A 72,089-nucleotide genomic window follows, 5' to 3' on the forward strand; every position below is an offset into this window, starting at 1 on the left:
TGTCCATGTGTTCTCATTGTTCAACTCCCACTTATGAATGAGAACATCCGGTGTTTGGTTTTCTGTCCTTGCGATAGTTTACTCAGAATGATGGTTGCCAGTTTCATCCATGTCCCTGAAAAGGACATGAACTCATCCTTTTTTATGGATGCATAGTATTCCATGATGCATATGTGCCACATTTTCTTTATCCAGTCTATCATTGATGGGCATTTGGGTTGGTTCCAAGTCTTTGCTATTGTGAATAGTGCCACAATAAACATATGTGTGCATGTGTCTTTATAGTAGCATGATTTATAATCCTTTGGGTATATACCCAGTAATGGAATTGCTGGGTCAAATGGTATTTCTAGTTCTAGTTCCTTGAGGAATCACTATACTGTCTTCCAGAATGGTTGAACTAATTTACACTCCCACCAACAGCGTAAAAGCATTCCTATTTCTCCACATCCTCTATAGCATCTGTTGTTTCCTGACTTTTTAATGATTGGCATTCTAACTGGCATGAGATGGTATCTCACTGTGGTTTTGATTTGCATTTCTCTAATGACCAATGATGATGAGGTTTTTTTTTTTTTCATGTTTGCTGGCTGCTTAAATGTCTTCTTTTGAGAAGTATCTGTTCATACCCTTCACCTACTTTTTGATGAGGTTGTTTTTTCTTGTAAATTTGTTTACGTTCTTTGTAGGTTATGGATATTAGCCCTTTGTCAGATGGATAGATTGCAACAATTTTCTACCATTCTGTAGGTTGCCTATTCACTCTGATGATAGTTTCTTTAGCTGTGCAGAAGCTCTTTAATTTAATTAGATCCCATTTGTAAATTTTTGCTTTTGTTGCTGTTGCATTTGGTGTTTTAGTCATGATGTCTTTGCCCATGCCTATGTCCTGAATGGTATTGCCTAGGTTTTCTTCTAGGGTTTTTATGGTTTTAGCTCTTACATTTAAGTCTTTAATCCATCTTTAGTTAATTTTTGTATAAGGTGTAAGGAAGGGATCCAGTTTCAGCTTTCTGCATATGGTTAGCCAGTTTTCCCGACACCATTTATTAAATGGGGAATCATTTCCCCATTGCTTGTTTTTGTCAGGTTTGCCAAAGATCAGATGGTTGTGGATGTGTGGTGTTATTTCTGAGGCCTCAATTCTGTTCCATTGGTCTATATATCTGTTTTGGTACCAGTATCATGCTGTTTTGGTTACTGGAGCCTTGTAGCATAGTTTGAAGTCAGGTAGTATGATGCATCCGGTTTCTTTTTGCTTAGGACTGGCATGGCTTTATGGGCTCTTTTGTGGTTTCATATGAAAATTAAAGAAGTTTTTTCTAATTCTGTGAAGAAGGTCAATGGTAGCTTGATGGGGATAGCACTGAATCTATAAATTACTTTGGGCAATATAGTCATTTTCATGATATTGATTCTTCCTGTCCATGTACATGGGATGTTTTTCCATTTGTTTGTGTCCTCTCTTATTTCCTTGAGCAGTGGTTTGTAGCTCTCCTTGAAGAGATCCTTCATCCCTTGTAAGTTTTATTCCTAGGTGTTTTATTCTCTTTGTAGCAATTGTGAAAGGGAATTCACTCATGATTTGGCTCTCTATTTTTGGTGTATAGGAATGCTTGTGATTTTTGCACATTGATTTTTTATCCTGAGACTGCTGAAGTTGCTTATCAGTTTAAAGACATTTTGGGCTGAAACAATGGGATTTTCTAAATATACAATCATGTCATCTGCAAAAAGAGACAATTTGACTTCCTGTCTTCGTATATGAATACCCCTTTATTTATTTCTCTTGCCTGATTGCCCTGGATGGAATGTCCAATACCATGTTGAATAGGAGTGGTGAGACAGGGCATCCTTGTCTTGTCCCGGTTTTCAAAGGGAATGTTTCCAGCTTTTGCCCATTCAGTATGATATTGGTTGTGGGTTTGTCATAAAGAGCTCTAATTATTTTTAGATACATTCCATCAATACCTAGTTTATTGCAAGTTTTTAGCATGAAGGGGTGTTGAATTTTATCAATGGCCCTTTCTGCATCTATTGAGATAATCATGTGGTTTTTGTCATTGGTTCTGTTATGTGATGGATGACGTTTATTGATTTGCATATGTAGAACGGGCCTTGCATCCCAGGGATGAAGCTGGCTTGATAGTGGTGGATAAGCTTTTTGATGTGCTGCTGGATTTGGTTTGCCAGTATTTTACTGAGGATTTTCGCATCAATGTTGGTAAGGGATATTCTCCTGAAATTTTTGTTGTTGTTGTTGTTATGTCTCTGTCAGATTTTGGTTTCAGGATGATGCTGGCCTCAAAAAATGAGTTAAGGAGGAGTCTCTCTTTTTCTATTGTTTGGAATAGTTTCAGAAGGAATGGTACCAGCTCCTGTTTTTACCTCTTGTAGAATTTGGTTGTGAATCTGTATGAGTCCTGGGGCTTTTTTGGTTGGTAGGCTATTAATTACTTCCTCAATTTCAGAAATTGTTATTGGTCTATTCAGGGATTCCACTTTTTCCTGGTTTAGTCATGAGAGGGTGTAGGTGTCCAGTAATGTATCCATTGCTTCTAGATTTTCCAGTTTATTTGAGTAGATGTGTTTATAGTTTTCTCTGATAGTAGTTTGTACTTCTGTGGGATCAGTGGTGATATACCCTTTATCATTTTTATTGTGTATATTTGATTCTTCTCTCTTTTCTTCTTTATTAGTCTGGCTAGCAGTCTATTTTGTTAATCTTTTCAAAAAAACAGCTCCTGGTTTCATTGATTTTTTGAAGGTGTTTTTGTGTCTCTATCGCCTTCAGTTCTGCTCTGGTCTTAGTTATTTCTTGTCTTCTGCCAGCTTTTGAATGTGTTTGCTCTTGCTTCTCTAGTTCTTTTAATTGTGATGTTAGGGTGTTGATTTTAGATCTTTCCTGCTGTCTCCTGTGGGCATTTCGTGCTACAAATTTCCCTCTAATCACTGCTTCAGCTGTGTCCCAGAGATTCTGGTACATTGTTTCTTTGTTCTCATTGGTTTCAAAGAACTTATTTATTTCTGCCTTGTTTTCGTTATTTACACAGCAGTCATTCAGGAGTAGGTTGCTCAGTTTCCATATAGTTGTGTGGTTTTCAGTAAGTTTCTGAATCCTGATTTCTAATTAATTTGCACTGTGGTCTGAGAAACTGTGTGTTATGATTTCCATTCCTTTCCATTTGCTGGGGAGTGTTTTACTTCCAATTATGTGGTCAATTCTAGAATAAGTGCAATGTGGTGCTAAGAAAAACATATATTCTGTTGATTTGGGATGGAGAGTTCTGTAGATGTCTATTAGATCTGCTTGGTCCAGAGCTGAGTTCATGTCCTGAATATCCTTGTTAATTTTCTGTCTCCATAATCTATCTAATATTGACAGTGAGGTATTAAAGTCTCCCACTATTATTATGTGGGAGTCTAAGTCTATTTGTAGGTCTCTAAGAACTTACTTTATGAATCTGGTGCCAAATATATATGTTGGATGCATATATATTTAGGAGAGTTAGCTATTCTTGTTGCATTGATCCCCTTACCATTATGCAATAACCTTCTTTGTCTCTTTTGATGTTTGTTAGTTTAAAGTCTGCTTTATCCAAGACTAGGATTGCCATCTGTACTTCTTTTTTTTTTTTTTTTGGAGACAGAGTCTCACTCTGTCGCCCAGGCTGGAGTGTAGTGGCCGGATCTCAGCTCACTGCAAGCTCTGCCTCCCGGGTTTACGCCATTCTCCTGCCTCAGCCTCCCGAGTAGCTGGGACTACAGGCGCCCGCCACCTCGTCCGGCTAGTTTTTTGTATTTTTTAGTAGAGACGGGGTTTCACCGTGTTAGCCAGGATGGTCTTGATCTCCTGACCTCATGATCCGCCCGTCTCGGCCTCCCAAAGTGCTGAGATTACAGGCTTGAGCCACCGCGCCCAGCCTGTACTTCTTTTTGCTTTCCATTTGCTTGGTGAATATTCCTCCATCCCTTTATTTTCAATCGATGTTTTCTTTGCACATGAGATGAGTCATCTGAATACAGCACACTGATGGGTCTTGACTCTTTATCCAAGTTGGCATTCCTTGTCTTTTAATTGGGGCATTTAGCCCATTTACATTTAAGATTAACATTGTTATGTGTGAATTTTATCCTGTCATTATGATGCTAGCTGGTTATTTTGCCCATTAGTTGATGCAGTTCCTTCATAGTGTCGATGGTCTTTACTATTTGGCATGTTTTTGCAGTGGCTGGTACCGGTTTTTCCTTTTCCTGTTTAGTGCTTCCTTCAGGAGCTCTTGTAAGGCAGGCCTGGTGGTGATAAAAATCTCTCAGCATTTGCTTGTCTGTAAAGGATTTTATTTCTCCTTTGCTTATGAAACTTGGTGTGGCTGGATATGAAATTTTGGGTTGAAAATTCTTTTCTTTAAGAATGTTAAATATTGGCTCTACTCTCTTCTGGTTGTAGGATTTCTGCAGAGAGATCTGGTGTTAATCTGATGGGCTTTTCTTTGTGGATAACCCGACCTTTCTCTCTGGTTTCCCTTAACATTTTTTCCTTCATTTCAACCTTGGTGAATCTGATGATTATGTGTCTTGGGGTTGCTCTTCTCAAGGAGTATCTTTGTGGTATTCTCTGTATTTCCTGAATTTGAATGTTGACCTGTCTTGCTAGGCTGGGGAACTTCTCCTGGATAATATCCTGAAAAGTGTTTTCTAACTTGGTTCCATTCTCCCTGTCACCTTCTGGTACACCAACCAAATGTAGGTTTGGTCTTTTCACATAGTCCCATATTTCTTGGTTGATCAATTCATCTATTGATACCTGTGTATGCTTCACGAAGTTCTCGTGCTGTGTTTTTCAGCTCCATCAGGTCATTTATGTTCTTCTCTAACTGGTTATTCTAGTTAGCAATTCATCTAAGCTTTTTTCAAGGTTCTTAGCTTTTTGCATTGGGTTAGAACGTGTTCCTGTAGCTCAGAGGAGTTTGCTATTACCCACCATCTGAAGCCTACTTCTGTCAACTCATCAAACTCATTTTCCATCCAGTTTTGTTCCCTTGCTGGTGAGGAGTTCTGATCCTTTAGAGGAGAAGAGGTGTTCTGGTTTTTGGAATTTTCAGAGTTTTTGTGCGAGTTTTTCCTCATCTTCATGGATTTATCTGCCTTTAGTCTTTGATGTTGGTGACCTTTGGATGGGGTTTTTGTGTGGTTGTCCTTTTTGTTGATATTGATGCTATTCCTTTCTGTTTGTTAGTTTTTCTTCTAACAGTCCAGCCCCTCTGCTAAAGGTCCCCTGGAGTGTGCTAGAGGTCCACTTCAGACCCTGTTTGCCTGGGTATCACCAGCAGAGGCTGCAGAAAAGCAAAGATTGCTGCCTGTTCCTTCCTCTGGAAGTTTTGTCCCAGAGGGCCACCTGCCAGATACCAGTCAGAGCTCTCCTATATAAGGTATCTGTCTACTTCTATTGGGAGGTGTCTCCCAGTCAGGAGGCATAGGGGTCAGGGACCCACTTGAGGAGGCTGTCTGTGCCTTAGCACAGCTCACGTGCTGTGCTGGGATATCTGCTGCTCTCTACAGAGCTGACCCTCGTGGTGTAAGCAGCCTGGGGAATCTTCTGGTCTGTGGGTTGCCAAGACCATGGGAAAAGCATAATATCTGGGCCAGAATGCACCCTTCCTCAGGGCACAGTCCCTCACGTCTTCTGTTGGTAAAGGGAGGAAGTTCCCCGACCCCTTGGCACTTCCCGGGTGAGGCGACACCCCACCCTGCTTCAGCTGGCTCTCAGTGGGTTGCACCCACTGTCTAACCAGTTCCAATGAGATGAGCCAGGTACCTCAGTTGGAAATGCAGAAATCACCTTCCTTCTGCATTGATCTCACTGGGAGCTGCAGACCAGATCTGTTCCTGTTCAGCCATATTGCCACCCACTGTCCAAAAGTTATTTTTATTTCCATACATGAGTAACAAATATAACGTGTAATTTAAAAAATTAATTTCATTCAGAAAAGCATCAAAAGTAAATAAAATATATGGGATAAATTTAGAAAAATATATAAAGGAACAAAGCATTGTTGAGAAAGTTTAGTGTTGTTGGAAGTTTCAATATTGTAAAGATGTCAATTATTCCTAAACTACTCATAATGCAATTAAGATAAAAATCCCAGCAGGCTTTTTTTTAGATATTGACAAGCTCATACCAACATTTATATAAAGATCTATTGGTCTCAATTTGTCTAAACAATTTTGTAAAAGAAGAACAAATTTGGAAAACTTGTACCAATTAATTTCAATACTTACTATAAAGTTATAGTGATTCATACAACATGGCATAAAGATAGATAATAAATAAATAGATCGATGGAACAGAATAGAAATGAAAAAGAAGCATACATATACAAACAAATGTTTTTCTTGCCAAAACTTCTAACATAATTCAATAGAGAAAGAAAAATCTTTTAAATGAGGGGTGGTAGACCACTAGATGTTGAAAACTAGATAAAGAATAAATAGAAACTTGAATCACACCTAATGTCATACACAAAATTAATGCTAGATGGCTTACAGACCTAATTGTAAAAACAAAAAATATACATGCTTCTAAAAGAAAACATAGGAACACATCTTTTTATCCTGGAGATAGGCAAAGATTTCCTAGACAGACACAAATATCTATAATTATAAAAGAAAAAAATATAAATTAGACTTCATTAAAATTAAAAACTACTATTAATTAAAACACCTTGAAAGAAATGAAAAGCAATCCCCAGACAAGAAGAAAATATATTCAGAAAAGCAACTCATATCAAGATTAAAGAAATTATAAAAATTATAATAAAAAGACAAGCAAATACAAAAATAAGAAAAAGTGTTATACAGACATTTCACACACAAAAAATGTATAAATGGCCAATAAATTCACATGAAAATGCTCAACATCATTAGCCACCAGGGGACTGCAAATCAAACCAGTTAGTTACTACTACATGCTTGAGAGAATGACTAAAATTTAAACAATAATTAAAAGAAATTTACAACATCAACCATTAGTAAAGATGCAAAACAGCTAGGATCTCTTATTCATTGCTGCTAGCAGGAGTATAAAATGTGTGTGGAAAAACTGGCAGTTTAAGTTAAATATGCGACTACCTTATGACACAGTAATTTCACTCTTGGCTATTTATAATTTTTTTTTAAATGTATGTCCACAAAAGCTTGTACTAGAATGGTCACTGTAGTTAATTTATATTAACAAAAATTGGAAACAAACCAAATGTCCATCAACAGGAGAATAAACAAATTGTGGTATATCCATACCATGGAATATTACTCAGCAATAAAGAGAAACAAACTACTGATACATCCAATCTCATAGATGAATCTCAAAAACATTATTCTTAGGGAAATAAGTCAGAATAAAAGACTGCATACTGTGTGACTTAATTTTTATGAAGTCCAATTATGGCCCAGACTAATTTGTGGAACAGAAATTAGAGTAATTTCTGCATTCAGTGGAGAGCAACAATGTAAAGGGACACTATGGGACATTCTAAGGTGATGATGATGTTCTATAAATCAATTGACATGCTGGTTACTGGGGTACATACTTTGTCAAAACTCACAGAACTCTATACTGAAGATTTGTACATTTTGTTATGTAACTATATTTTCATTTTTAAAAATGAAGTTAAAAACTTATTAGGATGAGAAAGAGAAGCTTCCTGCACCTGGTAATTTTTTTTTCCTCTGTAAGTGGTAAAATTGGCAGCTGTAGTCCTTGTAGGGAATTTGGAAAACATAGGAAGCCTATAACACAGTGGTTCTTAAATTGGCTGCACATTGGAATCACCTGGGGAGTTTTAAAGAGCAGTGGTGTCTGGGTCTCACCCCTAGAGATTCTTTTTTAATTGCTTTTGGGGGTGGCCTAGGCATCAGATTTTTTAGAGCTCCCCAGATAATTCTTAAGTGCAGCCAAGATTGAGAATCATTACTAAAACTGTTACTGGAAGCATGCCGCACTGCCCCTTGGTTTGAATAAACATTTCCAAACATAGGATGGCATTCTTAATCATTTCAAAGTCTTTTATAAAACATATCAATTGGCATATTCGTAACCATCATATCACCACCCCATTGTGATTCCCTTGCATGTATAAAAACAAGGAAGAAATCAAATAAAAATGAAAGAGGTAGCACTTGACTTAATATCTGGACTTAATATTCCTATGCTGGAATCTCCTAGCATAGGTTTTGCCCTTTGACATCTATTCACATAGCATCCTAAATTTTTCTGTCAACTTATTAGACCTGTACTATGTCTCCTCTACCACCTCAAAACTTAAAAAAACAGGGACCGTATGTATCATTTAAACACTACATACAGAACACCTGACATATTATAGAAGCTCAATAAATACATGTTGAATAATAAAAATAAACTCCTCCTTATTTGGCAACTTGCTAACAGGAATGATGACTGTTCTTCTCATCTTTGATACAGGAGAAAAATATATGTAATGCTTCTCTCCCCTCCAGTCAGGTCTCTGGTGAAGAAGAAAGAATGCTGTGGGAGAAATCTGTTTCAACACATCTGTACTAGACTCTTTGTTGTTTTAGGGATATGTCAACCAACAATATGACAAGTAATGGCTTGTCATGAAAGAAAAAGATTATGGGGTCTCTGCAAGGGGGCAAATGGGGAAGACGAATTGTTTGGACTGCTGCTAATCGTAGTTTATTATGGGGCTGCTATTGACAGGGCTGCAAACAGCCCAACTCACAGAAGAACAGGCATACAGGCCATTCTTAGATTCCATAAATTGCCTAAGAACAACACAGTGCATGAGCCTTTAATGAGGAGAGCACTTGGAGAAGGCAGCATAATTTGACACCAGCAAATAGAGATATCTACCACAGTTTAACACTCCTTAATCTTCACTGCATTAGACAGCTGCCCTGTCATTTATCTTTCTATTTTATTGGTGTTACATTAGTAGCAATAGCCAAAAAATGGCCATTGATGCTGAACCATGGATCTGCTTCCAATCAGCATGCAGACAGGGACAAAGCTCCTGTAACATTGTGAGTAGAATGCTCCAGGAGTCAGTCCTCGGGGCATTTCATGGAGTGAGAGATGCAGACATTTGAGCGTTTCTGCTCCTTCCCATACTGCACACTGTGAGTACCTTGTTACCAGAAATTATAAGTACTGAATGAAATACCTGGCTGAACCCAACCCGTCTCTCTTCCAGACCCTTCTTAGCCAAAATGGAAACCAAAGACTACAGAGAAAGAGACTTTTGTTTCAGACCACATTAAATCTTTCCTTTCACTCAAACTAATGTTTAATTATAGGTTATTAAAGCTAGTTCCTGGCCATGTGTAGTGGCTCATGCCTGTAATCCCAGCACTTTGGGAGGCCAAGCCAGTTGGATCACCTGAGGTCAGGAGTTCAAGACCAGCCTGGCCAACATGGCAAAACCCCATCCCTACTAAAAATACAAAAATTAGCCAGGCAGGTGGTACACGCCTATAGTCCCAGCTACTCAGGAGGCTGAGGCAGGGGAAATGCTTGAACCCAGGAGGTAGAGGTTGCAGTAAGCAGAGATCACAACACTGCACTCCAAGCACTCCAGCCTGGGTGACACAGCGAGACTCTGTCTCAAAAAAAAAAAAAAAAACTAGTTTCTTCTACCATTATCAGAATGCTACTCACATAATTTTTTTATTAATGGTTTTAATTAGTTTCATGTTATTTTCCAAAGTAACTTTTACCTTCCTGGACTTGAGGGCTGATCATTTGTAAAACTAAATAGGTAGGCTCTGGTGATTCACAGTTCTATGGGAGTCTGCATGTGCATGTGTACACGCCTGCCTGTGTGCACACTCATACACAAACACACACATGTACACACGCACACCTACACACACCCACACACACAGATGTGTGTGTATGTTTTCCTTTGTTTTTGGAACAATTCTAAAGTAACAAGCCATTTCAGAAGCATTTTATATATATATATATGTATGTATATTTGTATGTGTGTGTGTGTGTGTGTGTGTGTATGTATATTCACTGGAAATAGTACAAAGAAAATCATCTCTCTTTTCCTAACATACATACTGTGATCTGGGCCTAACCCAAGAAAAAGAAAGGTGAAATAATTTATAGGTCAAGAAGGACCCATAAGAGTGAAGAAGGCATTCAGCATCTGTTTATAAGACTTGTATGGAAATATCCATGATATAATGATTAGAATAACATGAAAACAGGGACCACATTTTCTAAATATAAGAGTAATATTTTTGCTTTAAATCCATCATCACATAAAACATAATGAAATTTTAAGTAATAATAACACCTTAGCAAATGGCATTATTATTATTATTGAGAAACAGATTGAAGCAGTTAGGAGACTGTTGGCTGATCTGAGTCATTTTCTACATAAAATACAAACTTGGAAGCAGTGAACAACTTTAATTTAATATTAAACCCTTTTAGTATAAAGTGAATACCTCTGTGCAAGGTTCTAGCCCAAAAAGTTAGAAGAGTTGTATTTGTTATCTATTGCTGCACAACAAATTACCCTCAAATTTAACAGGTTACAAATAAGAAACATTTATTAGCTCACAGTTTCTGCATGTCAGGCAAGTGGGGACGGCTTACATAGGTGTTTGTGGCTCAGGGTCTCTTATTCTCTTTAGGCTGTAGACAAGATGTCTGCCAGGGTTGCAGACATCTGAAGGTTTGACTGGGGCTGAGGGGTCATTTTCAAGGCGGCTCACTCAACATGCCTGGCAAGTTAGTGCTGGTTGCTAGTAGAAAGCATCAGTTTCTCATCATGTAAACCTTTCCACAGGGCTTTTTGAGTGTCCTCATGGCCTGGCAGCTGGTTTCCCCAAAGCAACTGATCCAAAGGAGCAAAGCAGAAGCTGCAGTGTCTTTTACGGCCAGCTTCAAAAATCACAAACTCTAATTTTGTCAATATCCTTTTATTACATAGGTCAACCATATTTACTGTAGAAAGGAACGACACGAGGTTGTAAATATCAGAAAACATTCAGAATTTTTGGGGGTCATTTGAAGGCTGGCTACCACTCCAGTGGACATGTAGAATAAAGAGGCATCTTAACTAGCAAGAATGGGAATAAATTTAGGCTTGTGCTAGTCTATTATACATCAAATTACCATTCAAATGCATTTATAAGTTAATACACATCAAGCTGTTGTAGGCACTGTATTTATCTGAATGTGTCCTCCAATGTGTCACCTTTACGGGCATCTAGGCAAATTTCCCAAAATATACATGACCACCTTTTTCCAGGGGCCCTGATTCTGAATTTCAGTATTTATTCAAAAGGTTTCACAAGCTCCTATTATTGTACCATTTAGGACAGAATGTTACTTTATCAGAAATACTAACATTTAAATATAGGATTTGATATCAAAAATAAAGAAATGTTTTTTTTTCCATATTTCTCTCTATATTGTCTAGGTATTGGAGCCTTTATACATTTTATTTTAAAAGTATTATGTTTAAATTTTTTCTAAGTGTTGCTCTGGAGTAAGAAAATGGGGAGGCAATAAATTTTGATGCTTTTATTATAAACTTTACCTGATATTTTCTCCAAAATATCAAACTTTTTCTAAGGAGTAGATTTTGGATCAATTTCCTCCAACTAAAACTATTTAAATATTTACAAAATGAGCATCAAAACTGAAACATTTGTTCAGTGTTTTATACATATATTTTTAAATAAAGATGTGACCTTTTCCTACTTGACTCTAAAATATCTTCTAGTTTACCCAAACATCCTTATCAAAATTATCTTCCCAGAAAGAAAATCTAGTCAAATCGACAGGCTTTTGGTTAGATAAACCTAACTTTTCAATATATCATTAAAACTTACATAAATTTAGGAAGTCCATCACTGGCCGGGCACAGTGGCTCACATCTGTAATCGCAGCACTTTGGGAGGCTGAGGTGGGCAGATCACCTGAGCTCGGGAGTTCGAGACCAGCCTGACCAACATGGAGAAACCCTGTCTCTACTAAAAATACAAAATTAGCCGGCTGTGGTGGTGCATGCTTGTAATCCCGGCTACTCGGAAGGTTGAGGCAGGAGAATCGCTTGAACCTGGGAGGCAGAGGTTGTGGTGAGCTGAGATCGTGCCATTGCACTCCAGCCTGGGCAACAAGAGTGAATCTCTTTCCTCCTCCCGCCTCCCAAAACAACAACAACAACAACAACAAAAATGAAAGTCCATCACTCTTACTGAATTCTGGCTTATATATCTATGCAACTGAGGCTAATGACTTTAAAGTGTTGGTTTGAAGATTGGAGTTACATGTAAATTTAAGTTTAACTGCCTTGATCCTTTACTGATCACAAAATGAAACAGCACATTACAGAATAATGCTCAAACTCCTTGGCTTGCCATCAAGACCATTCATGAATGTGTCACAACTACATTTGCATTTCCCACCATCTCTGCAACCCACATCCTCTAGCCACATTGGATTGTCTGATACTTCCCAAACATATCTTACAACATCATGCCATTCTAATTTTGTTTGTGGCATTTGTTATCCATGAAATGCAAAAAGACTTCTTTACCTAAAGAAATCCACTCCTCTTTTAATGATCTACTCAACTATCTTCTCCTCTAGGGACTCTGCTTGATAGTCTCAGAAAATTTTCTATCTCTGGACTTCCACTGTTAATTTATATGTATGTTACAACACTTGTCATTATTCCCTTTTGTTAGTTGTTAAAATGTTGTTGACTGTTTCATAGATGGTGTGGAAATAAAGACCCTGTATTAATTATCTTTTTCTAAAACCAAGCACTGAGCCAGGCATATATGTCAGTTCAGGAACCGACACTGGAAAAATACTGTAAGTAATCAGTGGAAATCTTTGAGAAATGAAAACTTACCAAAATATGGAAAGTGATTAAATATTTTCAGAAGATATAAAAGATATTTCTAGATCAGTAAATTCTGCATTAGTCCATTGGAGATTCTGGAATAAACACCTTTAGGGTACTTCTAAAGAACACTGTGGTCACCAGGAACTTACAAGCTCACTACAAGAGAATGGTGTATACAAACTACATTTTATTATTACTGCTCTTTAAGAGGGGTAAACTCCACATATCTTGATTTTAGGAAGAGTTTGAAAAAGATTTTTAAGATGTAACTGACAAGAGGAAGAAATGTGGCCAGGATGATGATGATACTGACACGGGAAGGGGGCAGGGAGGTGCTAGGTAGAGAAGAGCAGGGTCCCTAGCAAAGGCTCAACCCTCGAACCTGGGCCCATGGACCTAAGTGAGAATAGGCACTCCTGTTTTCATGTCCAAATGTTGCATTTTCCAAGATCACTCTGGCCCACCATGCCCCCATCCTGTGTCCATATAAACACAAGACCTTAGGGGGCACAGACACAAGTGGCTGAACATCAAGAGGAGCAGAGGAGCAGACCAGCAGACACCAGCTGACCAGCAACAACAGAACAACACAGCAGAGAAAGAGAGAAGAGGAAGGACATCTGAATGAGGGGAGTTCAGCCAGAGGCAGTCGGAGAAGAGCCTGGCAGCTGTGCGGCCTGACTCCAGGGGAAGACCACTTTCCCACTCCATCCCCCGCTTTACACCTCCCCATCCATCTCACTGAGAGCAACCTTCACCACTCAATAAAACCTTGCAATCATCCTTTGAGCCCATGCGTGATCCAATTCTTCTGGTACACTAGGAAAGAGCTTGGGATATAGAAAGCTGTTACACTGGCCCTCTGTCCTTGTGATAAGGCAGAAGGTCTAGTGAGCTGATCAACACAAGCCATCTGTAGATGGAAAAGCTGAAAGAGCACACTGTCACACACACCTTCTTGGGCTTCAGGAGTCACAGACACCCACCCCTAGACATTGCTGTGGGTCCAGAGCCCAAAAGCGATCCCTATGGGCTCTGCACCTGCCCATCTGCATGCTACCCCCTGGGGATTTGAGGGCAGCAGGATGACCAAAGGAGCAGCCACACCCCTGTCACAGGACCTGTAAAGGGTATAAGGGAACTCTTCTGTTTCAATACTAAACTGGGGTCTGATTGCAGGCACTGCCCTATGAGTATTGATTAGTGGAGAAAACTCAGTCAGGGGAATGAACTGTCTAGTGTTTGTCACTCAGTTTCATGCTTATGGTTTTCTGGTAAGCATTTTTATCAGCTACTTGAGAAAAGACATAGGAGACAGGTCCATTATATTTGCCAATAAAATATAAGGAGGTACATTTTCCGAGACAAGCTACTGACATACATCACCTCTCCTCTCCTCTATTTTGATAATCAAAAATGTTCCCAGACATTGCCAGATGTCTCCTGGGAGCAAAATCTCCCTGAGTTGAGAACTCCTGGGCTAGAGTCAGGAAGTGAACCGAACCACATGAAACATGTATAAATGCTTCGTGAGGTAAAGAATGCACTATCTTTCTGGCTTAACTTTTTACGTTCTGTGCTTGAGACATAGTAGACATTTATTGAATAGAGAAATGAATGAGCGAATAATTGATTAAAACACCAGTTCTGAGCTTATATTTTGAAAAGCACAATAACATCTCTTGAAGATGAAGAAAGTCCAACTGATTGAATGCTCTTCCAAAAATACAAAATTTGCTACAAGATCAACCTGAACCAAATAATAATATTGCTCCTGAGAACCAGAACAAACTAATAAATGCAAGGTTTGGCTTCATTCCTAATATTAATAGGAATATCCAGAACAAGGGATGTGATGTTACACTGACTAAAACATGGCATTCAGTTCTGTTGAAATATATTTAGAAAAAAATAATAGACTGGAATGATTTTAAGAGTAAATGTAGGTAAAGTTCCTGAAAAAAAATACGTCACAAAATAAATGTCTGAAGTATAGATTATTAAGTTTAGGGGAAAATATCCTGGAGAACATGAAAATTTCAAATATTTGAAAATTAATCCTGTGATTAGATTCTGTGTATTCCAAAAGCTAAAACAGAATTAATGTATAAAGTTTTAAAGATAGATTTAGGCTCAAAGGAAATAAAGAACTTCTAAAAATAGAACTTTCTAAAAATTTAATAAGCTACAATGAAACCTCATGACTAGCTTCTGTTTCTGAGATTCTAAGAGTTTTCAATTATCAGATTCATAATATCTTGAAAGTGCTTTGATATTCAAACCATGATGATGCCTGCAGGACTATAATTATAGTCAAAATGTGATCAAAATAAAATGTTCAAAAGATATCTAGATTCAAAATTTATTTGCCTTGAATGTTTTTCTTTGGAACCAATTTGAAGTGTTTAATAATTATCATTGATACAGTAAGTGAATCAAAAACCTTTTTTTCTCATTTCTATAAAGTGAGGGATGTTGCAGTCTACAGACGTCAAATGAACATTGGTTCAGTAACTAAGTGTCAGCAGCAAGTAACCAGAAGTGGTGAGCTAAGCTAAGAAACTATCAGCTGTGAAAACGCTGGGGGTAAAACAACCTGAGGGACAAATGAAAATAGAAGAAAAAGGAGTCCTCAGACAGTAGCTCAAAAGCAACAGGATTGGTCTTTATTGCCAGGGATTTTTCTCAGAGAGAAAAAATGGTGTAACAAGCACTTTTCTGCCTAATTCTCTCACAGTAGCTCAGAACATCCTTTGATTGCCTGAGGTCACATGGTCTCATCTAGTCTTAAAGAGAATTGGACCGTTGAAGGCAAAAGAAATGTTTTCTATGAACCAGACATTCTTCCTGTCTCCCTGGAGAGGATGATCTACTTCTGCAGAGTAAACCAGGGATTTCCATATGAGCCAATGGGAACTGTTACTCTGAGCTCTCCACGACTATTTCTATGATTGGCTCTCTGCAGCAAACTTCAACAGTGGTCTAATTCACTGACAGATTTTTATTTTTTAAAGAAATACCAGTGGCATAATAGGCTTATGGCAGAAGCATTGGTTTCTTCGTCATTATCTTAAGCTTTTTTTAGCTACCACCATTGCTATAACACCCTCGGCACTTCTACCACTGTCTGTTCAAACCCCACTACATTCTATCCTTTTGGACACTGGCCTCAACTTCTTCCACTATGTCACGGCTACCTTCTCAGCTACCTGAATCTTTACTGCTGGCCCATCTACCAAAAAGCTGCTGACCCTGCCACTATAGAGGGGCATTTCTCTCTTCACATTCTTCACATTGACCTCTGACCTTTCCCCACATCTAAACCACACATAAACTACCCGACCACCACAACTTTTCTTTTAGTTCTATTTATTTATTCATTTATTTGGTACAGTTTTACCAAAAAGAAACTATGGTCCTGGCAGACTGGTATCCCTATAGATGTTACAAAAAAGAAGCAATGTTGGATTTAATAAAACACAATTTTTAGTATGTTTTAATTTGAATTTTGGTCAAGAAAATGCCCAAAAGAAAATAAGCTAGTCATTTAAAAAAGAACACAGATGATTTCTGCCCACAAAAGCAAGATACAGAGGTCACATAACAATATGAATTAGAAAGAATCACATATGTTGAAAAACTCAGTGGGGCTCTGCTTCATAGATGAATTCTGTCCTCATTGTCATTCTAATCTCACTGATTCTTGAGCAAGGACAGAATTGTCAAGAAAACTTTAATTGTGCCTCAAGAGGTTCACTTTTTAAAGAACTTTAATAATACTTTGTGGACTTAGGAAGAAGCAGAAATTATTGCTTCATTAGATCAGTGTTAAGATAAAGAGTGCTAAATTTGGGGAGTTGTTTTTCAAGTGTAACCTCTGAATCTGTTGAAGTTGTTTATTAACAAGACAAATTAGTTCCTAACCAGACTTAGGAATGCATCCTGAGGCATTAACACTTCCTTTCAACTGACAAAGCTTACTGTGAATTTAGCATCATCCACCCTTAATCCCAAAGGATTCATCACACCTGGGCAATCACCCAAGTGCTATTTAAGTTCATGTATCAATTCGAGTAAGTTATATGTTATATGTAATGAAAACTAGCAGCCCACCAAATAATTTTACTTCATAAACATATCTAACAAGTGGAGAAAGGAATTTCTGCTTTTTATGACCCAAAGTTTCCATTCAATGTCTCAGACAAGGCTACTTTGACACGTACAAAAGGTGACTAGGAAGAACAGGACTCTCATAAAAAGCAGTGTAATATCAGAGTAAGTTTTTCCTTCTCTAGTAATGATATTCAGGTCATGTACTTGCCAAAATCCATTCATTTTGGAAACATTTTATCCCGCTGTTCTCTCAACATATACCAAACAAAATACAGATTTGCTATAAACAGGATAACTTTCGTAGTGTAATATATAACAACAAAAAGGAAACTCCTCCCCACATTATATCGTTGGTATCCAAAGCCTTAAACCAAACTCAGCCCAAACCAGCCTCATTTTTTAAAAAAAACTCATAACAAAAAATCAGGAAAATTTCTGAAAACAAAGACAGTAAATTTCCTAGTAGTACTGGCAATTTTTGTAATCAGTGATATAACATTCTCAGAACACACATGTGTTGATTCTGTGGGACATGGCAGCTCCCATAAGAGCTGAAAAAACCAACAGAAATACTTGTGTTAGCACAATGTGCTGAAGGTTGCATTGTGATGGCTACTTCAAAACAAAATAACTTTTGAATGGTAAAAAGTAATCAACTTTCAGGAAAAGTATGCAGTATGAGCCATATTCAGTTGCTGAAACTTCCATGGAAATATTTCTCTTCTCGCAAACACCATGCAAGAATAGAGAACCTACCCATAAAAGGCAAGTCCAGAAAAGTTGAAAACATTGTTCTACCTGGCAAAAAGTAAAGAAATTTTTAAAACCACTGTCAGTAGAGAAAAATGACAAGACTAGTCTTGATCATTTTAGGAGGTTTATTTGCCAAAGTTAAGGATGTGTGCCTGGGAGACAGGCCTATGCCTTTCTCCAAAGATAATTTTGAGGACTCCAGATTTAAAGGGAAAAGGGTGGCATATTGAGTAGTATACAATTTTCATGAAGAGGTGGGTAGAGAAAAATAGTCATTCATGCCGTTGTCTGGCTCAGTGAATCTGTATTTTTTTTTTTTTTTAACATAAGATGATATAGACAAATGGGGCAGAGGAACAATCAGACATGCATTCGTGTCCGGTGGGCAGGGGGGTAAATGCACCTGTAAAGATAAGCTATCAATAATAATGCCGTGGTGAAATTTTAACAGAAACACCTTAGGGTAAAGGTCTTGGAGCTCACTAGGAACTCCCCTGTGGGCAAAATATGGGGGAGGCATGTAGCTTTCCATCTAGTAGCCATCTTATTTAGGAACCAAAGGGAGGCAAGTTTGTGTAACTCAGCTCCCAGCTTAACTTTTCCCTTTGGCTTAATGAGTTAGGAGTTCCAAGATTTATTTTCCTTTCACACTACCATTTCCTATAAGTAAGTCATAATTATTTCTTCTAACAAAGTAAATCATAATCATGTAATGTTCCTATGTTTCAATGTAATGTGCTTATATGTCAATGTGTAACTTATTTTTAACACTGTTGATCTGTGGTTGCAAATTCCTAATTAAATATTTTTTTTCAAACCCATGGCTGCCAAATATATTAAACAATATGAGTGCTAATAAATAATTTTGAGGGTCAAAACAGGAAAGCAAGAAAAAGCATACACAGTCTCAGGTTCACTGCCAAGGTTATCATCTAAATCTAATTTAGCGAGCCTCATTAAAGATAAGCCGCTCAGCAAATTTAATGGAACTCAGGAGAGGCAACCATTTCAAAGTTTTTGGAGAGCAGAATGTCGGTTTTTAATTGATAGTTTATTTTATTTCAGAACTGTTTTTAAACAGAACAGGTAAGGCATTATCAAGAATTACTTTATTCCGTGTCATTTGTGTTTTAGTTGAGTATATCTTTTGCACCTGTCATTGAGAAAATACAGTGTTTGAAAAAAATTAGATTTTGAAAAGTAACATAATTTTAGTAGGATGATTTTTATATAAAATTATCTGATAAATCTTTCCTGTGTTATTTAAAAATCAAAGGTTTATTCCACACTGTTATCAAAAAGATGAAAAATAACAAGTGTTTGTAAGGATGCAGAGAAAAGGGAACTCTTCTACATCCTCTGTTGGTGAGAATGTAAATTAGTACAGCCATTTTGGAAAATAGTGTGGCGATTTCTCAAAAAACTAAAAATTGAATTACCATATGATCCAACAATCCCACTTCTGGGTATATATCTAAAGGAACTGAAACTGATATGTTGAAAAATTTCTGCACTCCTATGTTAATTTCAGCATTGTTCAAAACAGCCAAGATCTAAAGGCAACATAATTGTCCACCAATGGAAGAATAGATAAAGAAAATGTGGTATATATATAATGGAATGCTATACAGCCTTTAAAAAGAAAATTATCTCATTTGTGACTATATATGACATTCCTTAGACTATCTGGCACATAATAAGCACCAAATAAAAAGTAGTTTTTTATAATCAATAATATACTGAATAAATTATGGTTATATTAACTGTAGTAACAGGTAAGCCTGAAAATTTAGTGGCTTAACATATGGAAGCTTATGTTGCACTATCCAATGCAAATTTCCTTGTTAGAGAGTGGATTTTCTCATTATGGTAACTTCATAACCCAAGTTATTTCAATTTTGTGGCTCAATTATTATACAGTTGATGAGTCCCCTGCCCTAACCAATCTAAAAGGAAAATAGTGGCTCATGACTGTAATCCCAGCACTTTGGGAAGCCAAGACAGATGGGTCACTTGAGGCCAAGAGTTGGAACCACCTGGCCAACATGGAGAAACCCTGTCTCTACTAAAAACACAAAGAATTAGCCAGGTGTGGTGTGCACCTTTAGTCCCAGCTACTCAGGAGGCTGAGCCATGAGAATTGCTTGAACCCAGGAGGCAAAGGTTGCAGTGAGCTGAGATCGCATCACTGCACTCCAGCCTGGGCAACAGAGCAAGAACCTATGTCAAAAATCAAAAAAGGACATAGAGAGTTGAAACGCCTTAGCCACTATTTTAAAAACCTGGTCTCATGGTAACAATGATCACTTTTATAGATATTCCCTAATATAAAACTAATCAGCTGACACACGTGGATGTAAAGGTACCCGGCAATGTAGTTCCTGGTGAAATACCTTTTTTTCTAGTGATAACTCAACAATATAGAAGAGGTAACAAATTCTATGTGGACAGCTATCCATCTGTGCCACAGTCACCTCCTTTGGCCATTAAATATCTTTGTGCACTCTTCTTCCCCACAATATACACTCACTCTTGCCCCAGACTGTATTCAAAAAGTTCCATCCAGTTATGGCATCCCTCTCAAAATCCAGGAGCCCTGAGTGATACACAGTTATTTCCTCCAGCCATATGTGGCACCTTATAGTCCAGTGACCCATGAACTAAAAGTCAAGTTGTCTTTCCCTGACTCTTCTGACACCCAACGTACAATGTGGCAGCAGAAATAGAATAATCACCATAAACACTCCCTCTGGGAGAGGGAAAGAATAGGAAACATATGTCAGTCCCTGGTCCACAGCAATAATGAAATTCTGTCAGGCAGACATGGTGAAGACCTTTATTTACCCACACCATGATAGAAGCTCTCTTCTTAGACTTGGGATCAAAATTTCCTTGCCAATCAATTATTTCAAAGTTACGAGGCTTCTGAACTGTTTGCTGCTAGTGAATTCCATGTGTCAATAATGACACCCAAAGTTTTTTTTTTATCTTCATTGCAGAGTTGAGCCCACTGTTTAACTGAAGACTTAATGAGAATTTTTTTCAATCTCATCCAGTTGTGGTCCAGACCTTGAGCTTTTTCAACCTTGTGAGGCCTTACATTTAATCTACTTCCTTTTATTTATGCTCTCAAAGCAGCCAATTCTTGCCTAAATTCATCTCTTTCTTGTAATATCTTATAAAATGTAGCAAGTAACAATAAACACAAAATATAATGCTGTTTTCCAACTCCTGCTTCTAGAGTCACAGCCTTGGAAGCATATGGCCTAACTTCAAAGTTATCATTGGCAACTGGTTTATCGATGGTCTGCCACTGTAAAACATGGATCTTAATTTTCCCAACCTCCAATATCTGTTTTATCATCATCCAGTCTTGAGGTCAATGTTATATATTTATGCTTTTTGGAAGCTGCAATCCCATTTCCAATGCCAATTTGGTTTGGTAATACTAGTAGCTATAACAAAAAATAATTTTACTGACAGTAGATATTCATTTCCCACTCTTTTCCCAATTCCTTATAGATGGGAAATCTTTATACTGATCTTATCAATCAAGTGGTTCTGTTAGCAGGCAGAACAAGACAATACGAAGATGCCCTACCAGCTCCTTAAAACCCAGGCCCGGTATGGCACAAACTATTTCCTCTCATAATCCAACGGTAAGAACAAGTCACATGGCCATACCTGGATACAATAGTAAATGTGAATTACTGTCTGGGCAGCTATCTTCCAGTATAACCTACCTTATAGAATGAGGTGTATAAAGTTTTTGTAATCAAATGACTTCCTTTTTCACAAATAATTCATAGCACTAATATAATTATTATAAAATAACTTATTAAAACAAGAACTAGAAGGTTAGAGCAGAGGTCTATGTACTGGGGCCTTTCTAATCTGTGACTAAAAACTATTTTAATTTCCTTATGAAAACAATTAATCTCCTTTAATTTCTCCTTTAAAGAGAGAACCACTTCTGACTGAGTTTAATTATCAAATTTCATTTGATCTAAGCATAGAAACAATATAAGGCAAGATTGCAGTTTTTCTTTTCATTCAAGAAATACTGATTCAGTGTCAAACTACTCTGTACCAGGCACTATTCTAGGCTCTTGGGATTCATCAGAGAACAAAATAGACCCAGTGAGATATCTAATATCTTACAAATAGCACAGATTCAAAAACACAGTGTTAGTTTTTTAGACAATATATGTCCTTTATGACTATGGTCAACCAGTCTGGATTCTTACTCACACTCTGCCCATTATTAGAACTGTACTCTTGGGCAAGATGCGTATTCTCTCCCAAATCTATCACCTTCATCTCCAAAATTGAAATAAAATATCTCTCCTTCCTGCTTTACACAGTTGTTTCAAGAGTCAAAAGTCGTATTATGTATGGAAAGTTATTGAATGTACAGCTGTGTTAAGATGCAGTAATGAATAATCGGTAGGCATTCAAGCTTTCAGAAGTGGAGAGATACCTAATTTAGGGAAAATATTATCAATCTGTTAAGATTTCAACATCATTCTTTAAACAAAATTTTTGGCATGAATTTGATTCTATCTTTCACAGCCATTCCATCAGAATTCCTGTTAACACCCATTTCAAAATATAATTGCATCTGCATACTATTTACCATACTTATCACTAAAATCCTGATCTTTGTAACCTTTATTTCTCACCAGGTTAATCTCAGTAACTTCCTAATGAGTCATCCTATTTCACCTGTCTCTCTTAAGTCACTCTCCTCAGAGCAGCCATAGTGATTTTATTTATTGCTTGTTAAGAGTTTATCCCAAGTATGCCTCAGAAGAGGCACATTTTCCTCAGAAGTAGCACATAAGTAAAATAATCTTTGCATTCTCTCACATCCTCAAAATTACACTGGCTGAACCTTCAAAATCTATACAGATGCTATCACTTTTTACTGCCTCTGCTGCAGTCATCCTGGCCAATGTCCCTGTCATCTCTCATATGAATAATTATAATGGCTCCTACACAAGTATCTTGCTTTCATTTTGCTTCATAGTCTATTTTTTACACAGCAAGGAGTTTGATCAAGTCACTCGTCTGTTCATAATTCTTCAATGATTCCAGCGCATTCTAAATAAACTCTAAAGCCCTACTCACTTCCTTTAAGGCACCTGTGATCTTCCTCCTGGCTCCCACCTGGCCTTAACTCTTTTAGTTCTCTCCTTTGCTACTTGACTCCAAACTTACTGGCCTCTTGGATTTTTTTCCAGAATACAGACTCAGGTATGCCCTCACTACTGCTTGCTGAAATCTTGGCCCCCAGATATTTCCAAGACTTTCATTTTCATCCTGTCCACAGATAGGAGGACACCTTCCCTGATGAAACCCATAGGAAAAAAACTATTCATTTGGTACCATAACTTACTACCTCCTTGTCCTGATTTTTTAATTCTTCATAGTATATATTACCACTGCACTTGACTTATATCTGTTTAATACCTGGAATCCAGAATATAAGCTACAAAGGACAGAGATAGTGTCAGTTTTGTTCAGTGACTAAAACAGCATCCAACATATAATACTGTATATGTAGGTGCTCAATTAATCATTTTTAAATTCATCAATGATCTTTAAGAATATCAGTTGTTATTTACATTCCTCTATTAAATAAATCAAGTATTATTAGTTATGAGTATAATCTCCAACCCCCCTACTAGGGTTCAGTTAAGCTATTGTTATTTTAAATTAATAAAAATGTTGCCTATATATTTTATTTTTTCTGATACAATACTCCTAGAAAGACTGTTTCTCATAATCATGCCAAACTGATGTATGTTATTAGAACAAGACTATCTTGATGAGTGTCCATAACTTTGCAGTCATACACAAATGCATGTGTGAAGTTCTAGTTATATCCAAATGCATGGGACACTTTGATTTATATCATTCCATCATCTAAACTAAAAGTTGTTCATAGAGACAGAATTGTGCATGTGTACATGTATTATATATAGAGAGATGATAGATTAGTATAGATTTAAATATTTTCATTTTAAATATTAAGTAAATATATTATAATAAATATATTATAAATAATAATTAATAAATACATTTCTCCCTCTTCTTGGTCTTCCATTTCTGCAGGGGTATGGCAAAGAGGGGAACGTGTGCTTCTCTATTAAAATACAGATCTTTAAAACCTTGAAATCTCAGTATAAATTCTACATATTCCAGGAAAGGCAGAGTTTAACTTAAATATATTTTTCCAAGGCAATTTTTCCTCTCAGAAATTAGTAGTTAATTGCTATTGTTTCCTTATAAGCGTTATATAATTGCTGGAAATGCCTCACAAGATTTTGTTCAATTTAGCCATTTTTATAATTAAATTTTCTGTTGAAATTCTTGGGTTTTTGCTAATAGCTGCCAACTATACTGGATTTCAAGAATACATTATCGGTAAGAAAGCAAAACTGATCCTAAGATAATCACTACCCTCTTCCAAAACAAAACAAAAAAAAATGTAAGAATGTATTACAGGGTAGCTCCCAAAATATACTCTTCACATCAAAATGCTAGGCCCTATGTGTTAAAACATAATACCCAACATCAATAGATTCCCCGAAGACATTACTAAGCAACACTGGACTTCTGGCTCTGGGAATCACATGGGCTCAAGCGTTATGAGACCATTAAAAGCACTACTTGAGGAATGAAATAACTCATAGATTCTAGATTATAGATAGTTGTCCTCTGAAACATTATTTTAAAATTTAAGAAAGTTAGGAAATATTTTATCCTCCAATAAAAACTAAACAAAACAAAAAATTTATGATAAAATAGGATGGAAAAAACCCTTTATATTTATCTAAGTAATTTGATTATTTTGGAACTCATGATGTAAAAAACAACAACAAAAAAAACACTAATAAAATAATTAAAGGTACAGCTGTTCTGGCCATACAGTTCCTAAGATTTCTACAAGCTGAATCAAAAACAAAAAACAAAAATTCTGTTGACATAGTCCCTTGCTTCCTTCCATCCCCTTTGATACTGTTTCCCCCAATATGTTTACTTATGGGGTCAGTGCTTCATTTTTTCTCCCATCATGTTCAAAATCACTCCTACAGGATTTTGTAGCATATCAAATTTAAAATGTTTCTATTTGTTTCCATTCATACTTTGCCTGTTTTCATTTCTTCCCAGTATATTTAACTATCTAGAAAAATTTTCCCAATATGGCTTCCTCAGCATTAATCCCATCTCCCTCATTGGGCTGATTTCAATATCCCCCACCCAGGACTTCTAAGGCAGAAGTTACAAGAAAGCCACATCAAAGAATCTTTGAAATAATAGAAAATGTTTTCCTTTTAATATATCTAATTCATTCAGGCATACATTCAACAAATGAGCCTACTAGGTATGAGGTTCTGTACTTTGCACTGTGAAGCATAATAAGCTCACAAAAGACATGGTCTTTTCACACAAGAGTTTATACTCATGTAGAAGAGAAAAATGTTTAGGCTCTATCTACAGGGCAGTGTAAGATAAGAGTTATACAACTGATACAAACTAGTTCTTTAAAAGGTGCAGAGGAAAAAAAATTTCTTCCAGCTGGGATAACTATGAGCAGTATCAAAGAAGAGGCAGACTTTTAGCTTGGGCTTAAAAGAGGGCTAGACTTTGAACAGAGGACAGCACCTTATAGCTGAGGGATAGGTATGAACTGAAGAGACAATATGAGAAATTACCAATTTCAGTGTCCAAAGAAGGGTGATTAATCTGCAGTGATTCAGGCCTGAGTCATGATCTATGGTGATGGAATGAAAAGGATGGACAAGAGTGAAGCAAATAGCAAAACTCCAGGCAAGTTGATTGGAATTTAGTACAGAATAGTAGTACTCAAGCATTCTTTTGTTTATAAACCCCAAAGAATGTTGAAAACGGGATACCCCTTCACATATTTTTAAGATCTAAAGTAGTCATAATAAATTTAAATATTTGCAAAGAATATGATTTCTGGAAAATAGAATATGGTTTTTAAAATAAAGTTGTTGCATCACTCTTTTAAATATATACAATAGAACCTAGCATACTTTGTTCTCTACTAGAACCTATATACGCTTTGACAAATACCAACTATCATCTGTTTACATAAAGGTAGATAGGCTCATATTTAAGTTTCACATTGCTAGTGTTTTGTGTAGAGCTTATTTTGATCCCACTTCCACAACATAATTTTACCTCATCTATTTGTATGTTTGGAAGTCTCCTGTTACTATAACACTTCTTTGACAAAAAGTATATAAATAGAAAGTAATTAAATCTATTTCCCTTGTCTTTAAAGTCTCTAATATTAAAATAAATGTTATACATTGAGTTATTAATACTAAGAGTAGTATGAAATTTGGCAAAAATCATATTTATATTACAAATTTTAACAAAAAGTATTAAACATAAATCTTTTCTGGAAATGACTCTCTCAGTGTGATAGATAAGATAGGTTTTTTCAATTGGTATATTATTACATAAATAAACATCAGTTTTGCTAGGATAAAACAGGGAACATCATAATTCTATCTTATTTTCACTTTTATAAGTGTAGCACTAGGAAAAGTTGTTCCTAAAATAAGGACATGGGAAGGGAAGGCTATTTTTATAGAACTGTCACAAAATTCTTTGAACTCTGTCAGCGTTTCATGCCAAAAATCACATGGTGATCTATCATCAAAAACTATTTTTAATGATCCAGCAGCTGACAACAAGATTAGGTTTTCGTTCAGTTTTGTTGAAACATAGGAAACCACCTGCCTTGGGGGAGGGTGGGGAAGATGAGGGAGATCTAATCAGGTAAAAAAGTCTTGTGACCCACTACAAAAATTACAGAGAAGGAACCAAAGGATACGTTCATTTATTTATGCTCAAACTGGAAAGGAGATTCTCCAATCTCTTTCCCTCATACAAATGAAAAATAATGTCAGCTGCAGCAATAATAACAGCAGCAGCTGCACAGCCATTGTAAATATAAGGGACAACACTGAGAATTTGAATGCTTAAAATAATGGCAATTAAATAGCATATTTGAACCATCTTTATAATTCCATATAAAACCACTTATATATTTTTATAACTTTTAACTTTTTTTGCAGTTTTAACTTAGGTCTCTTCTTTTCTGGGAAAACATAAATCACGCAACTACTTTTTGTTATAAAAAGGTAGCTTACAATGTGCAAACAAGATTCCTTTTGTGAAATTCATTCTTTCCTTCGAAACTACCATGAGAATTGAATGTAAAAGCAAACCAAAAGTCACATAGCTGAGTTGAGCCAAAGTAATTCTGAGATGTGCTCCAAATCTAGAGCTGACAATTTTTGAGTGTACTGTATTATAAAGTTGGCAAAATTACTTCTCTCTTCTTCCAAATAGAGAACAATGAAATTTGACTTGGACCAGTAGTCTCACAGACTCTTATTTTTTTTTTTTTAATTCAGACTAGTTTCCCACCACCTAACTACCAGAATTATCTTATTAAGGATTAAAAGGTATCATATTTATTTGAGTACTTTTATAATATTTTAAGTAAGACATAGATTCACCAGAAAAAGTAAAGTGAAGCAATATAGGAAAATTCTTCCAAAAATATAGCAAAGTATGTGAAAGAAATAAAATCATGAAGACATGTGGCAGCATGCAAACTGATTTACATTTTATTCTATGCCAGTGTGCTAAACTTTCCAAATTAAGAGCCCTCTGTGTTATCTTCCAAGGAAGTGCTCCCAAATCTACCAACATGACCAATTTTATTGAATTTTCCTTGCAGAAATCTATTAGGATTCATATTATAGACTCTTCTAGATCTCTCACTAAATCTCAATATTCATGAGTAAGGAAATATGGGATGAAAAGCTAGAATTCACTTATTATTAATTTGTGCTTATAGAATCCATATTTTAGAAAATTGAAACTTCATCTGAACCAAAAAAGCAATACTCAGTTGGTAATTTGGGACAGTAGTAGCATGTTTCTTAAATTACTTTTTTACTCCTCTGTATTTAATTTCTCAAAAGAAATAAAAGAACATTTAACTAAAAAGAAAGAAAGAATAATACATTACCTTCCCAATACCTGCATACATCTAACACAAAACACACACATTACACACACACACACATTTTAGTCACTGATAATTATGCAAGAAGGACAAAAGAGTATGTTTAATCATATATTGGGGGAGATAATCAATTTGAGTTGATCAATTTTAAAATACTTTATCATAAACCATATCTAGGTCTGCATCTGTCTATCAATTCATTTGACAAAATTCTAATTGCAGCATTGATTGATGTTATATTATTAGAGACTCAAAATTGTTATTCTTGGTTATACGTGAAGAAGATGTTAAATAGATCAATATACGGGGTGCTGAGAGAGATATTGGAATAATATATCTCTGGAGGATTCCGTCTTTAATTAATCTGTCTCTTTGCAAAGCAAATTCTGAAGAAATAAAAAGGTCCAAATATCCAGCTATTATTCATTTGACTTGTGGAAAACTAAGAAAAATAAATTTGCCTAAAACTAGTTTTAGATTAAATTCTAGCTGTTGAAAAACATTCAATAGTCTTAAAGTACTCTGAGAAATGTGAAACAAAGGAGTTACCTGTTACAAAAATTATATTTTTCCCAGAGATATTTAATATACAAATTCTGAACAAAAGTATGAATTAGACTAGAACAGAAAGAGTGGCACAAATGTAACTAAATTTTGGGTCTGATTTCAGCATAACCTCCAACAGATTACCCAATTTCATTTTTAAATTTCACAGCCTTACTTCCCTTTAAAGATACATATGCTATGAAAAAAACAGTTATAACTTGTCTTACAACGAAGGAAATAAATATACCATACCACAAAAGAGACTGCAAGGACTTTTCAGTGATTACTATGTTTTAGAAGCCTTAAAAAGAGATATGAATTTAATTAAGCAAAGACACCCTACATATTGACTGGCTCCACTGTCCTCTGAAAGTAGCCAGAATTCTTCTTTAATAATGTTCTTAAAAAAGAAAAAATCTGTTTCAATCTCCATGAAAATACATTTAGTCCTGTGTGTGTATCTTGGTTAGCGCTCTCAAAACATTCAGGCTTGGTGTCCTTCCAAATACTTTTTTAAACTGCACTGCTCCATGACATTGATGGATTTAAACACGGGACTGGAAGCAAAAAGGAAGGTGTGGTGATTGAACACTATGAATAGAATTTCAAGGTGATTCAAATAAGAGCCTTAAACTAACCAATCTGAGATATTCAGCATCTCAGAATTATTGCCAACAGTAAGGTTTGATTTCTTTCAACTATATTCATTTTTGTTGTTGTTCATAGTTTTTCATTAGTCATAATATAGCAAAAAAAAACTCTGATCATATTTTACTGCAGAGTTATAATTCATGTATTTAATAATTCAAATCATGTGAATAGAACATATGCACTAATTGAAAAATAACTCGAACAATAAGGTTAAATTTTTATGTGGGAGTAATTTCTAGCTGATAGCACACACTTCATGTATAACTCCAGACTCCCACAAAATCAAAGAGATGTCCCAGCAGGGGATGCTTGCTTAACAGAGAAAAGAATACTTTAATGACAGCACATAATGCATACCCCATGCACAGCCCACAGGGAAGTCTGATTTCTTTTAACCCCTTTAGATAACATTCACTGTCAAAGGATTCGTTGTTCTTGTATTCTTCTGAATTCCAAGAGTTTTCTTTTTAATTTTTATCCCTTTATGGACCTCAAATTACAAATTTTATGTATGTATAGCCTATAACTCTACAGCAATTCTGAGCACTTAAATAATGAAAATATTTTGCCATGAGTTTTAACTCATAATAATGTTTTGCTATCTATTTACTATTCAAATCTAAGGCCTGAAGTGAAGTTGAGGGTGGAAAATAAAATGGTCATTCTATACTGAGGAGAGTTCAGTTAAGACTATATTCCTAAACCAGATTGGTAAGGGTAGCCAAGCTGCAAAAGTTTATTTAAAATGCTAGAATTATATAATACGTTGTCTTCTGTACCAGAATGACACCACTAACCCACCATCAGGCCATGTTAGCTCTGATCTGGGGCCTCTTTGAGAACCATTTCCTGATTTGTAAAGTAACCGACTTGGAGATATGGATTTCCTTTGTTATAACAAATCAAAACTATTTTATCTTCAGTGAAAACTGGCAAGTAATGGAGTTTTATATTTTAGTCCACCTTTGACACTCACACTACACTTTTTATCTCAGTATTGAAGCACTTGTGAAAATACATCATAGACACACCCCTGGTGTGAGGCAAACAGTACAGTCATCTGGCAGCCCTGTGAAAAAAAGATTACAAGAAAATTGGAAGAAGCTTCTCCTTTGCATTTATCTTTCTTCCAAGGAAAGACTTTTAGGTGCTTTCTGTCTTGTCCATTCTCATTGTGTTTGCCATAATAGGGAAAAAGCATTATTTTGTGTGTTTTGCAGGCAGACCTATAAAATCACTCCACTCAAACCAGAAATATCATATGACATTTTTAAGCCACCTCCTGCTGTTAGTACTATGTACACTTAATTGAACAGACATACAGCCTTCAGAACTTAAAGTTAGATCCTTAAATGGTGGCATATTGCTGAGAATTTTGGATTTAACAAGGGTGATTGTAGGATATATCTGTCAGAAACATCCTAAGTGTGATCCTGGTTGATGTTAGGGGATGACCAGGCAAACGAGCAATGCCACTGTGGTAAAATGCCATGTTTAGATGACTTATCTTCACTATTATTCCTATTGCCAAATGCTGCGAACACCTTCCTAGAGACTATGTCCTTTGAGAACATCCCCTCTCCTTTCTCATACATCATCTTTCAAAGTAAGAATAGGGAGAAATCAAAAAGTTGCTACATGAATAAAATATATCTGAGCACACATTTTATTCCAGGGGAGATTGTTTTAAAGAATTGAAAGAAAATCTAGCTAGGTCCTGGGTGTTGTGAAGTATAACTCAGAGCAGTTGACCACTTTCTGGGTTCAACCTGTTCTCAGTACTGACTTGCTCTTGTGTGGCTATCTCGAAACTTCTAATTCTTGTAAAATGGACCTTGTTTCAGTTCTTCACTTCAGCTCAAGTCATCTTCCTACCTCTCCACTCCCTCTTCCATAGCACTTCTGCATTAAGAACATAAATATTTCCCTTCCTTCTTTATTTTCTTCCTGTCTTTCATCCTTCTCCTTTTCCTTCCACAGTGTGATAGATGAAAGTCTAGGTTCCACTGGTAGAAAGATTAATAAGATGGAATTTGCCATTTTCTTCCCTTGCTGGTGTCAAATGACTCCTCAAGACTTCCATAGATTTCCATAGCCATAGACTCTAAGGCAAAGCTAAGATGTTGAACCACAATTCTATTTGACTCACCATTGTTTTTATGCCTTTGTTGAGTACTAACTATGTACTAACTATATAACCTGGCTCTCCATGATACCCTGAGGATACAGAAATTAATACAATATATCTTTTTCCATTTAATATAGTGGGAGAGGCAAGTATTTAATTAAAATAAACACAGTAGGTGCTATAGAAAATTTACAGAAACATGTAGGAAATAAATAGGGATCATGCATGGATTTTTGAAGAAGATGACTACTATTTGGTTTAAATCTTAAGTAAGGAGAAGTGGTAACTTGAGAAGGATGAGGTAAGTGGGGGGAAACATACTGTGGATGAGCACTACCCTCAAAGGAGAACAGCATGGGCAAATGACTTGTGGAAGGAAAAAGAATACCATGATGCCAGAGCAGACAAATATTTGATACTACTAGCACAGGTCATAAACAGCTAATCCAGGGCCCACGTGTCCTGAAGACTTGTCTTATTGCCCTAATACAAATAAAGTTGAATTCTTTAGGTGGGCCTTATATATTTCAGAGTGGCACAGTTCCCACAACTCCTGGTTTCTTCCACCCAGCCCACTTCAATTATTTATCTATCTATGCCCTGTGGAGAAGTGTTTTGCAAGCAGGGATGTTTGAAGGCAGGAATAGGCAGAGATGAGGCTAGAATGATTGGCAATAACCAGATTATGGAGGGCCTTAAAATATAATAACAGAGACTGGATTTTATCTTCTAGACAATGAAGAACTATTTTAGAAAAGAAAGTGACAGGGACGGAATAGATAGAACATTTTGTCTGTTGCGTAGTAGATAGACTAAAGATAGGGAGAAGAGGCTGGGCATGGTGGCTCATGCCCATAATCATAGCACTTTGGGAGGCTAAGTTGGGTGGATAGCACTTGAGCTCAGGAGTTCAAGACCTGGGCAACATGGTGAAACTCCATCTCTACTATATATATATATATATATATATACACACACACACACACACACACACACACATACACACACCCACACACACACACAAATTAGCCGAGAGTGGTGTCACATGCCTATAGTCCCAGTTACTCGGAAGGCTGAGGTGGAAGGATCACTTGAGCCTGGGCAATTGGGGCTGCAGTGAACCATGATCATGCCACTGCAGAGCAGCCTAGGTAAAGAGTGAGACCTTTCTCCAAATAAATAAATAAATAAATAAAATAGGGAGACTAGGGCTTAACTAACTTTGCCTAGACAAGAACAGAAAGATGTGGCTGAATTAAGGCACTGAGAGAGGAGTTGGAGATGAGTACAGGGATTCAAGGAATGTTTTAGGGGTTAAATCTGGCAGAACACGGATGAAGAAGGGAGAGTAAAGGAGAGCCAATGGGAAGAGAGAGTGAGAGAATATCCTGGAAGTAGTGGTATCGTGGATAAGCTCATTAACAGGAAAAATGCAAAAGATGATACAGAAGCGAAGATAGTACAGGTCAAAGGGTGAAGGAATAAGTGGGAGAGGCAAGGGATCATGTTTGCACACATCACTCGTGTAATGGTTAATAGTATATTTCAACTTGACTTAGCTAAGGGGAGCCTAGATAGCTGGCAAACATTATTTCCTGGTGTGTCTGTGAGGCTATTTCCAGAAGAGATTAACATTTGAATCAGTAGACTGAGTGAAGATCACTTTCACCAATAAGAGTGGTCATCATTCAATCTGTTGAGGGCCCAAATAGAACAAAAGGTGGAGGACATGTGAATTTTGTTCTCTCTCTCTCTCTCTCTCTCTTTCTCTCCTTAAGCTGGGATATCTATCTTCTCCTGCCCTCAGAAGACATCAGAACTCTTGTTTCTCAGGCCTTCTGGCTCAGACTGAATTATACCAGCTTTCCTGGATCTCTGACTTGCAGATGACACATCATGGGACTTCATTGGCCTTCATATCTGTAAGAACCAATTCCTATATTTTCTCTTATGTATCTATATATCTTATTATCTCTGCTTCTCTGGAGAACCCTTACTAATACAATCCCTTTGGGACTTATCAAAGCTAGCTTCCTCCAATTACTCTATGCTAACTTTCAGCTTCCCCTTTTAATCTCTTTGTTCACCAGTTGTTACACATAAACCTTGTGTCTTGCCTTTATTTTATTGTCAAATTGCCAACCAGAATTCTGGCCAAACATATACCCATTTCAAATTAGCATATATAAACACATTCACTTTATAGGGCAGTCTTCTTCAGAATATAACCAAGGACAGCACCCCAGAGACTCTCACTGAATAAACTAAAGCCAGTCTAATATTTAAATAATTACTGTGAAAAGTTTTCTAAAGACCTCCACAAATATCCTACAATATTTTAACAGCTGAGGAATATGTAACAGCATGAACCTAATGCAACATTCTACAGTGACAAAGTGCTCACTTAACTTATAATGGTAATAATTTGCCACATCTGATTAATATTACCACCCTACTAAAGAATCTGTTATGGTGTTAGAACAGAAAGTCAAATAGTTTCTATTTTATATTGAAGTTTCAATCCTAGCCAAAAAAAAAAAAAAAAAAATTGAAAGGGAGGTATTCACAAGTTCATGTTGAATATAGCTTTATTTAACCATTACAAAGTTCATGGAAAGTACAGGAAGTGAACTACTTATTGCTTACACTGAAAGGAACACTTGATGTACTCAGCCTCCTCCCAGATAGATGTCTAAGCTCCACAGAAAAGGAAATAAAGCAGATATTTCTAATACTAATTAGCTTGTGCTATATAAACACTTTATACTGAGAAAGGGCTTTATCATTTGCATTTAGGGACTTTTCACAAATCTATGGTTCTTATTACAGGGGATAACATTTGGCCATATCATTGTTTGATTTGTACTTTCAATGTTAATTTTCCTGTACTGGGTTTCATGACTCTTGATTTCTGTACCACTCTCAGTGAGTAGGCATGTTATTTATACTATACATAATGTTATGTGAAACTATCATTAATATCCAGTTCTTTGAACCATGATTATCCCTAGGAATTCTAACTAATGGCCCTCAGAAAGTGGAGGCACCCTCCTCATATTGCTAAACAAGCTTATCGTCTAGTGAAGAATGGCAAAATGTTGATTAGTATGACCTATAAAAGATCAAATTGTCCAGCCCTAAATTATTCAGAAATGAAAAATATTTTCAAGACAGGAAGGTCAGCCTTTTTCTTTCACAGACAGTTCTAGCAGTATTATTATAAATTCACAATTATTTATAAACTGTTGATACAATTTCATGTTTCTCTCAAAGTACTGGATATCTCTAGAGATAGTAGTTCAAGCTTATGTAATGCTAATGTTAACTACTGTCCTTTTATCTAAGCCAATGTCTTCACAAACTTGATCCTTAAATCTGTGAACTCTGGGCAGCCCTTGTCTTGTTACATGACTCTCAGTTTCCAGGTCAAGTTAGAAAAGCTAACATGAACAAGCATCTCTGTGTTTCCCTCATTTCTGGCAAGAGTTTAGGAGAAAAAAAAAATGAGTAGGGTAAGATTAGAGTCCCTTTGAACCCCAATATGATCTGGGACTCTGCTTGAGTGGAAGTGGCTTTGGGTGATGATGTCATTTACACATCAATGTCTGTCTCTCCTGTTATCATTGGTCCACAGGGACTGTTTCTGCTGCGACTTCAAAAGATCCTTATGGCATACAAGTGTGTGCAAGCTATCAACAGCCAGTTTCCTTACTTGTCCTTTCTCCCTTGGTGCTTTTTATTTCCTTGCTTATTACATTAACACAGACTTAAGCTTACTGTGTAGTTTGGTTCTAATCATGCTAGCACACTCTGCTGTACAGTGGTAACATCACAACATGCTCAGTACTCTCTTTGACATTGTTGTGCATCTCAACATAGTGTCCTGTCCCAGGTAATTAATCTGGAGGTGATAGTCATCCTTCACTTAGCCTTGGCAGCAATTCATTCACCTTTCTTTTTTCTAGCCAATTGATCATTTCCTATAACGTTTTCTAACTTGATTTTTGGATAGTTTTCCCAACATGATTCTTTAGCAACAGACAGATGTCTTCAAGTCATTTTGGTCTTTTTAACCACCTTACTTATTTTGTCTTATCTTTTTTTTTTTTTTTTTTTTTTTTTTTTTTTTTTTTTTTTTTTTTTGGAGTTAGAGTCTTGCTCGAGTGCAGTGGCATGATCTTGACTCCCTGCAACCTCTGCCTCCTGAGTTCAAGCAATTCTCCTGCCTCAGCCTACTAAGTAGCTGGGATTACAGGCATGTGCCACCATGCATGGCTACTTTTTGTATTTTTAGTAGAGATGGGGTTTTACCATGTTGGCCAGGCTGATCTCGAACTCCTGGCCTCAAGCAATTCACCCGCCTCGGCCTCCCAAAGTGCTGGGATTACAGGTGTGAGCCACCGTACCTAGCCTATTTTGTCTTCTTAATGGGATATACTACAACCAACTCACTTTCAGTTTCAAATCTTATTCTGTCCTCTTATTTTGTAGATTCCCCACCCCATCCATCCCATTTAAGAAACCATTACTAGAAGAATGCCATAGCTGGATGCTTTGGAAAGTTTTAAAACAAAATTTTCTTATAATAATATCAAGAGAATAAAATTGAAAATTTTCCACTGAAAAGAGTAAGGTCTTAGAAATTCTGCCTGCTAGAGGGTAATAAGAAGGATAACCTGACCTATTGATAGAGTTTTGTTGCAAAAAAATAAAATGTTACTTATTGAGAATACATATTGCATCTCTGAGATATATTATTATTTGAATATTAGAAAATAACTAAAATGAAGAATACAGATCTTTCATTTGAAGTTACTATAAACCACTAATAAATAGCTCTAAAAATAAAGTCATTCAGAGATATCGAACAATGCATCAGTCTTCCTCCGTTTTATTTCTATAAGATTGTGAGGAGGAGAAAGAGGATTAAAGAGATAAGATGCTATAAGAAATGGTAGGGCAATGGAATCATTATTCTGCATTTCCAGAGTACATTTCCTAGACCCAACATTACCAGAATCTCGTAATAGGGGTGGAGATCTTTTTTAAGGATTTTTTAATAGGACAGAACATGAGATAGATCCCTCTAGAATAAGGTAAGCCTACATAGAACAGGAGCATGTATATGTTTTATACTGAACATTTTAAACAAATGGTCTTCAATGAGTAACTCTCAAAACTACTTATTTTGAAGATGTAAAATATATAACAAAATACAGTGCATCAAAAATTATTATATCAAACATCACAAATAGGCAAGAGGCATTGTTGCTGAGTGAACTAGTGGAGGCTTCTGTGCTGAGTCTGACTATACCAGGTGAAACTAATCTGAATAGGAGACAAAGATATTTCCTTTCCTCCTCCTGGAAAATCATTACAGTCCATCTGCTAAGCTTTCTCATCTCTAGTAGAATAAATGTGATTTCCAGTTTTTCACTTGCCCTGTTAACAAAACATACAGCATTAAAGAACTTCTTGTTTTTGAAGTCGCAAAACCAAGTATAGTACAATTATTTCATTTACCAGCATAACCTCAAATTTTTAGCAGAGATATTACTATAATTATATACACTAAAAAGGTTAATATCAAGTCACTCATAATAAAAAAGAAGCAATAAAAATGATAGCAATACTCAGACCTAATCAGAACTATCTAAGATAATACACATGCAGAGGCTGAAAAGATTGTTGGCTCAAAATCTGACTAACCTCTCCCCTCCTCCATTTGAAACAGCTCTCAAAAATATGTATTAAACTAAGAAGAGATTGAATATCTTTTCTTTCTTCTTGGCTTGACAAAATTAAATAGCTTTCATGTTACCAAAGAGTCCTTTTCAATTATTCTGCAAACATATAGTTTTTAATTAAGGCATTTAAATCAAAATAGACAACTGAAGGATGATCTGAATTATAGCTGGGAATATCTCAGATTCAAGAGGCAGTTAGAATACAGTTTACCTACCTACAAAATAATTATAAACTTCTCAACTGACATGATTTATTCTTCACCTACAAACCTGAATTCAAATGCAAATATTCCTCCAAGTATAAAAATAATAATTAATAAAGTAGGAAAGATTTCCAACACTAAAACAAAAGGAAGAAGAGTAAAGAAATGAGAGAGAAAGTTTAATAGAAAGTTAGATATTTCTTAAAACTGCAGTGGCACTTTACATTAACAGAATACATTTCGATTAGAATCTTGGCCCCAGGCAAATTGAACCATGAAAAATCAGCTCCCTGAGTGTTCCTGTCAGAGGCCAGTGATGGAGGGATCCCTGTAAATTCTTAATCTGCCTTTTTTCAGAGCAGGACAATATAGCTCTACTGAAAGGAAGGTCGAGCTGCTGAACCTCCACAGTAGGTAACCCAGAAAGCAATCAAGCTGAGCTGGCAGGGAGTAGATTCCAACTGAACTCTGTAGTGAGGTCTTTTCTCTTCCCCTGCAGGTACCATACAGAAAGGAAGATTCCTAGGACTTGTGGCTTAATTTCTCTGGCTACCGCACTAATCGCACGCATCCCATAATTATTGTCTTCTTTCTTCCTCCAGACTGTCATTCTTCTGTCTTTTAGCTCCATCCCACAGGCAGACAGTGTCTACACAAAGGGCCAAGCTAGTTAGCCAGCCACCTGAGGGAACTTCGTGGCTCCACTGTGCTCCCCGTGTCTTTTTTTTTCTTTTTTCTCCTTCACTTGTCACCCCTCCCATTCTTTCTAGTAAAGAATATTTAATTTGCATTCTTTCCCAGCTAAACCAGAGTTAACAAAATTGCTTCATTAAATGAGATGCCTATGCAGAAAAGCTGAAGAAATCTGTGAACTAAGTCTGGGCTCCTAAAAAAATTAACCACAGATCTCTCAGGTATCACCAGGATACCACAAAGAGGTGCCTTAGGCAGCCCACAGTGGCATCAAAGCTGCCCTGGCCATGCTTTAAACATTTTTACAGGTGTGTGACCTGTAACTCTCTCCCTGGACGGGGCACTGGAATACTTTTCATATGGATTTATGGCTTTTCAATGGTCACAAATGAGGTTATTGAGAAATCTCTAGTCGAACTAGCTAAGAAGTGATAAACATATGTGTGACTATAAAATTTAACAGGAGTGGGGCTTGTGCCTTGCGCACCAAGCTTGATTTGCTTTTCTGTGTGTCATGAGTATTCTTCTCAGTCATTGTAAATACATGAAGAGCCAAACAAAAGAATATACAAAAAGTTCTGTCTTGGAAAGCTATACAGATCTTTTGGTGTGTCTTTCTAGGACCCTAGGGTAGGTGTACTAACCACTTATGTAAAAGATTGATTGGTTTCCAGACCTGGAGCATCTGGAGGCATTGTGGAGACAGTTTATGGTCGCCCTGGAGGTGCAAAGCACCTCCTACCATGCTGAGGTGACCCCATTGGTAAAGTGTTAATTGGCTCTGAAGGGAGCCTCATCTGGTCAATCCAGATGGAGATGCAGATTTATTTCCCTAGATTGAAAATACCACAAAAATGCCAAGCCACCTTCTGAGAAGGATGGGATTGATGCTAGGCAATAACAGATTGTCGATATAATGAAAGGTTAAAGAGCAATCAAATGACTTGTACTTCCCCCATTTGCTATAATGAACAAAGCTGGAGTGTTCACAGAACATAAAAACAATTTAACTTATCTGTTTTGTTTAATTGAAAAAAATATATTTATATATGTGTGTGTGTGTGTGTGTGTGTGTGTGTGTGTGTGTGTATTTTTTTTTAAATGCCCAGGTCAATCAATTCTTGGGTTATGGGCAAAATAATCGAGTATATTTAATCATTATAAATAAGTCAGAAAAATGATGTTCAGAAATGTAGTTTAATTCACACTAGACACCTCCTATGTGCTTTAAGTCTCTAGAGCTCTCTTACAACACATATGTGCCACAGGAAGACTTATTAAAGTGCGTTAACTCTGTTTCCCCTAAAACCAAGCCTAAGAATTAATGATCAATTGTTTCTCAATTATACATGTTGCTTTTTTTGTTAAGTATCTGGATTCTCTGGTGTGGGGAATTGTATTATAAGCTATCTGTCACAACATCATGAATGTAAAGCAATAACAACAAAATGTTAGACATGGGCATTGCTCATATAGAAGTTGTCATCCTTATGCTTAAGGAGAAATTAGAAAATAGATAAAGATTTTAGAAAGTATAAAAATATATATCCTCTCCCATTGAAAGCAGCTTTCTTCAGCTAATAAATCTTATTATGGCCTGAAGTTCAGTAATGATCATTCATAAATATTATTTATTGTTTGTCATTCACTATACTCAGTATTTTCTGCAGGTTGATGAAACCTCCAGCTTCATAACCACCCTGCAGAGTAGCTTTTATTTGCCTAATTTGGCTACCTAAATCTCTAAAATCGTTAGAAAGTATAAAAACATAAAATATCTCAAATATTCATATATTAAATTTAAATAATTTATTCTGTATTACAGAATCACATTATTTATGACTGTGTGCTTGTACAAATAGATAGCTGTTTTTACATTTTAACACTGGACTGAACATATGGGAAAGGAGCCACAAGTTTAATCTTTACTTATGTGACTTGTGAACAACTCTCACAAAGAATAAGCTACAATCAGCTCTTGGAGACAGATGGGATCAGCTACCACAAAAAGAATAGGGACAAGTTGGGACACAAAAACCCCTACTATCCCTTTGACCCCTTTGATGTTCTCTGAACTACAGCTTGAATTTACACATTGAAAGGGCTGGTACAATCATTTCTGTTACTGCTCCTTCAGTATGCTCACAGAAGGCTGGCAAGGAAATTTTCCTTACCTTGACTATTTCGCTCAAAAAAAATTTTGGGGGAAGGTGCTCACTTAAAAAATGATGTGAAAACTTGATCTGTGTGCAAGGCTCACCACAGAGGTTTAATTATTTGGTATACTGGTTGTTCATATGGAGAAAAATTAAATATGTTTGACATATTTTCTCATTAGACAGTCTCAAAAACAGCTTAATGACTACGAAATGGGATCAACATTTTCTCTTCATTCTTGCAAACAGGAATTCATTTTAAGAAACAGTTTTGTTTTTGTTCCCCCCCGCCCTGCGCCCCGGCCAGGCATAAAGTATTGCTTCAATCTCCCAAGCACTCCTGGAAAAATAAGTGTTTAATATCTAGTTGAGTTTTCTATATACCTGAAGCTTATACCTGATGAAGTCAACATTTTTAAAGGCAGTTTTGATCAAAAGAGTCCTCAAATGTCCATCTGAATAACTAATTTTAAAAATTAACTTATTAAGAACAAGATAATGTTCACATATAATCAGTCATGTCCCTTGTAAAGGATTTCTAAATTCAAACTGTATAAGTTGAATCTAATTTTATGAATGAAATAATTCAGTTTTATGTCTTTTACCAAAAGTCTGATGTTGATTGAGGGATAATTGTAAACATTATGTTTCACTATCTTCGATCCATCCATAGTAGAATTTAAGCAATCATTGTCACTCACAAAATAAAACCAAACAAATTAAATGTGTTACAGTTACATAAACTTATAACAATGTGCACCATATGATTTAATATTCAGCATTTAGTGGGTTAAGCTGTTATTGTTTTGTCTGTAAAAATATAATATGAAATAACATAATTCCTTCATTTTGTAAGAACAATGTTTGGGACATGGCATAGCAATCATTGAGCAAGGTTTTACCAAAGACATGGCAGTAATTACAACACTTTTAAAAACAAGTCCTGGAATGGAAAGATATCCTGCATTCATGGATTGGAAGAATTAATATTTTTTAAATGGTAATACTACTCAAAGCTATCTACAGATTTAATGTAATCCCTATCAGAATACCAATGACATTTTTCACAGAAATAGAAGAAAACAAACCTAAAATTTGTATAGAACCACAAAAGATTCCAAAGTATCCAAAGCAATCTTGATCAAAAAGAACAAAGAGGCATCACACCACCTGACTTTAAAATATACTACAAAACTATCGTAATCAATATAGCATTATATTGGTGTAAAAACAGGCACATAGACCAGTGGAACAAAATAGAGAGCCTATAAACAAAACTATGCATTTATGGTCAATTGATATTTGACAAAGCTTTCAGGTATACATATAATGGGAAAAGGACATTTTCTTCAATAAATGGTTTTTGGATAAATGGATATCAACATGCAGAATGAAATTAGACCTTTATCTCACACATATATAAAAATCAATTCAAAATGAATTGAAAAGTTAAACATAAGATCTGAAACTGCAAAACTCCTAGAACATAGGGGAAATCTCCATAGAAAGACAATTATCACATCATCTCACTTATATGTGGAATATAAAAATATTAAACTCATAGAAGCAGAGAGTAGAATGGTGGTTAGTAGAATCTAGCAGAGGGTTTTGGGGAGATGTTGGTCAAATAATACAAAATATTCTTATGTAGGAGGAATAAGTTCAAAAGATCTATTATATAACATAGATACTATAGTTGATAACAATGTATTATATTCTTAAATATCACTAAGAGGATAGGTTTTAGATGTTCTTATCACAAGAAAATGATGTGTGTGAGGTGATACATATGTGAATTAGCTTGATTTAGCCATTGCATAAGGTATACATATTTCAAAACACCATATTATACATAATAAATATATACAATTGTGGCTTGTCAATTAAAATATTTAATTAATTATTTTTAAATAATATAACCAAGCTCTGAAGCACATGCTGCTTTTAAAATTTCTCATTGTACATTTCTCTGTCAAGCATGGGAATTCAAGGTAAAGCTCATTTTTCTTTTACCTTTGAAATAAATGTCCTTTTAAATTTTTGTACTTTCTATCAATACAAACAGCTTTAACCTTTTGTCCTTGTGAAAGTGTATACTGTATTTTAGAAACTATTATTTGCATTCACTTCTTTATCATTTGATCACTCATTATTGAATTGTCTTCTATAGGGAACCCAATAACATGTAGTATTTAATTTAATCATAAGTTCACAGAATCAAATATCATTATCTCTTAGTCATTATCTCTTATCATTATTTCAATATCTATCTTATCATTACCTCAATATCATCATCTTTTAGTCATGCATTTTGCACAGCTATTAAAGAATTATTAAAGTTTAGTTATAGTGTGTCATTCTAAAATACTGAACTATTATGTATGATCCAACCAGTCTAGCAGCCCAGAGAGAGACATTAAGAGAAAATAGGATGTAGGGGTTTTTTTTGTTTGTCTTTTAACATTCCAGTTCAGATGTTAGTATGTTTTGTGATTGTGATGGTATAATTTGAAGAGGATTCTTTATATATGGAACTAAGGTAAATGCATATATCTAAAAATATTTGGGGGCAGAGCAACATGGCAGAATAGAAAGTTCTACCTGTCATCCCCCCATACCAAGACACTCCAATTTAACAACTATCTACACAGAAAAAAAGAACCTTCATAAGAACCAAAAATTAGGTGAGCACTCACAGCACCAGGTTTTAACTTCATGTTGCTGAAAGAGGCACTGAAGAGGTAGGAAAAACAGTCTTGAGTCTCCAACACCATGTCTTCTCCATCCCTCTCAGCATCAGTGGCTGGCGCAGAGTGTTTTTGTGCACTGAGGAGATGGAGAACACAACAATTTTAAGGCATGAAACTCCCCTGTTGTAGTAGAAAACAAAACCAGACCAAACTCAGCCAATGACCTCCTAGGGAGGAAGCATTTAAACCAGCCCTAGTCTGAGGATAATTGCCATCCCAGTGATCTGAACTTGAGTTCTGCAAGTCTCATCAATATGGGCTAAAGTGTTCTGGGGCTCTAACTAAACTTGAAAGGCAGTCTAGGCCACAAGTACTGCAATGCTTAAGTGAGTCCTAGTGCCACTCCTAGCCAGTGGACTGGGGCAAGCTCAGCCTACTGAGACACCAGCAGAGGGCAGCTAAGAGAGTTCTGGCATTACCTTTCCCATAACCCCAAGCTACGCAGCTTGTGGCTCCTAAAACAACCCCTTCCTTCCACCTGTGGAGAGGAGAAGGAAGAGTGGGGAGGACTGCATCCTGCATCTTGAATATCAGCTCAGCCACAACAGGATAGGGCACCAGTCAGAGTCATGCGGTTTTCCTTCCAGGCCATTGCTTCCAAACAACATTTTTAGACATGACCTGCACCAGAAGGGAATCTGCTTCCCGGAAGAAAAGAACCCAGTCCTGGCAGGATTCATCACTTGCTAAGTGAAGAACCCTTAGGCCCTGAATAACCAGCAGCAATACCCAAGTACTATGTAGATGGCCTTGAGGGAGACTTTGAGACTTGCTGATTTTAGGTGAGACTCAGCAAATTTCCAGCTGTAGCTATGGGGTGAGATAACTTCCACTTGAGAAAAGTAGAGGGAAAAGTAAGAGGTACTTTGTCTTTTACCTTAGGTACCAGCACAACCACAGGTGAATAGAGCATCAAGTGGGCTTTGAGGGTTTTCAATTCCGGGACATGGATCTTGGATGGCATTTCTGGACCTGCCCTGGGCCAGAGGGGAACCCAATTCCCTGAAGGTAAAATCCCAGGACAGAAAGCATTCACCACAAGCTGACTGAAGAGCACTTGGGCCTTAAGGGAACATCAGCTGTAGTCTGGCAGTAATCCCCATGGGCCTGTGGTAGAGGTGGCCACAGGGTGAGGGTCCTCTGCTTTTGGAAAGTGGATGGAAGAATGAGAAGAACTACATCTTGTGGTGTGAGTCCCAGGTCAGACTAAGTACACTAGAACATCAGAGGGACTTCTAAGGTTTTTTGGTCTAGTCCCAGGCTCCCAGACAGCATCTCTGGATGTACCCAGGGCCTAAGGAACCTTGCCACCCTGAAGAGAAGGACACAGCACTGACTGGCTTTGTTACCTGCTGATTGTAGGGCCCCAAGGCCTTGAGTGAACATAGGTGATAGCCAGGGAGTGGTTATAGGAGACTTTGGGCAAGACCCAGTGCTCTGTTGGATTCAGGCCTAACCCAGCACAATCATAATAGTGGTGGCCACAGGGGTGCTTATGTCACTTCAACACTTGATCCAGGTGGCTCAGAACAAATTCCATTTGTTTGGGAGAAAGTAAGGGAAGAGAACAAGAGTCTCTGCCTGGTAATCCAGATAATTCTTCTGGATATTGTACAAGACCATCGAGGTGGTATTTCAACAAGTCTTCAAGAACCACAATGTTAATGAGGTTAGGGTGCTCCCAAAAGCAGATACAGCTTAGATCACAAGACTCAACTCCTTTTGCATATCTGGAAAGCCTTCCCAAGAAGGATGGATACAAATAAGCCCAGACTGAGAAGACAACAATAAATACCTAACTCTTCAATGCCCAGACACAGAGAAACATCTACAAGTATCAAGACCATCCAGGAAAACATGACCTTAACAAATGAACTGATTACAGCACCAGAGACCAATACTGGAGAAACAAAGATAAGTGACCTTTGGACAGAATATTCAAAATAGCTATTGTAAAGAAATTCAAAGAAATTAAAGATAACACAGAGGAGGAATTCAGAATTCTAGCAGACAAATTTAATAAAGAGATTAACATATTTAAAAACAAGCAGAAATTCTGGAGCTGAAAAATTCAATTGGCACATTGAAGAATGTATCAGTCTTTTAATAGCAAAATTGATGAAGCAGAAGAAAGAATTAGTGAGTTTGAAGACAGGTACTTGAAAATACACAGTCAGAGGAGATAAAAGAAAAAAATTAAAAACAATGAAGCATGCCTACAGGATCTGGAAAATAGACTCAGAAGGGCTAACATAAAATTTGTTGGCCTTAAAGATTGGGGAGTAGGTACAGAAAGAGATGGGGTAGAGTTTATTCAAAGGGATAATAACAGAGAATGTCTGAAACCAAGGGAGAGATATGAATATTCAAGTGCAAGAAGGTTATATAGAACAGCAAGCAGATTTAACCCAAGAACACTACCTCAAGGCATTGAATAATCAAGCTCACAAAGGTCACGGATAAAGAAAGGACTCTAAAAGCAGTAAGAGAAAAGAAACGAATAATATACAATGCAGCTTCAATACACTTGGCAGCAGACTTTTCAGTGGAAACTTTACAGGACAGGAGAAAGTGGCATAACATATTTGAAGTGTTAATGGAAAATGTGTTTTACCCTAGAATAGTATATCTGGTGACAATGTCCTTCAAATATAAAGGAGAAATAAAGACTTTCCCAGACAAATAAAAGCTGAGATATTTCATCAACATCAGACCTCTCCTGTAAGAAGTGCTGAATGAAGTATTTCAATCAGAAAGAAAATGACATTATCAGCAATAATAAATCATCTAAAGGTACAAAACTCACTGGTAATAGTAAATACACAGAAAAACATAGGATATTTTAACACTGTAACTGTGGTGTGTAAAATAAGTACCCTTAAGTAAAAATAATGAACCAGTAAAAAATAAAAACTACAACAACTTTTTAAGAAATAGAAAGTAGAATAAGATGCAAATACAAACAATAAAACTTAAAAAGCAGGGGGATGAAGTAAGGCATAGAGTCTTTATTAGTTTAGTTTTCTATTTGCTTGTTTGTTTACATGAATAGAAAGTTGTTATCATCTTAAAATGATGGGTTATAAGGTAGTATTTGCAAGGCTTATGGTAACCACAACCAAAAATCATAAAGCAGATAGACAGGAAATAAAAAATAAGAAACTAAACCATATCACTTCCACTAAAAGGAAGACAGGAAGAAAGAAAAAAAAGGAAGAGAAGACCAGAAAACAAATAATAAAATGGCAGCAGTAAGTCCTTACTTATTAATAATAATATTGAATGAAAATTGACTAAACTCTCCAATCAAAACATACACAACTGAATGAATTTTTTTAAAAAAGACTCAATGATCTGTTACCCTGTTGCCTACAAGAAAACCACTTCACATACAAAGACACATAGATGAGAAATAAAGGAATGGAAAAAGATATTTCATGCCAATGGATCCACAAAAGAGCAGGAGTAGCTACATTCATATCAGATTAAATAGATTTCAAGACAAAAATAGGTTGGTACAGTAGGAATTGCAGTTTTTGCGTTGTTGGGACTTGCTGTTTGATATTGGAATACATTCTTAAATAAATGTGATTATGTTATACATTATTTTAATGGCCATTTCTTGCTTTTCTTCTAATGACTTATTACTTGCTGTTTATTTTAGACTATTGAAATTATCTTAGATAAGAAGCAAATTCGAGTGATTTTCTTATTCAAGTTCAAAATAGGTCATAAAGTAGAGGAGTCAACTAGCAGTATCAACAATGCATTTGTCCCAGGAACTGCTAACAAATGTACAGTGCAGTGGTGGTTCAAGAAGTTTTGCAGAGATGAGAACCTTGAAGATGACAAGTATAGTGACTGGCCATCACAAGTTGACAACGACTAGTTGAGAGTAATCATCGATGCTGACCCTCTTTGGCAACTACACAAGATGTTGCCAAAGAACTCAAGGCCAACCATTTTGCAGTTGTTTAGCATTTGAAGCAAATTGGAAAGGTGAAAAGGCTCAATAACTGGGTGACTCATGAGCTGACTGAAAATTTTACAAATTGTCCTTTTGAAGTGTCATCTTCTCTTATTCTACACAACAACATGCCATTTCCTCAACCAGATTGTGACATATGATGAAAAGTGGATTTTATATGAAAATTGGTGATGACCGGCTCAATGGTTAGACTGAGAAGAAGCTCCAAAGCACTTCCCAAAGCCAAACTTGCACCACAAAAAGGTCATGGTCACTGTTTGACGGTCTACTGCCAGTCTGATCTACTATAGCTTTCTGAATCTTGGTGAGACCATCACATCTGAGAAATATGATTAGCAAATCAATGAGATGCACCCAAAACTGCAATGCCTGCGCTGGTATTGATCAACAGAAAGGGCCCAATTCTCCAGGACAATGCCCGATCGCACATCGCACAACCAACACTTCAAAAGTTGAACAAATTGGGCTATGAAGTTTTGCCTCATCTGCCATATTCATCTGATCTCTCACCAAGGGACTATCACTTCTTCAAGCTTTGCAACAACTTCTTGCAGAGAAAATGCTTCCACAACCAGCAGGATGAAGAAAATGCTTTCCAATAGTTTGTCAAATCCTGAAGCATGAATCTTTATGCTATAAGAATAAATAAACTTATTTTTCACTGGCAAAAATATGTTGATTGCAATGGTTTCTATTTTGATTAATAAAGATGTACTTGAGCCTAGTTTTAATGATTTAAGATTCATATTCTGAAATTGCAATTACTTTTGCACTAACCTAATAACAAGAGACAAAGAAGGTTACTATATAATGATAAAGGGGTCAGGTCGGGCATGGTGGCTCATGCATGTAATCCCAGCACTTTGGGAGGCTGGGGTGGGTGGATCACCTGGGGTCAGGAGTTCGAGATGAGCCTGGCCAATGTGGCAGAACTCCATCTCTACTAAATGTACAAAAAAGTAGCTGGGCGTGGTCGTGGACACCTGTAATCCCAGCTTCTTGGGAGGCTGAGGCAAGAGAATTGCTTTTACCCAGGAGGCGGAGGTTGCAGTGAGCCAAGATCATGCCATTGCACTCCAGCCTGGGTGACGGAGTGAGACTCTGTCTCAAAAAGAAAGATAAAGGGGTCCATTCAGCAAGAGGATGTAACAATTGTAAATATATATGCACCCCAACATTGCAGCATCTATATATTTAAAGCAAATATTATTAAGCTAAAAAGAGATAAATCCCAATACAATAATAGTTAGAGACTTCAACACTCCAATTTTAGAATTGGACAAATCGTTGAGAGAGAAAACTCAACAAAGAAACATCAAACTTAATCTGCACTATAGACCGAATGAATCTAACAGATAATTACAGAACATTTCATTCAATGACTGCAGAATACACATCGTTTTCCTTAGCACAAGGATCATTCTAAAGGATAGACCATGTATTAAGTCACGAAATAAGTCTTAAAACATTTTAAGAAATTGAAATAATACCAAATATTTTCTCCAACCACAATGAACTAAAAGTAGAAATCAAAAACAAGAATAATTTTGGAAAATACACAAACACATGGAAGTTAAACAATGTCCTCCTGAATGACTAGTGGGTTAATGAAGGAATTAACAAGAAAATTGAAACATTTCTTGAAACAAATGATAATGGGCATATACCATACCAAAACTTATGAAAAAGAGTTAAAGCAGTGCTAAGAGGGAAGTTCATAGCTAAAAGTGCTTACATCAAAAAAGAGGAAAAGTTTCAAAGGATCAACCTAACAATGCTAATGCATCTTTAAAAACTAGAAAAGCAAGAGGAAACCAAACCTAAAATTGGTAGAATAAAATAAATAATAAAGATCAAAGCAGAAATTAAAATTTATTTCATTGAAATAAATGAAATTGAAATGAAGAAAACAATACAAAAGATCAACGAAAAAAACCTTGGATTTTATGAAAAGTTAAAATTGACAAAACTTTAGCAAAACTAAGAAAAAAGAAGGTCCAAATAAAATCAGAGATGAAAAAGGAGACATTACTGCTGATACTGAAGAAATTCAAGGGATCACTAGTGGCTACTATGAGGAACAATATGCCAATAAAATGAAAAATCTAAAAGAACTAGACAAATGATTAGACATATACAACCTACCAATATGAATCATGAAGGGAAACTTGATATATCCACACGCAGAAGAATGAAACTATATCCCTATCTCTCGCCATATACAAAAATCAAATCAAAATGGATTAAAGACTTAAATCTAAGACCTCAAACTATGAATCCACCAGAAGAAAACTTCGAGGAAGCTCTCCAGGACATTGGCCTGGGCAAAAATTTCTTCAGTAATATTTCACAAGCACAGACAACTAAAGCAAAATGGGACAAATAGGATCACATTAATATGAAAAGCTTCTTCACAGCAAAGGAAACAATAAACAAATACTAAAAGTATTTGTCAAATGTCAAAAGACAACTCACAGAACTGGAGGAAATATTTACAAACTACCCATCTAACAAGGGATTAATAGCCACAATATATAAGAAGCTCAAACAACTCTGTAGGAAAAAGTCTAATAATCAGATTTTAAAATGGGCAAATAATTAGAATAGATGTTTATTAAAAGAAGACACACAAATGGCAAAGAGGCCCACGAAAAGGTGCTCATCATCATCGATCATCAGAGAAATGCAAATCAAAACTACATTGAGATATTATCTCAGCCCACCTAAAATGGCTTACTTCCAAAAGACAGGCAGTAACAATTACTAGTGAGTATGTGGAAAAAAAGTAACCTTCGTATACTGTTGGTGGGAATGTAAATTATTACAACCACTACGGAGAAGAGTTTGTAATTTCCTCAAAAAAAAAAAAAATACAGCTATCATATGATCTAGCAATCCCACTGCTGCGTATAAAACCAAAGGAAATCAGTATATTGAACAGATATCTGCATTCCCATGTTTGTTGCAGCACTGTTCACAATAGCAACAATTTGGAAGCAACTAAGTGTTCCCCAACAGATGAATATATAAAGAAAATGTGGTACTTATACACAATGAAGTACTATTCAGTCTTAAAAAAAAAAAAGAAAAAAAAGAATGAGATCTTGTCATCTGCAACAACGTGGATGGCACTGGAGGTCGTTACGTTAAGTGAAATAAGCCTGGCACAGAAAATCAGGTATCACACGTTCTCATTTATTTGTGGGATCTAAAAATCAAAACAATTGAACTCATGGAGATAGACAATAGAATGATAGTTACCGGAGGCTGGGAAGGGTAGTAGGGGTAGGGGGGTAGGTAAGGATGGTTAATGAGTACAAAAATAGTTAGAAATAATGAATAAGACCTAGTATTTGATAGCATAACAGAGTGTCTATAGTCAATAATAATTTAATTGTATATGTTAAAATAACTAAAAGAGTATAATTGGATTGTTTGTAACACAAAGGATAAGGATAAATGCTTCAGAAGATGGCTACCTCATTTTACATGTTGTGATTATTAAGCATTGCATTCTTGTATCAAAACTTTCTAGGTACTCCATAAAAATACACATCTACTTTGTAGCAACAAAAATTAAAATAAAAAAATAAAAATAAAAATAATTCACAGAAATTGTCAAGAATAAAGAAGGAAATAGACCAATTAACTTAAAGCTGGTATTCCTGGGAATCCCTGAAAAACAAAGTGTCCCACTGTAGCACCAAATAAATTAACCATTTAGCCACCACAGATTGGCAGGGATTTTTCCTAAGAAGAATTACAAAGGTAATTTCTTTTAAAGTTATGAAAGTATTGAAATTAAAGTACTGGTCCTGTGCACTGCAGATATATGCTGTTTCAATTCCTACACAAGCCATCAAACAAACATTTGTTAAATGCTTTAAAAAATCTTTATTGTTGAAGATAGTACAGTAATTTGGAAAACATCTTTCTAATCTTTGTTTTGAGAAAACAAAGCATTTTTAAATACAAATGGAAAAACAAACCAAGAAGGAAGTCAAAGAGCAGAAAATTCAGAGGCAGAAAGAGAAAATAATCAAAGCCAAAACATTTGTAAGTGGAGAAATGTGATATTATGATGAAGATTTATTTAAAAATTGAGGATCAACAAAGTTCAAGGAAAGGTATGATGGAAAATTCCTAGTTTCCATTTCTGGCAAAACAGAACTGTCCCTAAAACTATTCTGCTAAAACTACATAAAAATGTGAAAAACAGTAATATAAAAAGGATTCTAAGTATTTTACAGAGTTTTCAATAAATAAAGGGAAATAAGTTGGAGATTTAGAGGAAAAGAGACCTGAACGCAATAGAAATTAGCTAAATCTGTGACTTCTGTGAATATAAGGTGAAATGCAGGGTGAAAAGGTTAGCTCTGAGGGGGCAGCCAGTATTTATAACCCAAGGACTCTAGTTTTAAACTCTGTGTGGAAATAGAGGGGAACGTCTCCTCTCATAAGGGGGCAGTTGGCACAAACGAATAAAGTCAGGACCCTCAAAAGGCCATGCTCTTGTTTTAGGAACAGAAAAATTCTGTCCACCACCACGGAGAGTTCCTGATGTAAATATTTCTGTCAGAACTCTGGACGAGCAAAAACAAACAAATTTTTAAAAGCTTCCCTAAAGATTCTACCTTTTGCCTCATGTACATTTTAAATTTTAACCTGTTTATGATCTGAAAGCCCTCAAGTCAAGAAATAAATTTAAGAATTTATCTTGGGTTGATTATTCCATGAAGCGCGTGGCAGAATGTGCAACCACATCGGCAGGGTAAACCATTAACTTAAATCACAAATTCTACTGATAAAGTCACCATGAAGATGAGTTCACAATCAAAAGTTACAAAATGTATGAAGAAACAATTTATCAGAAGCTAGAGTTAGCAGAAAAAACAAACAAGAGGATTACACACCCAAGAATTTAAGGAGGCAAAATAATCTGATATAAAATATGTTTTAAGTAAGTAAATAGCAAAATAAAGTACACACGCATAACGTGAGTCAGACATTGGTGCAATATGATGTGAAAAGAACTAAGAAAACGCTACAAAAGAAAGATATGGTCATTGAAATGTAAGGACAAATAGAAGAATGGATGTGGGTAAAACGAGGGTTAAAAAACTAGAAAAAAAGTATCAGAAAATTTACACAGAATGAAGTATAGAAAGATTAATAAATGATAAGCAAAAAGAAGGGTTTGCGAGATATAAAGGGTAAGACAAGATGGCCAACTTTGGATAGGACTTACAGAAGGAGAGCATAGACAAATGGTAGGAAAGACAGTACACAATTAGATAATAGCCTGGTTTTGAGAAGAATCATAAGCTCTAAATAAGATAAATACAACTAAATTTCTTTCTAGACATAGTGTAATAATAAATAAATTTCTTTCTAGACCAAAAATAAAAAGGTCTAAAAACAAGCCCAAGATAAAAGAAGGGTTATACATTAAAAATAACATTTAAACTAATAACCAATTCCTTATAGCAACACTATAGAACAGAAGATTATAAAAGTAGCTTTATAGCAATGAAATAAAATCCCTACCAACCTAGAATTCTGCATCCAAATAAATTATCATCTACTATTGAATGCAAAATTAAAATATTTTTAATAAAGACTGTTTGCCATTAATTACAATCACTGAAAACTAAACAATGTACTTTAGAAATAGAGAACAAAATAATCCAAATTAACAAAATACAAAATGAAAAACTAGAAGATGTCTACAAACACGGCCATTAAAAGAATAATAAATCTAATGAAACAAATACAAGCGAAAGTTGATTTGGGGAAATTAAAGTGAATCAACAGAGATAGTGCAGATAGCTTAAAAATTAATCAAGTCACAATTATTAATGCCCCTTTCTATCACCTAAAAATAGAACAGAAAATATTATGCCACTCTCTAGTGCAACAAAAAAATCTGCAAACTGATCTAGCAAAAATATTAATAGAGAAAAAATTTAAAATCTTAAAAATGGCATAGAAGTGGATCTGAATAAATGGAGGGATATACCAGTTACACAGAGTTATTTGCATTTCTCAGCCTAATAGTGTGACCCTCTGCATGCTTATACATTTGTGAATTTTCAGTAAACTATATAATTTCTTCAACTTTATTTTGTAATTTTTGTACATGTTATAATTTTATTATTTTCCAGGTTGAATCTTACATCTTGAATATATGAATTCTAACTGATACATGACATTTTATTTCGGAAAATAGTTGTAACTATATGCCTTAGCTTCAACTCAAAATAACAAAAGGTACAAGCATATTAAATTAGTGTCCTAATATTAACTTCAGAAAAACTGACTTATTTCTGTGTATATTTGGTTTATTAAATCAGAATCTTACTCTGAGTGTGAGATACTTTATATTTTTTACCAATACGTGAAGTTAATGGACATATTAGTCCCACCAATCATTTAAATTAGTCTTTTCCTGATTACCAATGAAATTAAGCATATTTTAATATAATTATTAGCTATCCAGATTATCTTTTTTGTTAATTGCTTGCTCATATACTTTTGCCCATTTAAACAAAATGTTTTTTAAGTTACAAGACACAAATGCAGAACATGTAGGTTTGTTACATAGGTATACGTGTGCCATGGTGGTTTGCTGACCTATCAACCCATCATCTAGATTTTAATCCTCACATACATTAGCTATTTGTCCTAATGTTCTCCCTCCCCTCCAGCCTCACCCTCTGAATGGCACCTGTGTGTGTTTTTCCCCTCCCTGTGTCCATGTGTTTTCATTGTTCAACTCCCACTTATGAGTGAGAACATGTGGTGTTTGGTTTTCTGTTCCTGTGTTAGTTTGCTGACGATGGTGGCTTCCAGGCTCATCCATGTCCCTGCAAAGGACATGATCTCATTCCTTTTTATGGCTGCATAGTATTCTATGGTATGAATGTACCACATTATCTTTACCCAGTGTATCATTGATGGGCATTTGGGTTGGTTCCATGTCTTTGCTGTTGTAAATAGTGCTGCAGTAAACATACGTGCGCATGTGTCTTCATAGCAGAATGATTTATATTTCTTTGGGTATATACCCAGTAATGGGATTGCTGTGTCAAATGGTATTTCTGGTTCTAGATACTGGAGGAATTGCCACACTGTCTTCCACGATGGTTGAACTAATTTACATTTCCACAAACAATGTACAAGTGTTTCTATTTCTCCACAGCCTCGACAGTATCTATTGTTACTTGACTGTTTAATTATTGCTGTTCTGACTGACATGAGATGGTATCTTATTGTGGCTTTGATTTGCACTTCTCTAATGATCAGTGATGCTGAGCTTTTCTTCATATGTTTGTTGGATGCATAAATGTCTTCTTTTGAGAAGTGTCTGTTCACATCCTTTGCCCATTTTTTGATGGGGTTGTTTACTTATTCTAAATTTGTTTAAGTTCCTTGTAGATTCTGGATATTAGCCCTTTGTAATGTGGGTAGCTTGCAAAAATTTTCTCCCTTTCTGTAGGTTGTCTGTTCACTCTGACGATAGCTTCTTTTGCTGTGCAGAAGTTCTTTAGTTTAATTAGATCTCATTTGTTAATTTTGACTTTCATTGCTATTGCTTTTGGTGTTTTAGTCATGAAGTCTTTGCCCATGCCTATGGCCTGAATGGAATTGCCTAGGTATTCTTCTAGGTTTTAATGGTTTGGGGTTTTACATTTAAGTCTTTAATCCATCTTGAGTTAATTTTTGTATAAGATGTAAGGAAGGGGACCTGTTTCAGTTTTCTGCATATGGCTAGCCAGTTTTCCCAGCATCATTTATTAAATTGGCAATCCTTTCCCCATTGCTTGTTTTTGTCAGGTTTGTGGAAGATCAGGTGGTTGTAGATGTGTGGTATTGTTTATGAGGTCTCTATTCTTTTTCATTGATCTACATGTCTGTTTTGGTACCAATACAATGCTGCTTTGGTTAGTGTAGCCTTGTAGTATACTTTCAAATCAGGTAGCATGATCCCTCCAGCTTTGTTCTTTTTGCTTAGAATTTTGATGGCTATATAGGCTCTTTCTCGGTTCTATATGATATTTAAAGTTTTTCTACTTCTATGAAGAAAGTTAATGGTAGTTTGATGGGAATAGCATTGAATCTATAAATTACTTTGGGCAGTATGGCCATTTTTATATTGATTCTTCCTATCCATGGGGATGGATTGTTTTCACAATTGTTTGTTTCCTCTCTTATTTCCCTGAGGAGTGGTTTGTAGTTCTCCTTGAAGAGGTCCTTCACATCCCTGTTAGCTATATTCTGAGGTATTTTATTCCATTGGAAGCAATTGTGAATAGGAGTTCATTCATGATTTCACTCTCTGCTTGTCTATTGTTTGCGAAAAGGAATGCTTGTGATTTTTGCACATTGATTTTGTATCCTGAGACATTGCTGAAGTTGCTTATCAGCTTAAGGAGCTTTTCAGGTGAGACCATGTGGTTTTCTAAATATGGAATCATGTCATCTGCAAATAGAAACAGTTTTACTTCCTTTCTTCCTATTAAATACATTTTAGGTCTTTCCCTTGCCTGTCTGCCCTAGCCAGAACTTCCAATACTATATTTAATAGGAGTGATGAGAGAGGACATCCTTGTCTTGTGCCAGTTTTCAAAGGGAATGCTTCCAGCTTTTGCCCCTTCTGTATGATACTGGCTGTGGGTTTGTCATAAACAACTCATTATTTTGATATATGTTCCATCAATACCTAGTTTATTGAGAGTTTTTTTTTATATAACATGAATGGATGTTGAATTTTATCAAAGGCTTTTTCTGCATCTATTGAGATAATCATGTGGTTTTTGTTATTGGTTCTGTTTATGTGATGGATTACATTTACTGATTTGTATATGTAACCCAGCCTTGCTAGGGATGAAGCCAACTTGATCGTGGTGCATAAGCTTTTTGATGTGCTGCTGGATTCAGTTTGCCACTATTTTATTGAGGATTTTCACATCAAAGTTCATCAGGGATATTGGCCTAAAGTTTTCTTTTTTGTTGTGTCTCTGCCAGGTGTTGGTATCAATATGATGCTGGCCTCATAGTAAGAGTTAGAGAAGAGTCCCTCCTTTTCAATTGTTTGCAACAGTTTCAGAAGGAGTGGTACCAGCTCCTCTTTGTACCTCTGGTAGAATTCAGCTGTGAATCTGTCTGGTCCTGGGCATTTTTTGCTGGTAGGCTATTAATTACTGCTTCAATTTCAGAACTTGTTATTGGTCTATTCAGGGATTCAACATATTCCTTAGTCTTGGGAAAATGTTTGGGTCCAGGAATTTATTCATTTCTTCTAGATTTTCTAGTTTATTTGCACACAGGTGTTTAGAGTATTCTCTGATGGTATGTTGTATTTATGTGGGACCAGTGGTGGTATCTCCTTTATCATTTTCATTGCGTCTACTTGATTCTTCTGTGTTTTCTTTTTTTATTATTCTAGCTAGTGTCTATTTTGTTATTTTTTTCAAAAAACTAGCTCCTGTATTCATTGATTTTTTGAAGGGTTTTTTTTGTGTGTCTCTCTCCTTTAGTTCTGCTCTGATATTAGTTATTTGTTGTCTTTTGCTAGCTTTTGGATTTGTTTGCTCTTGCTTCTCTAGCTCTTTTAATTGTGCTCCTGTGTTGCATGCATATATATTTAGGATAGTTAGCTCTTGTGGTTGAATTGATCCCTTTGCCAATACGTAACGCCCATCTTTGTCTATTTTTGTGTTTCTTGGTTTAAAGCCTGTTTTGTCAGAAAACAGGATTGCAACCCCTGCTTTTTTCTGCTTTCCATTTGCTTGGCAAATTTTCTTCCATCCTTTTATTTTGAGCCAATGTTGTATTTGCACATGAGATGGATCTCCTGAATACAGCACACCAGTGGATCATGATTCTTAAACAAATTTGCCAGTCTATATCTTTTAATTGGACCATTCAGACCATTTACACTTAAGGTTAATATTGTTATGTGTGAATTTGATTCTGTCATTATGATGTTATCTGATTATATTGCACACTAGTTGATTGAGTCTCTTTACAATATCTTTGGTCTTTATACTGAGGTATGTTTTTGCAGTGGCTGGTAATGGTTTTTATTTCCATATTTATTGCTTCCTTCAGGATATCTTGCAAGGCAGGGCAAGAGGTGATGAAATTCCTCAGTATTTGCTTGTCTGAAAAGCACTCTTAAAGAACACTCTTAAAGAAAAGAATTTTAAACCTAGAATTTCATATCCAGCAAAACTAAGTTTCATAAGTGAAGGAGAAATAAAATCCTTCACAGATAAGCAAATGCTTAGAGATTTTGTCACCACCAGGCCTGCCTCACAAGAGACCCTGAAGGAAGCACTAAACATGGAAAGGAACAACCGGTATTAGCCATTGCAAAAACATGCCAAAATGTAAAGACCATCGAGGCTAGGAAGAAACTGCATCAACTAATGAGCAAAATAACCAGTTAATATCATAATGGCAGGATCAAGTTCACACATAACAATATTAACCTTAAATGTAAATGGACTAAATGCTCCAATTAAAAGACACAGACTGGCAAACTGGATAAAGAGTCAAGACCCATCAGTCTGCTGTATTCAGGAGACCCATCTCACATGCAGAGACATACATAGGCTCAAAATAAAGGGATGGAGGAAGATCTGCCAAGAAAATGGAGAACAAAAAAAAGCAGGGGTTGCAATCCTAGTCTCTGATAAAACAGACTTTAAACCATCAAAGATCAAAAGAGACAAAGAAGGCCATTACATAATAGTAAAGGGATCAATTCAACAGGAAGAGCTAACTATCCTAAATATATATGCACCCAATATAGGAGCACCCAGATTCATAAAGCAAGTCCTTAGAGACTTACGAAGAGACTTAGACTCCCATACAATAATAATGAGAGACTTCAACACCCCACTCTCAACATTAGACAGATCAACGAGACAGAAAGTTAACAAGGATATCCAGGAATTGAACTCATCTCTGCAGCAAGCAGACCTAATAGACATCTACAGAACTCTCCACCCCAAATCAACAGAATATACATTCTTCTCAGCACCACATCACACTTATTCCAAAATTGACCACATAATTGGAAGTAAAGCACTCCTCAGCAAATGTACAAGAACAGAAACTATAACAAACTGTCTCTCAGGCCACAGTGCAATCAAACTAGAACTCAGGACTAAGAAACTCAATCAAAAACGCTCAACTACATGGAAACTGAATAACCTGCTCCTGAATGACTACTGGGTACATAACAAAATGAAGGCAGAAATAAAGATGTTCTTTGAAACCAATGAGAACAAAGATACAACATACCAGAATCTCTGGGACACATTTAAAGCAGTGTGTAGAGGGAAATTTATAGCACTAAATGCACACAAGAGAAAGCTGGAAAGATCTAAAATTGACACTCTAACATCACAATTAAAAGAACTAGAGAAGCAAGAGCAAACACATTCAAAAGCAAGCAGAAGGCAAGAAATAATGAAGATCAGAGCAGAACTGAAGGAGACAGAGACACAAAAAACCCTCCAAAAAATCAATGAATCCAGGAGTTGGTTTTTTGAAAAGATCAACAAAATTGATAGACAGCTAGCAAGACGAGTAAAGAAGAAAAGAGAGAAGAATCAAATAGACGCAATAAAAAAAGATAAAGGGGATATCACCACCGACCCCACAGAAATACAAACTATCATCAGAGAATACTATAAACACCTCTACGCAAATAAACTAGAAAATCTAGAAGAAATGGATAATTTCCTGGACACTTACACTCTCCCAAGACTAAACCAGGAAGAAGCTGAATCCCTGAATAGACCAATAGCAGGCTCTGAAATTGAGGCAATAATTAATAGCCTACCAACCAAAAAAAGTCCAGGACCAGATGGATTCACAGCTGAATTCTACCAGAGGTACAAGGAGGAGCTGGTACCATTCCTTCTGAAACTATTCCAATCAATAGAAAAAGAGGGAATCCTCCCTAACTCATTTAATGAGGCCAACATCATCCTGATACCAAAGCCTGGCAGAGACACAATGAAAAAGGAGAATTTTAGACCAATATCCCTGATGAACATCGATGCAAAAATTCTCAATAAAATACTGGCAAACCAGATGCAGCAGCACATCAAAAAGCTTATCCACCATGATCAAGTGGGCTTCATCCCTGGGATGCAAGGCTGGTTCAACATATGCAAATCAATAAACGTAATCCAGCATATAAACAGAACCAAAGACAAAAACCACATGATTATCTCAATAGATGCAGAAAAGGACTTTGACAAAATTCAACAGCCCTTCATGCTAAAAATTCTCAATAAATTCAGTATTGATGGAATGTATCTCAAAATAATAAGAGCTATTTATGACAAACCCACAGCCAATATCATACTGAATGGGCAAAAACTGGAAGCATTCCCTTTGAAAACTGGCACAAGACAGGGATGCCCTCTCTCACCACTTCTGTTCAACATAGTGTTGGAAGTTCTGGCTAGGGCAATCAGGCAAGAGAAAGAAATAAAGGGTATTTAGTTAGAAAAAGAAGAAGTCAATTTGTCCCTGTTTGCAGATGACATGATTGTATATTTAGAAAACCCCATTGTCTCAGCCCAAAATCTCCTTAAGCTGATAAGAAACTTCAGCAAAGTCTCAGGATACAAAATCAATGTGCAGAAATCACAAGCATTCTTATACACCAGTAACAGACAAACAGAGAGCCAAATCATGAATGAACTTCCATTCACAATTGTTTCAAAGAGAATAAAATACCTAGGAATCCAACTTACAAGGGATGTAAAGGACCTCTTCAAGGAGAACTACAAACTACTGCTCAGTGAAATAAAAGAGGACACAAACAAATGGAAGAACATACCATGCTCATGCATAGGAAGAATCAATATCGTGAAAATGGCCATACTGCCCAAGGTGATTTATAGATTCAATGCCATCCCCATCAAGCTACCAATGAGTTTCTTCACATAATTGGAAAAAACTGCTTTAAAGTTCATATGGAACCAAAAAAGAGCCTGCATCTCCAAGACAATCCTAAGTCAAAAGAACAAAGCTGGAGGCATCACGCTACCTGACTTCAAACTATACTACAAGGTTACAGTAACCAAAACAGCATGGTACTGGTACCAAAACAGAGATATAGACCAATGGAACAGAACAGACTCCTCAGAAATAATACCACACATCTGCAGCCATCTGATCTTTGACAAACCTGACAAAAACAAGATATTGGGAAATGATTCCCTATTTAATAAATGGTGCTGGGAAAATTGGCTAGCCATAAGTAGAAAGCTGAAACTGGATCCTTTCCTTACTCCTTATACGAAAATTAATTCAAGATGGATTAGAGACTTAAATTTTAGACCTAATGCCATAAAAACCCTAGAAGAAAACCTAGGTAATACCATTCAGGACATAGGCATGGGCAAGGACTTCATGTCTAAAACACCAAAAGCAACAGCAATGAAAGCCAAAATTGGCAAATGGGATCTCATTAAACTAAAGAGCTTCTGCACAGCAAAAGAAACTACCGTCAGAGTGAACAGGCAACCTACAGAATGGGAGAAAATTTTTGCAATCTACTCATCTGACAAAGGGCTAATATCCAGAACCTACAAAGAACTCAAACAAATTTACAAGAAAAAAACAAACAACCCCATCCAAAAGTGGGCAAAGGATATGAACAGACATTTCTCAAAAGAAGACATTCATACAGCCAACAGACACATGAAAAAATGCTCATCATCACTGGCCATCAGAGAAATGCAAATCAAAACCACAATGAGATACCATCTCACACCAGTTAGAATGGCGATCATTAAAAAATCAGGAAACAACAGGTGCTGGAGAGGATGTGGAGAAATAGGAACACTTTTACACTGTTGGTGGGATTGTAAACTAGTTCAACCATTATGGAAAACAGTATGGCGATTCCTCAAGGATCTAGAACTAGATGTACCATATGACCCAGCCATCCCATTACTGGGTATATACCCAAAGGATTATAAATTATGCTGCTATAAAGACACATGCACACGTATGTTTATTGCAGCACTATTCACAATAGCAAAGACTTGGAATCAACCCAAATGTCCATCAGTGGCAGACTGGATTAAGAAAATGTGGCACATATACACCATGGAATACTATGCAGCCATAAAAAAGGATGAGTTTGTGTCCTTTGTAGGGACATGGATGCAGCTGGAAACCATCATTCTTAGCAAACTATCACAAGAACAGAAAACCAAACACCGCATGTTCTCACTCATAGGTGGGAACTGAACAATGAGATCACCTGGACTCAGGAAGGGGAACATCACACACTGGGGCCTATCATCGGGAGGGGGGAGGGGGGAGGGATTGCATTGGGAGTTATACCTGATGCAAATGACGAGTTGATGGGTGCAGCACACCAGCATGGCACAAGTATACATATGTAACAAACCTGCACGTTATGCACATGTACCCTACAACTTAAAGTATAATAATAATAAATAAATTTTTTAAAAAAAGGTATTATTCTTGTATTTGTCAAAAGTTTTAATATTTTAGGTTCACATTATTTTTTAAAGAATCCCTTCATAAAACTCTTGGTATTTTATCATGCTGTATCCTGACCTGGTTCTTTTTTTTTTTCAAAATTGCTTTAGCTATTCCTCATTCTTAGCTCTATAAACTTTAAAATTAGCTTATCATTTTTCCCCAAACAACTCCTTTTGGGATCTAAATGAAATTACATTAAGTTTATATTAATATAGAGAAAACTAACATCTTTAGAATATTCAGTGTTCCAATTTGTCAAAATAATATAGTTCTCCAGTTGCTCAGGTCTTCTTTAATGTTCTCAATAGTATTTTAAAATTTTTCTATAAAATATCTTGAGGTTTTGTTGTTACTGTGAATACTGTATTTACCTATAACATTTTCTAATTAATCATTACTAGTGTTTAGGAATCCTGATTCTTTTTAATGTTGATCTTACATATAGCAATCTTGCTGAACTCCCTTATTAGGTTTCTGCACTTGTTGTAAGTTCTCTTGTATCTTCTATGTAGCTTTTTCTTGTATTTCCTATGTTTCCTTATTTGCTTTGTTTTTCTTTTATTATTTTAGCTATGACCTATAATACAATATTTATAGAAAAAATGACAGCAAGAATTCCACCCTTGTTTTTGCCTAGAGCTCTGTTCTTGAAAATGTTTCTAATGCTTCATCATTAAATATAATGGTTTCTTGTAGATTTTGATAAATCTTGATCAGATTAAGAAAGTTTTGATTTAATCCTAATTTAAAGATTTTTTCCTAATCTAAGCAAATGTAGAAGTTTATTTTTTAAATTTTGCATCTATTGAAGGAATCATATGGTTTTTCTCGTTTAATGTATTGTGAAAGGTTTTAGTATAAATGCTTGCTAAAGTTGAACCATCCTTACATTATTGGTGTAATAAGTTGTGAAATACATAAGAATAAATAATATATATATGTGTGTGTGTGTGTGTGTGTGTGTCCTGAAACCAGCTCGTTCTTGGAGACCCTAACCCAGTGGTGCTAGAGGAATTAAAGATACACACACAGAAATACAGAGTGTGGAGCGGGAAATCAGGGGTCTCACAGCCTTCAGAGCTGAGAGCCTTGAACAGAGATTTACCCACATATTTATTGACAGCAAGCCAGTCATAAGATTTACTAAAAGTATTCCTTATAGGAAATAAAGGGATGGGCCAAAATAAAGGGATGGTCTCTGACTAGTTACCTGCAGCATGAACATGTTCTTAAGGCACAGATCTCTCATGCTATTGTTTGTAGTTTAAGAACACCTTAAGCGGTTTTCTGCCCTGGGTGTACTCTGCCCTATTCCAGTAAACTGACGACCTTCCAGCGTGGGCATCAAGGCCATCACAAGCATGTCACAGTTCTGCAGAGATTTTCTTTATGGCCAGTTTTGGGGGTGGTTTATGGCCATATTTTGGGGACTTTTCCCAATATGTCCCCCTTATTTGTTTTGTAAAGTGATAAAAGCAAAGGCAGCTTTGTCACAGCAAGCTACTTCTTGCAGGAGTTGGGATCTGCATCTGCAGACTACATAAAGACAAACAACACAGATTAATAACACAATCATCATTGAAATCACAGAGCTTCCAAGTGTTTTTATCCATTTTAATGGGTTACTAACTGCTAATCTGTCTGCAGCTCCTTCAAGCACTCCAGTTCCTGGCATTAAGGTCAGGTATACCTGGGATGCTTTAAATATTTGTTCTTTTAATTTTACAATATCCAAAGACAAATTTGTAGAGTATCATTCTAGATGCTTTTTTATCCTTTCCCAAATTTTGATCTTAGTAAGAGTCATTAATTGTTTCCACAAATCCTTATGTTTAGCTCCTACAATGGGCCATATCATTTGAGGTTGAGGTGCCACTATACCGCCATGTTTCCAGGTAACAGAAACTCTTGCCATACTTCTTACCATTTCTACCATCTGACCATTTTGTTCAGACCAGCTGAACATAGTGTGGCCATGGCATGCAGACTGAGAGGTGCAATTGAAGCTACATCCCCTTAGGGGACACATCAATAATGATTCCAGAGGAATCATTGTGCAGCACCTCTGCCTGTTCTGCAATGCAATCTTCCTAAACAAGCATGTTCATTTTTTCTGGCCAGGTCCAATTCTGTTTACAAATAGGTTTTTGAAGGTGGTATGCCTCAATTATAGGAGCAGATTTATTATGGTAAATCAGAAAGAATGTATAAATGTGTCATAGAGCAATTACATCAAGGCATTATTGCCAGCCAAGGTTGATAAATATGCCCAATAAGTATAATTGTTCCCTGTGTCAGCCCTTGTTGAAGGAAAACTCACGGCAATGGTGATCACCACTATCATAGCTGCAATTAGATTATTCATTGTGACTGGTTGTCCCACTTTCCTCAGGTTTTCTTCCACCATATGTGACAGCTTCTTGATCTGTCCCCAGGTGGGTGGTTGTGTTCGACGGGTTTTGCTTGTGACAGTTGGGGTCCTACTCAGTGTCAGTCTCAACATGGTTGCAACCAGGGGGGTCCTCAGAATCCTCCCAGAATCTCTTCCTCGGCATCTGGCTCATGATAAGGTTTCAGGTGTCTTGATGGTATCCAAATCGGCTGCTGATTCAGTCCTGGAGAAACAAGCATAACCTCTACCCCAAATTATTATTTTACCTATTTACCAACTTTTCATTATCAGATCTCTCCACCAAACCAGTTGTTCTGCGTCTGTCTTTGCAGCTGATTTCTTTAGATGCTGTTCAGTTGCTGATAACATCTGGCCTTCAGGCAGGCTCAAAAAATTTAAAGTTAATAATGCTAGATTCAGTTGCATCTGGGGTGTCCCATAGTCTCTATTTCCCCCCTCTGCTTTTGCAATTGTCGTTTCAGGAGAGATTCATTCTTTCCACTATGGCTTGTCCTTGAGAATTATATGGGATGCCAGTAATGTGTTTAATATTCCATATAGAGAAAAATGTAGCTAGAGCTTGGCTAGTACAGCCTGGGGCATTATCTGTTTTAATAGAAGCTGGAATGCTCATAACCACAAAACACTGCAAAAGGTGATGTTTAACACAGGCAGAAGACTCTCCTGATTGTCATGTAGCCCAGAAAAAGTGAGAAAAGGTGTCCACACATACATGTACGTAAGTTAGTCTCCCAAAAGAGGGAACATGTGTGACATCCATTTGCCAAAGAGAATTGGGTTCCAATCCTCGAGGATTAACTCCTCCTGTAGAAGATGAAGAATGCACCATTTGGCAAGTTGGGCATCGTTGACTGAAAGACACAATATTGATAAAATGCCAATCTCTCTCAAATCAACATAATCTCTATCCAAATCCCAGCCTGTTATTTTGTGCAAATTGACAGTTTTATTCTAAAATGTACATAGAAATGCAAGGACTTTATGTAGTCAAGGAAATATTACAGAAGAAAAACTAAACAGGAAAACTTATACTACCAAATTTCAAAGCTTTTATAAGGCTAAAAATAATTAAGATGGCGAGGAAATAATACAACAAAAGGTAAACAAATGAAACAGAGAGTTCAGAAATATACTCAAAAATACTTATCTGGTTTTGATAAAACACTATTGCAATTCAATGTATAAAGGATGTCTTTTTGATAAGTGGTTCTGGGTCAATTGGATATCCCTATAAAAATAAATTAACCTAAATCCATATATAATATCATGTATAAAAATCTTATATTTAAGGACAATCAAAACCTAAATGTGAAATGTAAAACAAGACTTTCATAGGAAAATATAGAACATTATTGTCATGATGGGTGCCTCTTTCTTAAATAGTATATAAATAGCACTTATCATAAAAGATTGACATATTAAACTTTTATTATATCTATCTGACAAAATAATAATATTAATATATGTAATGCCTATAAACCGGGCATTATACTTGCTGGAAGGAAAATTGTACTTTCTGGAAAGCACTTATCTGGCTTTAGAAGATATTTTATTAAGCAGATCATATTTGCTCTCAGAAATGTTGCACTGAGAGAATCAAACTTGATCAAACAGCCCAAGAAAATGATGATATCCAGTAAAATTAATAAACCCAGCACAAGCAGTGTCTATACTCTGAAATAAAAATTTTCTACCACAAAAGAAGTTATTCCTGAATTATAGAACATTTCCTCCAGCATTTTGGGACGCTTTTGATGAGTATGGAAAATAAATACAACACAAAGAAAAAATGGTCAAAAGGCTTCAAAAGGAACTTCACAAAGTAATATATCCAAATGATCAATAAGCATTTGGAAGTAAGTTCAATATCATTTGTTCTAAAGCAAATTAATACCAAATTTAGTATCACTATTCATTATAGTGCTAAAATTAAAATAATTGAGTATACCAAGTGTAGTAAGATTTTGAACAATTAGATCTCTCAAATGATTCTGGTGGGTGTTTAAAAAATGAGTACATTCACTTGGAAAACTGGCATTTTTATAGCAAACATATATGCTATGGTTTAAATACTCCTTCCAAAACTCATGTTGAAATGTAATTGCTATTGTGACAGCATTAAGAGTTGGACCTTCAAGAGGTGATAATTGTGTTATAAGGGCTCTGCCCACATGAATACATTAAGGCCATTATTGTGGGATTGGGTTAATTACTGCTGGAGTCAGTTGCTGATAAAAAGATGAAGTTCAGCTCTCATTCTTTCTGTCACAAGCATGCTTCCTTGCCATGTGATGCTTTCCAACATGTAGGACCCAGCAAGAAAGATTTCACCAGATGCACCCCCTTGATCTTGGACATCTCATCCTACAGAACTCTGAGGGAAATACATTTCTTTTCTTTATACATTACCCAGTCTACAGTATTATGTTATAGCAGCAGAAAACAAACTAAAACAATATGCCTATCAAAAGATCCAGAAATTACATTCTAAATATGCACCGAATAAGAAAACAAGTGCTTAGTTATATACACTATACAATCAAAAGTATTCAACAGTAAAAATTCCATGTTTGAGCTCAGGTAATCTGAAACTAGATATTCAGTAACATATATTCTACCAAATATTAAGAGAAGACAAGAGGAGAAGCAAACAAGAAAGAAATATAGTAGTGAACTGATAAAATAAATTAGTTATAATTTGTTATGACTAAAGTTCATTAGACATATCCTTAATACATATATGTAGGATTAGTGCAAACTGAAGCTGATTCCATTTGCCCATTGATCTTATTCCAAAGCTGTGTGTGGTAGTTCAGATTTTTGGTATTTTCTTTTCCCTGGGGTAAAAAGTTTTAGAACAAAATGTTTTAGAATACAAATGTTTTACCTCTGGTAAAATATAGCATATTGAATGTTAATGTGCTTGCTGGAAGGTATTTATCTAGCTTTAGAAGATATTTAATTGAGCAGATCATATTTGCTCTCAGAAATGTTGCATTGAGAAAATCTAACAGCCCAAGAAAATTATAATATCCAGTAAAATTAAGAAACCCAGCACAAGCAGTGTCTATACTCTGAAATAAAAATTTTCTACCACAAAGAAGTTATTCCTTAATTTCATGGCATTTCCTCCAGCATTTTGGGAGGTTTTTAATGGGTACTTGCATAGTGTTCATCTTCCCATTCATTTTGTGGTATTTGAGGTGATCTATTAATAACAAATTAAATATGTTATGATTCTAAAAAGCTCAGCATTTCTTGGATTTCCAACTAACCCTTGGTGTATTATTTATTTAGCTGCACTGTCAATTAAATTAATGATCTCCAAGTAGACTAGAAGTCATAAAGTAAGTGAAATGAAGATATCAGGTAATTTGTCCATGGCCACCCACAAAGTTCATTTTCAAAGCCAGCATTAGTTAAGAAACTTTCCTTATTCTCTGTCCGATGTTCATAGACCACACCACCAAGCCTCATAACCCAAAATGATGAAATTAAGTATTGCAAAGTAAAATAACATTTTTTATTTCCTCTAACCCTTTCCTTGACCCTCTAGAATTTCTTATATTAACATTATTCCTATTTTATTTCTCTCTCTCCTCTCTCTCTCTCTCTCTCTCTCTCTCTGTGTGTGTGTGTGTGTGTGTGTGTATAGATAAAAGACTCTTAAAAACAAAGTTAAATAATAAACTATGTCTTTTGCCCAAATTTTGTACTATAAATATGGCAAGGGGAAGTAAGAGGGTGGGAAGAGCACTATAACATGCACTAAACGTTATACACTTGGGTTGGGCTTCTGGTTCACACCCATGTCCTCCATGAATGGTGGGAGGTCAGTTTGGTTAGAAGAGTAGTTATTTTTAAGACATGGAAAGCCATACATTAAGTGGTTATGTAAGCAGTTAGGAAAAGCATTGGGAAAATTTTCCCAGAATGTTAAGAAAAAAAAGAGTAAAAGCAAAATAAAACAATAGAATCTGCAAGATGCCTCTTAAAATTATAGTGTTCTCATATAACAAGTGGAAGGTTATATATTATAGCAAAAACTGAGAGAAATTAAAGATCCAAATGTAAACACTTGCTTGCTAAAAAGAAAATTAATCTAGAAAACGGGATTTAAAAATATATGTGAAAGACATCTGTGATCCCTTACCTCCCACACCACCAGCCTTTCTTAATATGCTGAAGAATAGTCAGGAAAAAGATGCATTTTTGAGACATATAGACTACGAATCTGAAGGGAGAAAGAAAATCCAGAATGTGTCCCTCAAGTTTTGTTTTGTTTCGAATGAATTGTATGGTCTACTGGTGGGAGGGGGAAGTTGACAGAAAGAAGGTGAAGATGATCTCATTTTTAATGAGGGTAGAATCAAGGTACTCATAGAATACTCAGGAGGTGATGTACAGCAAGTAGGTAAATTTTAGGGTCTGGAGCTCAGGACACAGACCTGAGTTGTAGATAAAAATGTATAAGATATTTGTTTATAGGTAGTATCTAATAACACAGAGCACAATGAGTTTGCCTGGCTAGGAGGCCAAGTGGGAATAAAAATGGATTAAAGACATAGAGCCCTGGGACAACAGCCTTTAAAGGAAAGCAATGAAAGAACAGATTATAGTTCCCTAGGAAGAAGAACCCAGAGAACAAAGAGATAAAACCAAGTAATGTGCCACATAAACATAAGGAGGATTGCTTAAACAAGGAGAAAAGAATAAATTTTTTTGTAGCAGGACCGGGACTCAAATGTATGCAGGACTCTCTGAGGAGTCTGGTAGGGAGGTATATGAGAAGGCTTATCCAAGACTTTGGCTAAAGAAGTCTTTCTTCACAAATGCACCCTATCAAGAGAGGCAGCTACAGAAGCCAAAGTTTTCTTCATTAGGAACTCTAAAACAGGAGAACCCAGCTGTTTCTTTTTCGTGTCTAGGTAAGAGAGTGGGAAAGAGCCAAGAAGATTCTCCTACTCCTTCACACATCACAGCATAGCTGTGAGGCATCATTTTTAGCAGTTCCAGTGTTCTAGGATATTTGGGACTATCACCTTCCTACAGATATCAAGGGCCTAAGAAGGACACCAATAGCAGTGAGTAGTAGGTAGGGAAGTCAAATCTCTTCAAAATGTAAATAAAGAAACATAACTGTAGCCAGTTTAAACAAATATGGGCTTTGTCACTGACAAAACTGGGATGGACAGAAAAGGATTCAGGGCCAAATACTGTGTCCAAAGCACATTTTTTACTCTCCCTACAATTCTAGTTTCAGCTTTCTCTATATGTTGGCTTCAATTTGTTTATCTGCAAATGGCTTTCTTTATACTTACACCCAGAGAGAGAGAGAGAGAGAGAGAGAGAGAGAGAGAGAGAGAGAGAGAAAGACTTCTATTTGGAGGGAGTGGTGACAGATGACTGTTGGCAGACCTAGACTTTTTTTCCAGCTTAGTGGCCTGGAGGAAAAATGAGGTGCTTCTCTTTTTGCTTCATTATTTAAAAATCTCAAAGAAAACACCAGTTCACTCAGATTGCCCACTTCTTAGACCAATCACTGTGATTGTCTGATTGGGTAAACTCAACTCCCTAAGTCAATGAAGTCAGGGAGAAGCTATTCCACCAAAGAAATAGCTTTGGTGTAATCAGAATAAGGGAGAAGAAATTCTGTATAAAATGTATAAAAATGAAATACAGATTATTCTCATAAATTTGACCAATTGGTGTCCACAGTCTGGTGAAGCCAGAGGAAGTTGGATCTTAAGAGTTAAGTACTACCTGGGTCAAGTTAGGCAAGAATAAGAATTGAAAAGAGCTGGTAGAATTCAGAAATTAATGATCACTGTTCATCTGCAGATGAAGCAGTTTCAAGTCATGGCAGAAGCAAAAAGACGGATGGCAATAAGAAGAGGAGTAAACTGGTGGTGAGGAAGTGAAAACAATACTAGACAGGACATGTTCTGAAATCTAGAAGCTTAGATGTGAAAGAAAAGAATGCAAAAAGAATGTTAAAGATAACAAGACAATTTGCTGGAATTTGGGGGAATTTTAAAAAGCTATCACTTAAAAGTTAACTAAACTTCTTGCCATCTTACTATCACAGTTATTTTCTTCACATAATTCAAACTTTTACTCTTTGGGCTACAGAGCTCATTAGACTTTGCTCAAATCCTACATGCACAAAATTGAGTAAATCATTTGAGCTCTTTGAGTCTGTTCCTTTATTTGTAAAGTAGAATAGTGCTTATCACAGAGTGTGTGAGAATTAAATGAGATTAATACATTATTTGCTGGCAGAGATCTCTTAAAAATGCTTGGTTCAACAATCTATTATAAATTTTCTCAGGTGAATGTGATTGTCATCAGTTCAGAGGCTAAAGTTAGAGCATTAAAAAACCCTGTTAAAATTTCATTTGTTCAAGCTCTTCTTACATTTGTTCTCATGCCAACCTCTTTTGGTTATAATGATTTACAGTTCTGTCATATTATTAATGTTAATAGTTACCATTGATCTAGTTTTTGATTCTATCAGTGATACTATTAGGAAGTAAGCAAACTATATATTAACATTGTTAATGTTAATAGGCAACTGGTGTTTCTTCAATAATATGTTGGAGACAGAGTATGTTAGCAAAATTAAGGTTAATGTAAGAAATATGATCCAAACTATTAATGCTAGACTTGAATTTTCTCTGAATTCCAATATGGTGTTATCCTCATGCTTTGAATGTGGTAATATTAATTTCTTTAGCTTTTATTTCTCTAATAAACTTAGATTTGTTTGTTTTTTAATGAAGTATATTTCCTTTACTCATTTACTATATATGGAGAATTAAGTTAGAACAGTCACCCATTTAAACTGGTAAGACTCAGTTCACATTCTTTAATCCATCTAGTGGACACTTCCACAGTTCTTCTCTTTATGATCACACAGTTGGATATATAAGGACAGCTACAATCAACCTCTCAGATCATCTGTCTTTATAAATGGGAAATGATTATCTAATTTGTGATATGTCTCCTTCAAAAAAGGTTCATATGCAATGATATTCTCTCATACATAGATATTGCAAGTGTTCCAATGAGTTAGCAAACAGATGGGAAGCCTTACAATCTCAAATCAGAATTACAAGGTCTTTCAGAATAGAAATAGGGTTCTAACAAAAGCCATTTTGTAATACTCAACACATAATGTGACTTCTCTACTAAAAGGACAAACTGTATTTTCATTGCAGGTTTAACTTTATGAAATCAAACACACAGTAATAAAGTATTATCTCTAGATGAGCCACACTAAAGATCTTGAATAAAAGCACTGATTTTCTCATGATTTTCAGTTCAAAGTGAAATTTTAGAAAATTGATCACTAATGCTTTTTCAGTAGAAAGCTAGAGGGCATACTGATCTTCGTCATGTTTAAATTCTTCCAAATTAATATTTTAAGAAAAAGTAAAACTAAGAAAATGATCACAAAACGTAATCTTTGAGCTTTGACTGACCACAACACACAAAACAATGAAACAAACACAAAACTATCTTCTAGCTAATAGCCAACTGTCCCTACTGAGTGACCTGAACATAATTCCACTAGGTAGGAAGAGTGGAGGCTATGAGGGGAAAAAGTTAATCACCTGATTTTTTTTTTATTCTATAGGAAAACTAGAAAAATGTACTGGCAGTCAGGTAGAAAGGGTGGAGGAATTAGAGCCAGGGATTTGAGTTCTACTACTACTACTAGCAGTAGCATTAATTCACTATAAGTGGCATTCAATAGCTCTGATGAGATAGAGACAGTTTCCCCAACTGAAAAATTAGGGATTAGTGGCAACTCAATAATTTTGAAGGTCTTTTTTAGGGCTGGCATTCCATGTATAAAGATGTCAAACTTATCAAGAGTGGTGTAAACTGAAGAATGCATAAGCAACCTCAGATATTATAAACACATATATAATAGTATTTTTCAGTGTTTTCAAAGACCCTATGTCAATGTTTACATATATTATTATAAAGTTTTAAACTATTTGCAGAGTAGTTTTCATCATCCACATTTACAAATGAGGAAATGTAAACATAAGAAAGGTTAAGTGACTTACCAGAGATGACTGGTAAGTAGCAAAACCAGGCTTTAAACGTGAGACTCTTAGATGCAAAGTCATTGTTCTTTTCAACAAACCAAATATTTTACCCAGGTTATGGTTTGTTTATAAGACTTAACTAAAAATGAATATTATTGCCTTCATATTTTGAGAAAATGAAAACGAACTGAAATTCATAAATTCATATAACCTTTCATTTTTATAATTTTTTATTATTTAAAAATTTTTTAAATTGTATCTATTTATGGGGCACAAGAGATGTTTTGATAAAGGCATGCAATGTGAAATCATGAAGAATGGGGTATTCATCCCCTCACTTATA

This window comes from Macaca thibetana, chromosome 4, assembly GCF_024542745.1.
Source record: "Macaca thibetana thibetana isolate TM-01 chromosome 4, ASM2454274v1, whole genome shotgun sequence".
In the NCBI taxonomy this organism is placed as follows: domain Eukaryota; kingdom Metazoa; phylum Chordata; class Mammalia; order Primates; family Cercopithecidae; genus Macaca; species Macaca thibetana.